The following is a 71,562-nucleotide window of genomic DNA, read 5'->3' on the forward strand; positions in this document are numbered from 1 at the left end:
CCCCGCGTGACGGCCGGCGCACGGCCAGACCGACCCGCGGCGGCGCTACCTCGACGGCGGCGGCCGGCCGGCGACGCGGCTGGGCCGAGCCGCAGCCAGGGCGTCCGGGGTGCAGGGCGGCCGACGGCTCGCGGGGAGACCCAGGGGGGAACCTCGCACGGCAGCTCGCGGCGGCGTAAGGCGAAGCCCGCGCGGCGGCGCAGCGTTCCGGCCGGCGCGGCGCTGGGCAGTGGAGGGGCGGGGTGCGCCCGCGACCAGGGCGGCCCCGCGGCATGCGCCGGCGGCGAGCAGGGCGCACACGGCGGCGCGGCGGCGCTGCGGCGGCGGTGGCACCGGAATCGGAAAGGGAAGGGTTCAAGAAGGACGAGGGGGTTACGGGGGAGTTCACCGAGGGGTCGATTCGGGTAGAGGAGGGTCGGGAGAGGGGGCTCGACGGAGAGGGGCGGAGCTCCGGTGGCGACAATGGCGGCTGTGGCGGCACAGGGGCCGATTCGGCCGGGGATTGGCTCGAACGGGCACGGGATGGGGCGGAGGAGGTGGAGAGCAAGGCAAGGGAGGTCGGGGCGCGATGGATTCGAGTGGGGCGGCGAGGAACGGCCGGAGGGCAAGCGACGGCGCGGCTCGGGCTACTCTGCTCGCTCGAGGAAGAAGAAAGGGACGAGCACGAGAAGCCTCCAGGGCATGCGAATGGATAAGCCATGCGCACGGAGGGCGAGGATCGCCGGCGCCCGCGACGCGTGGAGTCGCCGGCAATCGGTTGCGGCGAGCACAGTGGAGGTACAGGGAGGAACAGTGAGCTCGTTTGACTGAAATTGATTCGAGTTTGACCATCCAAAACTCAAATTTTCATATAAGAACTTGAAATTTGGCCAAAATAAAAGTTGTCGAGGAACAGAAGATCTACAATTTTTGTTTTGGATTAGGGAGAAAAACGAGATCGAACGTAGCTAAGTCGATGTTTACTATGCGAACTCGATTAACGCTTATGACATTGATTAGCCTTAGTTAGTGGTTAAGCACAATATTAGCATTAAAATTAACACCGGGGTGTTACAGAGGGTAGGTCATCGACGTGGAGGTGGAGCTTCGGAGGTGCTGACGTCCGACGGCCGGGGAATCTCCGATTCCCGGCGACATAGGGTTCGGGGCCGCGATTGGAGGGGTTGGGGAGGAAGCTAGGAAGGTGGATGAGCTGCAGGTGCGGTGGATTTGGGATCCATGGATGGAGCTCGCGGATTTGGCCGGAGGCGACAAACTGCTCGCGAAGCTCGTGCCTGAGAAGAGGAAGACGAAGGGATGGCCGAGCAAGCAGAGAGAGGAACCAGGGCTGGCTCAAGGATAGGGTCACGGTGTTGTAGCTCTCGAGGATGCTCGGCAAAGGGGAAATAACTGCCCTGGACGGCCGGTGCGTGGCGACGACCCGCCGAACTCGGTCTCGGTATGGGCAACGGTGCGATGGCGCTGTCCCATTGGCTGCGACGTCCCCTGGCTCGCACGGACACCGAGGATGGCCGATGCGTGGCCACGGCGCCGTCCTAGCCGGCGTCGACGCGCGGCACGCCGCGATGCGTGCGCAGGCGAGCTCAACGCGCTCAGGGCCACGGCGCCGTCCTCGCCGGCGTCGACGCGTGGCACGCCTCGATGCGTGCGCAGGCGAGCTCAACGCGCTCAGCGTTGGGGTCGTGACAATAATCGGTGACGACCTCTGAAGGGAAGCAGATGAAATCTTGGTGGAGCCTTCCCTAGAAATGACGCCAAGGAAATGATCTCCTTGAAGGAACTGAATATGAAACACAAATGGAGAGATGGGTCGGAAAAAACTGTGGGCCACTGGAAAACATAAAAAAATGGAATGGGCCGCGCATGAGAAAGGCTTCTGCAACAAAAAAGATCGCACACGTGCACGTTACCTATAACATTTGTGATGGTTCCCCCAAACATCCCATGATGAAGGGGTACCCATGATTAATCCGCCAACTCACTTGAAGGAACGGTGTTAATGGACCATCGGCCCACCAATGTATCACATGCATGTATATTGACAATAAAAGAGGAGAGAAATCTGCATGTATGTAGAAGAGGATAACGAACATGACATCGCCCACATGCATGCAGTTCGGAAATTAAAAAAACTATAACTATTAAGCTGAGCATCGAACACCATTATCTTTCTTATGATTAGATCTTCAAAATAACTTTTCTATATTTTCATGATATTTTTAAAAATATTTTCTTTAAACTAAATAATTATTTTTACAAAAAATAAAAATAATGAACACATAACAATGTACAATGAACAAAACATTAAACATCGCAAATATTTAATTATTCAGACTAAATAATGAAAACTGAATATTACGAATAAAAGAGTCGACACCGCCGAACAATTTAGTCTACAAAGCGAATATATAATTTGGTATTCCGAACAAATTAGTGATCCATAGATGAATAATTGTACGTGAAGAACAAATACATCTACATCAAAGATAATTATAAAAGAACTCTACACGACACGCCCACATTTTACATAAAAAACTGCTAAAATCTGGGGGGAAATAAAATGTTAGTTATGAAATGAAGATAAAATGAGAAATAAAGAAACATGAATATCATGCATCATAAGATTTGGACGTGTAATATCATGAACAGATAGTTCTAATGTTTTGGATCACAAAGAATATCTACAAATATCTTGTAAGTTGTACGAGTAAGAGAAACTAAAAAAAGGAAAATACATAAGTAATTGAAAATACAAATAAATGATAGAAATAACAAATAATAAGCAAACAAAAATATAATAGTAAAATAATTCAGGTGAGCGGTGCCTGTGCTATCCATAGTCGAGCAGCTGCAGCAGCAGCAAGAGACCGCGCACAGACGACACCATGTTAGTCTGGCTACTAGGTGCGGTGGCGGCAGCGATCACTCGCCTGCAAGGCCACTATGCCTGTGTCGGGAGGCGGCGGCTTTGCACGCGTGCCTATGCGCAGCGACGGCGACAGCTCTCCATGGTCGTCCCAGTAAAATCCGAGGCCCAGTTCCAAAATATAAAATGAGAAGCCTAGCAAAATAGACTAATAATAATAATATATAAGCTACATAAGCCTAGCAAAATAGAATAATAATAATAATAATATATAAGCTATAACTACCATGCAGTACTAAGATATCAACCATTTAGGAGCCAATTACATCTCAATAAATTGAATTGATATATCAAGCTAATTAAATTATCAAAATCCCCAGCTTTATTATTTTTCCATTAGTGATGTGGTGAACAATCCAGGATAACATCACCACCAATGTTGTCAGGGGCGAAGCCACGTTAAAAATGACCCTGGTGCACACTCTGATGTTTTAGAGAAAAATTAGTACACTTTAGCTAAGACCCTAGTGCACACTCTGATGTTTAGAGGAAAAACTAGTACACTTTAGCTGGTAAAATTGGATCAACTCCAAGTAAAATTTTGTTTTACTTTGATGCATGTACACCATGGTAAGTGAACGTAGCTTCGCCCCTAAATATGGTAACCACTCAAACACACAATTGCATTAAAAAGAGGGATAACATTTCACTGGAAAAAGAAATGAATGGTAGAAAAGCTACAAGTAGGGATAGGAGAGACGTGTCTATGGTTGAAGTCACTACCAAGTTTTTGCAGGAGCCTAATTTTTTTCTTTCAAATTCTAGTTAACTACGAACTAGTATTAACAAAGTATTATAGAGATTAAATTGTGGGCCCCCTTCCATTTGGAGGCCCCGAAGATGCACGAAGATGCACCGTTTGCACATGCCTAGGGACGGACCTACGGCTCACCTGTGCCATTTGTGCGACAACTGTTTGCCCATAAGAGAGATAGATCAGATAAATCCCAAATGAAGTTTAAGAATCGGAATGATACACTTGATTCGAGAATTGGGATGACACACCCGAACAAGGTCTTGTTTAGATACACCGTGTAAAGATTTTAAAATGATTTTTTCACATTTAAAGTATTAAACGTAGGAGTCATAGAACTAATTACAGAATTTGTCTGTAAACTACAAGATGAATTTATTAAGACTAATTAATACTACATTAGATCATGTTTACTATAGCAATTTAGTGTCTAATCATGGCTTAATTAGGCTCATTTTACCTCGTAATTTATAAGTAAACTATGCAATTAGTTTTTTATTTCATATAGATTTAATACTTCATGCATATGCCACGCATATTTGGTGTGATAGTTTTGTAATTTATCTTTTCAAAAAAAAGATAGTTTTGTAATTTTAAATTTTGCATCTAAATCACGGCTAAGTTTAAAAGCTGTACTAAAAATGAAAAACCCCTTCCCAATTCACACCGCCCAACCCCCTCCAAAACCCACCCGCCCCCCTTCTCGCGCTGTCGCCCACACCCTCTCCGTCCCCTCCGCCCCCTCCCCTTCCGCGCCCGCCGGATCTCCAACCGCCGGTGAGCCCCCATCCCTCCGTATGCCTCTCTCCCCTTCCTCCTCCTCAAGCTCTATTGGTTCTTGTGCGGGCTTTCCTCCGCTGCGGCGCGGCGGCCGGCGAGGAACCCTAGCTCGTGGGCCCGTTTGACCGCGGGTAGGGCCGGCGTGGGGGGTTCCGGGTGCAGGCGCGGCGAGGATGGGTCCGATTCGGTGGTTGGCCTTGTGTCTCCCGACATGCTCGTTGGACCAGGAGTCCGGTCCCACGGGTCGTATGTGCTCGTGTCCCCTGTTCATCAGTTGGTTGGGCACCCATTGTGCTTTGTAGTTCTGGATGTGCCAAAAAGTTTTTAATAGGGTATCCAGTTAGCGGGATTCATTTGGGCGCGGGTTTCTCGCACCCATGTGTTACTCCTTCTGGTGGTGGTAATTGGAGGTCGTTTTGAGCCATTCCTTGCCTCGCACTCAGGTTGTTCTTCATGCACAGTAGTAACAGTTCCTGCATTTTAGAGATTTTGAAGTTTTGACTGGTCACTGGTCAGTTCAAGCATTTTGTTCTTCCTGCATGTTAAGTAGTGACCCCAACTGCTGTAGTTGTTGCTATTATTAGTTCTCACCAGCCGATGTACTAGTTGCTGCTGCTATTGATGCTTCGCAGTTGGGTGCAGTGTCATGCATACTATATGGTGAAATGCAGTATACTATCATGGCCTTTTTAAAATTCCTGTTCCGTCCTAATTTACATTCAATCTATACTTGTGTACACTTGTTTGAACTGATTGTATCCTCTCTTTTTTCTTACAATACATATTTCCCTTCACTATGACAAGGCACAAAATTATGTATAAATACAGTAATAGTTGTTGGTCAAAGCCTTGCCCTACTGAAATGAAATAAGCCTTGTAATTTTAAATGGGGGATGTAGTAATAATAGTTTCAATATTTCCAGAACCACAGCTTTGCTTTCTCCTGTTTCTCTAATCAGTTCCCTTCTTTTTATGTTTTCATTTGCTGAAATAGTGCTATCAACCATGGTAATTTTTGTTATTTCTAGTTCAGGATCCAGATGTTAGTGGCAGAGGTGCTCAGGGCAGGACCATACATCTCTAGGTTTTCTCGACATGCATGGAAAGTATATACCACTAGCTAAACTTATTGTAGAGTAGTTTAATTGTAGTATGCTTTTGTGTTCTAGCAAAATACAGCTCTTACCTCAAGAGAGGTTGCAGACTGTAGTTCACTGAACAAATTTTAGGACAAAATTACTGCATAACTGTTTTCTGGATTTTCCCTGACTTGTGAATTGTGTGGTTCTTTCATTTTTAGTTGAGTTTTAGAAAACGTAGTATGCATGCAGTTCCTTGTATTAAACTCTGCGATATACTGAGCTTTTGTAGCTTAAATCCTTTTTATACGCATACAGTTGCTTGTATTAAATCCTGAAAATTTATGGGCCCTTTGTAGTTTCAATTATGTTACTATACAATTTATTTTGTGATGCTTGATGAAATTGCCAGCTTATAGCTTCCTCAAATTCAGGTTGCGAGATTTTCCAGCATTGGTTGTTCAGTTGTTTCACAATTTAAAAAACCTCAATTTCTGGACTTGCTCAGCAAAATAAGTTCGTTCCGCTGTAGTCAATCCCGACTGGTAGCAATGGCAACCGCTCCAGCCAATGGTAATTCGCAGAGTGGCCCTCAGCGGAACTATCAGGTTGTTGTTGCTGCCACTTGTGACTTGGGCATTGGGAAGGGTGGGATCTTGCCATGGAAGCTTCCTGGTGACCTTAAGTTCTTCAAGGAGCTTACGCTTTCAACATCTGACCCTGGCAAGAAGAATGCAGTTATAATGGGAAGGAAAACATGGGAGAGCATTCCTGTTAAGTTGAGGCCATTGCCTGGTCGTTTGAATGTCATACTTACTCGATCTGGTAGTTTTGATTTTGCAACAGTAGAAAATGTTGTTATCTGTGGAAGCATGAAGTCTGCCTTAGAATTGCTAGCATCAACTCCATATTGCTTATCAATTGAGAAAGTTTTTGTTATAGGGGGTGGGCAGGTACTGAGGTGAGTTATTAACCTTTTGGAAGAATATATTGTACATGTACTCTGTTGTTACATGCAACCCCGCTTTAATGCTTTTCACTCTTCTGCATATGTAGGGAGTATCTTAATGGACCTGCATGTGAGGCCATCCATCTAACTGACATTCAGTCGAGCATTGTGTGTGACACTTTCATCCCCCCAATTGACTTCTCAGTGTTCCAACCATGGTATTCATCTTTTCCGCTGGTAGAAAGCAACATTAGGCATTCTTTCGTGACCTTTGTTCGTGTTAGAAAATCACTGGCAGAAACTAATGATTCAAATGGAAAGGAATCAACTGAGGTTGATAGCAAGAACGACAAGTTTGAAATGGATAATTTTTCTTTTCTCCCGAAGATGATATTTGATCGCCATGAGGAGTATCATTATCTTAATCTTGTTGAAGATATTATAAGCTCTGGTGCTCAGAAAAATGACAGGACAGGAACTGGAACATTGTCAAAATTTGGGTGTCAGGTATTTCTCCTTAACTTTGAATATCTCATTTAATCAACTGGAAAATATAATGTCTTCCTTTTTCTTAATAGATGCGGTTCAACTTAAGGAAAAATTTTCCTCTGCTGACAACAAAGGTATGTGAATATATTTGTAGTTTTCAAATTTATCGCAGTCAGAACAATCAATAGAAGTGTGCACCAAATTGTTTTTTTGGTTTTATGATTTGCAAGGAATGAATCACGTGGAAAATGGCATTAAGAATATTCTATATGTTTAAGGCTTTAGGCTTTTTAATTTTTCAAATGCATGTTTATTATGTTTCTACTGTGCCTTTTTTCTTTTGTTTACAGTAATTGCATTAAAGTTGATGCTGATTTAATTTTATTCTTTTATGATCCCAAATCCCAATAAGCTCTGTTTCAATAATTTGACTGAGTTTCTGAATTTTTAATTTTGGTTGAATCATCTGCAATAGTCTAGTTGTTTTCACGAGATAGCTACAGCCCTTACAATGTTTTATTAAGATGGGCATATTGTGCGAGACTATGAGTTGCTACATTTGACCGTGCAGTGCGTTGTGTATTAGAGCTGTACTAGTATGCTTTATTTGTTGCTATTATACAAGTGACAGATGACAATGTGCAGATGCAGTGCAAGTGTCCAACATTCTGTTCGATCGTGCTACCTCTTTGTAATGCACTCTATTTCACACATATCTGTCAACTGTAGAACATTCCCCAAAACATATGAATAGAGAGCCTTAAGGCTTTTCCCTATCTGTTATTAAACATCATGAGTCCAAACAAAAGAATTTGAATAACTATGTTGCCATATTTATCTACTTCTGATCTATGCAATGACATGTGCTCTTTAACAGAGGGTATTTTGGCGTGGTGTTGTCGAAGAACTCCTGTGGTTCATCAGTGGTTCAACAAATGCAAAGGTGCAGTCTTAAAACATTTTATTGGATCTAGTGCTGTCTTAGCCAAACTTATTTAATCTTTTGGTTTAATGTAGCCATTTGTAACGTAGATTATATCCACAACGCACATGCCATGGTGTATGCACTTACTCAAATTTTACTAAATCTAGTAATCATTTTGCAGCCGAGGTCTAGGCACCAACAAATTCCATGCTGTTTTGATTAGGACTACCTGCAATTTTAGCAATTTTATAAAGTTTGTTTCATTAGTTACTATTGAAGGGCGGGCCTGGTGCAGCGGTAGAGCCTACCGTCTGTAACCGGAAGGTCCCGGGTTCAAGCCCCAGCCTCTGCACATTTGTGTGGGTAAGGCTTAGGGCTTAAAGACAACCCTTCCCCAGACCCCGCACAGTGCGGGAAGCCTACGGCACTGGGTACGCCCTTTTTTTTTTGTTTCATTAGTTACTATTACTGCTTTCAGTTGCATACATAAGTACTTTATAATAGAAACCTTTTCACTATACAATTTCTGGGTACTTCTCTTCTAACTTTTATGCTGTTGCCTGAATGCTAATTTTGTCAATAAATGGTTTATCATCCTCTATTTATCTTAGCAATATTCACAGAAACTAACTCATTAATAATGTGAGACTAAGCTGTTATTTTTTTGTACAATTGTACTGTTTGTCCTACTGTATTAATTAGAGATAGATAGGAGAGCCTGTTTATTGATCAAATTGTCATTTAAGCAATGTTACACTAGGAAGAAATTTTTGCCTTGAAACTGTAGGTCTTGTACATGCAATAAGGCTAACAGGAAAATTTGCAAAATGCAATTTGGAGAGCATTTTCCGCAGAAAATTGTAAAAAAAAAACATCGCCGTTTGACAAATCATAGTAATTCTGATAAACCAGGTGCAACTTGTTCTGTAGAGTTTATCCACTCAAAGCTCCTACAGTTGAAATACCTGCTACTAACCAGTGGCAGATCTAGGGGGTGGGGCTGGTGGGCCCAGGCGCCCAGCCCACCCTACGATTTAGCCCCAGCACTCTTATCTCCTGATTTTTTCATATCTGTCCTTATTTATTATTACTCAGAAAAATAGCTGCTAATTATTTTCTTATGTACAGCAATTGATAATTGAATTGAGAAGACAAAATGTGAGAAATTATATTTTTTGTAAGATTAATTTGATTTATTCACTAGTATATCTAAAAAGTCTTCTATTGGACCACCCTAACTAGAAATCCTAGATTTGCCACTGCTAGTGACTGCATCTGACCATTTTCGGCAGTAGTTGTGCCAGAAACCACTGTTGCTATGCACTTAGGGCCCCATTGAAATGTGAGAATTCTTCCCCAGATCCTAAGGGAATTAGGGAATTAAAATGTTTCTTGAAATTTCTTTTTTTCCCCATAACATGCCCATAGTTTTCTGCTTGGCTCACATTTCGTTCTGTGCCTATCAAGTAGAGATTTAGCATACTGATGTATTATATTCATTCGTAGGTTCTACAAGAGAAAGGTATTCATATCTGGGATGGCAATGCTTCAAGAGAATATCTTGACAGGTATATCTTGGATATAAGCTGCATAGAATTTGTACTCTGGTTCTTGATCTCTAATCTACCTGGCCATCTTTTCTAGTGTTGGCTTGGCACACAGGGAGGAAGGTGATCTAGGTCCAGTTTATGGATTTCAATGGCGACACTTTGGTGCTGAGTAAGCTTTCATTTCTCCTTCCATCCCTGCTCTCTTGGTCTCTTTCTCATTAAGTCTCTCTTGTCCATGTTGTCTAATAAAAATGACATTTGACAGATATACTGACATGCATGCTGACTACACTGGAAAAGGTTTTGATCAGCTAATGGATGTGATTGACAAGATCAAGAATAATCCTGATGATCGTCGAATAATTTTGTCGGCATGGAATCCTTCAGACTTGAAGAAGATGGCTCTTCCTCCTTGCCACATGTTTGCACAAGTACAATTTGGCTGCTTGTTTAAGTCTACATTTTAACTATTTTGTCATGCTATTGATATTTTTGAGAGTCTTGCTATTGACATATAATTTGTCTTGCTATTGATATTTTTAACTACTTCTTGTCTTGCTATTGATATTTTTAAGAGTCAAAGCACATAATTTGCGTATTGTGTAATAACTTTGCCAACTAGTACACTTGCATTCAATGTCTTACAACTTCTTCCTTCCAGTTTTACGTTGAGAGTGGGGAGCTATCTTGCCAGATGTATCAACGCTCTGCAGACATGGGACTTGGTGTTCCATTCAATATAGCATCATATTCTCTCCTCACTTACATGATTGCTCAAGTTTGTGGTATGTTCTTATATGCCTTGTTGTAAGGTTCTTGCTTACTGGGCATCATTATGCACACCTAATTGGTTGTACTGTATAACAGAGATAATTTTGATTAGTTTCATTAGGAATCATTAATTTCGTGAACTTTGTTTTTTTCCCCTCCCTTTTGACTGCTAGTCGCAACAAATTTTTAGAAGCCATACTGTTTGTCATTCCATACATAAGTGTTGGGTCCATGTTCTAGATGTTTTATGGAACAACTTCTGAATAATTTATCTGATGTAATGCAAGGATTTGCTTGTATGTTGTCCCCTTGTTTATCTTGTTGTTTATTGTATCTAACAGATAGAAGCTAGAGTAAGCTGTTTTGCAACTCTAACCCTTTGTGTCTTAATGTTGCAAGATCTTTCTCCTGGGGATTTTGTCCATGTTATAGGTGATGCACATGTCTACAGAACTCATGTCCGAGCTTTGGAGGAGCAAATTCAGAAGATGCCGAAGCCTTTTCCAGTGAGAAATTCTTGACAGAATTATTTTAAAAAAAAGAAAAAAAAATTGCAGACGAAATTGAGATGGTTTGGCCTGTATTTGTAAACATTCTGTACTTAAATTTATGCTGCTGTTTTATGCAGATTTTGAAGATAAATCCTTCAAAGAAGGACATAAATTCTTTTGTGGCATCAGACTTCAAGCTGGTTGGGTATGATCCTCACCAGAAGATAGAGATGAAAATGGCAATATAATGGTAGCATTCTATCATTTCTGCAGATAACCATTTTCTTGTCATTGCAAGTTTGCTTGGTACAATACAAAATTGAGGTTCTAGTATTGCATATAGCCGGGATTAACCTTATCTGCCAATTACCCACTACTAGGCCATCATGTTGTATTGCTCTTTCCATCCCTGTTATTTTAGAGTTCTCAGTAACTGTGCACTGTTCTGTTCATTCATTCATTCATCACTGCACATCTCTGATTATTGAGCTCGAACTAAAGGCAGTTATGCTGTATCAAAAAACTTGTTATATCTGCATTTGCTTCACCATGATCTATGTTTTTCTGCAGGTGTCTCAGCTGGAGCCCCAGCCTATGAGCTCGGCGAAATTATTTGGACTGCTACCATACTAAAAATTAACCGGACATCGCACTAGCTTGTTTTTGGTGATGATGCTGAATGTTCGTTCACTTGGAGACGTTCCCCACCTCACCAGCCTGTTTGCGATTGTACTCTGGTTGCCTTATCTGAACTCTGCAACACCCGCTCCCCTTTTATCCGGAGCTGGTGTTGATGACTCATTGCGAGTGAGTGCTGCTTCTGGGCAACGCCCTGTTGCAAGGGTCGACTGGCGTGTGCCCCGGCGACGATTTACTTCATCTACCTTCATCTACCTCGTAAGATACTCGGTGTACTTGTAAAACTCGGAATTGTTACATGCCTTTCGCTGTCAGAAAATGTCCATGCTGCATGCCTAGAGCATGTGCTCAGCCGTGCTTTTTCGCAAGCATGTGCTGGACATGCGAGTGGCGTGCTTAAGAAAGGTACTAGCTGATCGCAGAGTCACGTCTCGTGTGTTTACCTAATCCAGCGTGTGAAAAAAAATCTTGCCCACGTATGTGATGAAAAGCCAATCGCGATGCTACCTCATTTTTTTACACGTTCAACAAAATACTAGTAATAAACAAACAAAAGCTTGACTCTTCTTAAAAATATCAAATCTGCCTGTTTTTGGCACGGAGAGACTATACGAACCTTCTGTCCAGAGTTGTTGCGTTAGCTTTAGCTCTTCCACATGGGACAGCGACGGACGGTGGCGAATAGGGACTGCGTTGCCAAGTCAGTCACGGACTCACGGTCGATTGGACGGGGGGTTTGGAGTTGGGGCACGGCCGTCGCCAAGGGCCGCCGCTGGCCTTGTTGCAGCTGGCCCTTGGACGGAACGAGCGGCCAGCGGGCGACGCCGACGGGTGGAAATTTTGATAATAGAAACGTGGCTCAACATAGCGAAGGCATGAAAAGTATTTTTGTTCCCGTGTGCAACCCCGCCCCCTATCCCTTGGCCGCCTCGATGAGTCCGCCGGCTGCACAAGCAGGGCACGGGCGCGCAGCTCGCGAGAGGAGCCAGGCGGCGCGGGGATGGTGGCGGAGGAGTGTCTTGCAGCGAGCACCCTGGAGTTTTCCGGATTCTGCTCCTCTAAGTGCAAGATGTTCTAGTTCCAACCTGGACCGCGCAGGCCGTACCTGTCAATTGGAGAGGTTCCGCTGCGGAACACAAGGCAAGATCCAAAATTTGAAAATACAGGATATCCAAATTATGTTTCCACTTAATTATATATATTACCTGAAAACATATCAAATACTTAGCAACTTGCTTGTTGTATGAGCTTTTATAGACCTTTCTTTTCTTATACTTATGTACATAACTAGCTATTGGATTTTTAGGTCCCAAATAATAGTGCGCCCGTGTTGGTGACCACCATTGCCCCCGCTAATGCTCATGTACGATCCTGCCGTTGTGTTTTTCTTAGAGAGTTTTGCATGGTGGGTGGCTTTTGTAATTTCTTCATGATTCACATGCACACGATCGCCTTTTCACAATTTTTTTATAGCCATGTTATCGGGAAACCGTACGACAAATGGATGCGGCATGCATTGTGTGGGTCAAATTATAAAGACGAAAATGATATAGTGGTTCTTTTCATTCCAACAATATAATATATAAGTTTAGTCTATTTAAACCACGTCTAAGGATGAAAACGGACAGAAAAAATCCCGTCCCATCCCGCTCGTATTTCGAGAGTTATTCCGCCCGTTTCCGTATTTACAGAAAAATACGGAAATGGGACGGGAAGTGGGAAAGAGTGTATCCCGCCCGTATTTGCAGGATCCTGTTTTTAGCCGGGATAATCCCGTATTAGTCCCGTATTTATAAAATTTGGAAAAAAAATAATAGGCACACCATATATCCTCTCATGATCCTCAACATCAATACATGTATTTCACGTAGGAAACAAGAAATATTGATTATATTTTTGAAAAATAGCTTGTGTAAATGAGTGTCTAGTGTTATATTCATGCGAAGTGAATGGTGATTAAATAATAATATATTCCGGTAGATTTTCCGGTTCCCGCGCCGTTTCCGTAACTATTATGTCCCGTTTCCGCTCTAGTACCCGGCTATTCTGCTCCTGCTCCTGTTTTCCGTATTAAAAAACAGAAACGGAAATGGTTGAGGGGTTTTCCCACCCGTTCCCGTCCGTTTTCATCCCTAACCACGTCCCACCCGAGAAAGGTTGAATATGCACACTTGATCCATAATGTGTATAGTTTGGGTTGATCTCATTATTGTCAAGGTTCAGCAATGTTGCCTTAGTGCCTCACATCTTTCATTGATTGCAACATGAATTTACAAGGAAATTTTTCTTGGCAGTGCCAAATTTTTTTAAAAAATAATGACAAGCCAAAGGTTTTGAGCTAACCAAATATCTAATTAGTTTTGATAAAGTTGATACTCTACATTAATATGATTAATGTTGTGAACCATCAAACGTATAGTAATGACGTTGAGGTAGCAAATGGGCATCTAAATACACAACTCCATCTCAAGTAACATCCATATTCAACTAATTAGACAAATTGGAAATAGATCGGCAAGTCTTTGGAGGGCAACCCCATTTCTCCAATTACACAAAAGAGCAGGGATCTCATCCAAAACCCCAAGGCATATTTCTAATATTTCTATCCCCTTCGCCCCTTCCCCAATCTCTAGTCCACTCCGTCGCCCCGCCAACCTCGCCGCCGCCGCCGCCGCCGCTGCAGCCGCGCCCCCACCGAACCGCACCCCTTGACGGCATGGCCTCCCCGGCGCCGGCGACCCCCGCGGCCGCCGCGGCCCACTCCCCTCCCCCGCGCATCGGGCTCGCGGGCCTCGCCACCATGGGCCAGAACCTCGCGCTCAACATCGCCGAGAAGGGGTTCCCGATCTCCGTCTACAACCGCACCGCCGCCAAAGTGGACTCCACGCTCCTCCGCGCGCGCGACGAGGGCGCGCTCCCGGTGCTTGGACACCGCGACCCGCGCGGGTTCGTGCTCTCCCTCTCCCGCCCCCGCACCGTCGTGCTGCTCGTGCAGGCGGGCCCAGCTGTCGACGCCACCATCGACGCCCTCACCCCCTACCTCGAGCCCGGTGATGCCATCGTCGACGGCGGCAACGAGTGGTACCAGAACACGGAGCGCCGCATCGAGGAGGCTGCGGCGCGCGGGATCCTGTACCTCGGGATGGGCGTGTCCGGCGGGGAGGAGGGCGCGCGGAACGGGCCCTCGCTCATGCCCGGCGGCCACGTTGACGCCTACAACAACATCAGGGACATCCTCGAGAAAGCCGCAGCGCAGACGGAGGATGGGGCGTGCGTCACCTTCGTTGGGCCTGGTGGCGCCGGCAACTTCGTCAAGATGGTGCACAACGGGATCGAGTATGGCGATATGCAGCTCATCGCGGAGGCCTATGACGTGCTCCGCAGAGTTGGGGGCCTGTCGAATTCGGAGATTGCGGATGTGTTTGCTGAGTGGAAAAAGGGGGAGCTTGAGAGCTTCTTGGTTGAGATCACCGCAGACATCTTCACTGTGCCTGACCCCCTGGATGGGAGCGGTGGGGCGTTGGTTGACAAGATTCTCGACAAGACTGGGATGAAGGGGACTGGGAAATGGACGGTGCAGCAGGCGGCGGAGCTAGCGGTGGCTGCACCAACCATTGCTGCATCGTTGGACGGGAGGTACTTGTCCGGGTTGAAGGACGAGCGCGTCGCTGCTGCAGGGGTGTTGGAGGAGGAGGGGATGCCAGCCGGGTTGTTGGAGAAAATCAATGTTGATAAGAAGGTGCTGGTGGATAGGGTGAGGCAGGCGCTTTATGCATCGAAAATTTGCAGCTATGCACAGGGCATGAATTTGATACGGGCCAAGAGCGAGGAGAAAGGATGGAACCTTAACCTTGCTGAGCTTGCTCGGATTTGGAAGGGTGGGTGCATTATCCGTGCGAGGTTTCTTGATAGGATCAAGAGGGCCTATGACAGGAACCCTGAGCTGGCCAATTTGATCGTCGACCGAGAGTTTGCAAGGGAGATGGTGCAGCGACAGAATGCATGGAGATGGGTTGTGGCACGGGCAGTGGAGGCTGGCATCAGCACTCCAGGAATGACTGCTAGTCTTTCCTACTTTGATACTTACAGGTCCAGTCGATTGCCTGCAAATCTGATCCAAGCACAGAGGGACCTGTTTGGGGCGCACACCTATGAGCGAATTGACCGTCCGGGTTCATTCCACACTGAATGGACCAAGCTGGCAAGGAGGAGCAATGGTGCAGCCATTTGAAGACTTGGTTGGTATCAGCAGTGCTGTCAGTTACTCTGGGTGATATCTCTTTGTGGGTTCTCTTTCATTTCAATATTGTTGTCTTTATGGTCCTAGATCTGAGTTGTGTACTTCGAATAATGATGTATTGTGCTGTTTGCACGTGGAGAACATTGTGTAGCTTCAGTTTTACTTTGGTCTAGGTACACCCAGTTTGATACGCTTAATTTTGGTATGGAATAACTAATGTCTGGTATGGAATAACTAATGTCTCTCAAATCTCGATGCTGTCTTTGAAGAATGATCTGAAATGTGTTGAAATAGCTGCTAAGAGTAGCAAGTTTTGCATTTTAGCCTCTCAGACAATGTTATCTTTGAAGGATGGTCTGAAATGTGTCGAAGTAGATACTGAGAGTAGTGAGCTTTTCCTAATGCCTTAATATTGAAATACTGTCATGAGTCATATATGATCTTAAAAAGTATTTCATTGATAGACCTGGTCTCCTGGGGATCCCTACGTATAAACCAATGATGCTTGCGTGTTTGTTTGTTGTGGCTGGCGGTTATAAGCTATTCAATTTAATGCTGGCAGTTAACTTTCTGAAGTCTGCATAATGGTACCCCCAATCTTTGCTAGAAATTGTTTTTTATTGAAATTTGTTCATACAATGAAACTGGTAGTCAAAAGTGTTCCCGTAATTTCTAGGCCATCTAGTTTGTGGATTTATAATGTCAAAGTTTTGTGGGAAGTTACTTTTTCACGCAGAAACTTGATTTTATTCATTTTGGCTGGTTTCAATAGTTGACTTTGTTTTATTTTCTGTTCTGTAATTGGATGACATAACTATATAATTTGCATGATTATTTACTTGTTCATTTGTCGCGACTTGTGTCAAATACTCAACTTAGATTCATGTGCTGTCAGTGAGCTTGATTTGTTTGCTAAGACAGGTTCAGTGATAGGGATTGCACTTGCCTGTCTATGCTTATCTTGCGTGATCCAGGTCTAAATGTTCTCAATTGGGTTCATGTAATGTTGAGCTGTGAAACTACTTAACTCTGCACCTAAATGATCAACTCAAAATGTGTTAAGGAAACCATTTGCATCTCTTGCTGTAATTTGTTGTTGTTAATTGTGACTTTTCTATTTCTATGTTGACAATTATATGTTGTTTTTATTGGGTTATTAACTTTTTGTACAAACTGATGTTTACAATTGCGCAGAGCATATGCTGCAGTTAAGAATATTCATATGGAAATGCATTGCTAGCTCATTACACTTTCAGAAGCAAAAGACCTAAGGATGATAGGTGTGATTCTGCACTGACCATCTAGGGACAAAATTCCAGTATGCATATCACGTTCAATATTTGAATAACAAAGTGAATAAACTGCTCAAAGAAAGTGAATTGAAATAAATTGAAATCAAATTTGGTGGATATTGTCTGTAAGATTTGAAACATTTAAGTTACTTCTTCACATATAGCTGCAAAATTTTTTCAGACCAATTGAGATTCAGACTTTTGTTTAGCATCATTTCCTCATTGAAGGTTGTGGTTATTACTGGGTTTTGCCTTGCGTTTAAATTCTGAAAATGAACCCCACTACTGATGGCCTGACGCTATCATGTCAAACCTGCCGCACAGATTTATTGTGTAAATTGGTCACTCATGGTTTTCTCAGTTTTGTATTCCCTGTAGGGATTTTTCCGAGGTCCTGTCATTTGTTAACTTCATGGAGTAAAGTTGTTTGCCATATAATAAAGGAGAAGATGGTATTTTTCATTTGCCATTTCTTATCTTCATGTTCATCTCGATTTTCCATGAAGGGCTGATCTTGAATTGAATAAGAGCTGATTGTTACTTTTATTTCTTTAGTGAACTTGCACAGCTTGGTACAAGTTGGGTTCAAATTGTCCATTGTGTAAAGTAATGTCAACTACTCAAAGTGGCCTGTTCCAGATAAGGCCATGTTGGGATTGACACTGGTGTTAATAACAATACATAATATTAGGTTTATCCATCTCGTACCAGATTTAATACTCTATTGACGCCTAAGCTTCATTCAGAAGAAGTTTTGGATTTTTTATTAGCCAATGATTTATCCCTATGAAATAGAAAATATGCATGCTTCTTACTGGATGAGGGACATGCTCATAGGAGACTAATTAGGATGTGTGATTTTTGGACCAATGTAGCTGTAAATGTTTCCTTTTGTGCATACCAGTAAAGTTGAGGGCTCCAAGGAGATGGTAATTTATCCTCCTGGTTTGGAGTTCACTCTTCACCCACCTCTTGAACTCTTCTTGCTGTGATGGTATATGGGCACCAGGAATTTCACTTTGCTTGAAACATTCTGATGCAGTCTAAAATCTTTTAGAAGTTATAGTGGTCTTGTTATTTTTTCTTTTGCCAAAGGGATGTCATAAATTCATTTTATTTTTATCAATAAAAAACAAAAGATTATTTTACTGTAATAATTACCTATTGTATGGGACTTTGGGTCTTTAGGCTGTGTTGTTGGTGAAGCATTACTAATCATATTTGGTCCTGATTTCAGGACATTATTAAATTTTGAGTATAGTAAATTAATGGTTATTCAACATTTGTTTGTTGGATAGATCAGTCATCAGTAAAAAGTTCCTAAGCAACTACCTTCATATAGGTTACAGTGATCCATTGAAGTCTTTGGTGTCTGTCTGGAGGGCCAAAATGTTATGGCTTGTATCAGCTGTGGTACATCAGTGAAAGTTTATTGTCAACCACCTTTGTATAACCTACAGTGGATTGGCAGACTCTTATGGTACACTGTGCACAGGTAGGTGTGTTGGGAAATCTTTTGAGAATACCTACATTTTTATATAGGGATTTAGGATTTAACCAATGACATGTGAGGAATTTTTCCTTTTATTATAAAACTTTCTTTCTTTGTGGGGTCAAATATTCTTTTAGTGCCTTTTTGCAACTTAATTTTCTTTAGATCTTTTTTGTTCTCTGTTTTATCTTTCACTGATGGCAAATTGTTTGAGTGTATGTGTATGTGTATGCCTTTGTCTCCAAACATCCTAGTTAGCCTTGACAGCACACTAGCATTCATTTTGTATTTACAATTCATGTGCTTGTGATGAGCAATGCTTCAGTTACTTATTAGAGGAACTTGTCCTATAATTGTTGACTGCTTGCCAAGTTCCTAATGCAGCTTGAAACTTATCTGGTACTGCTTATAGGATGTGATTGACTGATTGCCATCGAGAAGAGAAACCTATTATCTCAGCCCTTGCTTGTATAGTGGATTAAGCATTTCAGGTTTTGTATATCTGTGGGTGAGTTTCAGTCAGGAGGTTATCACGAGGATCTTATATATTTTTTGGTCATTTTTTTATCAAAGCTGGTTGTTTACGGTTATTTGTTATAAGCTGAACTGATGATTTGTGGTTCTATCGAAATCATTTTTATCTTTTCGGAAGAAAAGAAGGATTATGACTGTTCATCTACACTGTCTTTCTTGAAACTTAATCTAGTTCTTTGCTGAATATTGTGCTGTTCATGCTTTTCACAGCAATGACTCAGCAGAACCGAACCAGTTACTAATGGGCATGGTCTGTGTGCTTGTGAATGACCATGTAAATGTCTTTTCTGCCATTCGTATAGTTTGATGAACTTTGAATCCTGATTTAGTTGTGGATCATGTGGTTGTTATTGCATCACTGTTTCACTGCATAATTTCATATTTTCCTTGTCTCTGAGTGGATGAGTCACCGCAAGATCGTACCTATCTGAGCAGTGATCACAGCATGATGACCCCACCACTTGCATATAATTTTTCTTCTCCCAATTGCTATCTTGCATGTTAAAATTCTTGCTATGCTTAGCTCAAACCACCACAGCTACAACCTACTGAGAAGATAGCAAGGCTAACCAGATCTGAAAGGAAAAGGATGCCCATTTACACCTAGCATCTGCTTTTGCTGGTGGTCGTGGTCCTGACCATGGTTGAGCTGCTTCTTTCCCTTTCAGGTTCACACGTGGGAGTGGGAGTGCAGCGAACCAGCGACCATGGCATCATGACTCACTTGTTAGTGAAGGCTCCTGAGGATTAATCTTCCAGTGCTGTAGATAAAGGTAAACACTGATCTTGACAGTGTCAGGTTATAATTTCCTCTTTACAGTGATTTTGATATTTTGTCGTGTAATTCACAGGTAGGTCATGGTAACATTGTATTCCATAGTAGATCATCTTTTTTATATTTCTACTTGTTCTTTCACTGGATTCTTCTGCTATTTATTCTTACAACGAGACATGGTGGAGGAAGAGGTTGAGCCATATCGACCATAGTTGCCCAGACCTTTCTATTAGTGGAAGTGAATCTCATCAAGGACCTTTAACATAAAGAGAACTGGAAACCATTAGTTGAGTAGGTTTGTGTGCATAAAGAGCTAGAGCAAATCATGACCCACTTCAAGTCTAAGGAGCTTTCCTTTTTAGGTCCATAGACCATAATTGTAATTATTTTACACTCGTGGAAAAGAGAAGCAACTTTCTCCCATCAGTGCATAGAGAAATGACAGAAGAGCCAATGAGGCTTCTACTAATTCACTGCAGTGTACGACAATGTTATCCTAAACGCTAAACGGTAAACAGTCGGTCACCCTTTGTTTAGCGTTTAGGCCGTTTAAACGGTGTTTAAACGGAGTTAAACGGCCTAAACGGTTTGGCATAGTAACACTAAAATATGCATATTTATGTACGTAAATGTCAAATATGCTAGAAGTTCTACATATTTGCACCTGTAATAAGTAAATATTCTACCAAATAATCTTCTTGGAAGAAATCTAAATCCCACAACACTTCATGTACTTACGATACTAATTGGTTTGATATTGACTGTGGTAGTTGTAATCCTCCGATTAACTAAATTATGAATTAAATGGCCATTCAGCCCATCTAATCACGTTTAACTCAACTCTAGTTAGACGGTTTTTAACGGTTTAAACAGGTTTAAACGGTCCAACTGTTTAATTTACCGTTTAGGGCCTAAACGACACAGGTGACCTCTGTTTACCGTTTAAACGCTGTTTAAACGGATTAAACGGCCGTTTAGGCGAACAGAGGTGTACGATGATTATTGACCAAAGTTCCTTTGTACCTCAAGATGATTTGTCAAGGGAGCGTGTGCACATACTTTATGATGTTCCCCATTATCTCTAATGATTTCTGGAGCTGCATGAGTGACCAACCTCGAGTCTTCAACATTACTGTATGGTGATATGAGCCACCAAAAAGAAGTCATAGGGACAACTAATCTATGCTTTGCCTACAGATCTTTTGATGTGAACTTCTATGATTATTTCTAAGGGTGGTTACAGTTGTTCTTAATATAAAGTTACTTAGGGCCTGCTTAATATTTTATCTACCTGTTGCAGTTTCCTACAGGAAATACTTGCATTGTAATCCCTGAGTTTTGAGGATATCATGATGGTTGGGTTGAAATGCATATTTGACATGATAGTCATGACTAAACACTATTATTGTCACACAGGAACTCACAGGTCAGGTCTACCACCAAGAAATGCCAAGATGTTCGTCAGAATCAGAACACAAACAACCAATCTATGATCAGACAAATTCTGGTTCTAGAAAAAAATGATTGCTACACACCCCCACAAGAAATTTGAACATATATTTAGGTGAGTTTGGGAGTTAAACAGAGCAGCTTGCATGTTGATATTTCTAGCACAACCGAACTACCAATCCTTTCCTTGTTTAACCAACTTCTTTTAGTGATCATACCACAGCTCATTTTATTGCTATCTTGAACAAAGATGATTTTTTTTCAGTAGAAAAAGAGAATTCCAAGAAAATAATTCACATTGGTGATGAAGTACCGAGAGACAATGGCTTCCTTTTACATTAAACTAAGCTCTTGCAAACAATACCCAGGAATTTGGCTGGTCACACTGCAGCTGGTAATGGACTAATGGTCCTGGCCAAGGACCGTGTGGTGCACAATGATGGTTCTAGCAGGTAGGCAACTCAGCTATGCTTTTCAAAGTAAAAACAATACATTGTGATTTTGACTCTGATTATTGTGCCTAATAACTAATAAAAAAGGGCTCATGCAATATTATTTTTCTTAGGTCAGTAGGTGTTGGCTGAAATCCATCAAACATTATTGCGATGCCATCACTAAACCATTCAAGATTTGTGCTTGTTCAGAGGATATGGGTTCTAGAATTCATCATTCCATGATGGGGATTTCATATCCAATTTTTAGGTTGAGCCCTAGTGTTGGTGATGATGCACCTTGGTATGGTGCATTTCAGTCTAGACAGTTTAATCAGAACAAGTGACAACTGCTTCAGGTGTTGCTACTCGTTTCTAGGACCTTACTTCTATCTTTGTTAATAGGCCATGTCTAGTATAATCCTATTAATGTCAGATTCCAATTAGTGGATATCAAATTTGGAAACCTTCATTGAACAGACAGGTGTATACTAGACAGTTGGATTAATGGCAGCTCTATTGAATTGTTGGCTTCTTAGTTATTTGTGAGTGTGAACAAGAGGATAGCCAAAAGCCGAACGGTTGAGGCTGCCCTCCTAAATAATGTTTGGATGCAAGACATCCAAGGGCACTTGACTGTAGGAGTACTCGCTGAGTTCTTTGTTATTTGGGACTTGGTTCAGGATATACCACTTCAACCGGAAGTGGAGGACACTCATAGTTGGCGGTTGGACTCATCAGGCCAGTTTACTTCCAAGTTGGCTTATGTTGCACTCTTCAATGGGTCAACTGAGTTTAGACCGAACATCCTGATTTGGAGATCATGGGCGCCAAGAAATTGCAAATTCATCCTCTGTCTAGTGGCACACAATTGTTGCTGGACTGCTGACCGGCTAGCCAGGCGAGGTCTTCATCACCTAGAGCATTGCCCCCTATGTGACCAGGAGGACGAAACGATCCAGCACCTCATGACACAATGCGTTTTCTCACGGCAATTTTGGCATTTGCTGCTAGGTCACTTGGGTCTCTCGGTTCTGGCCTCCACCACAGGCCGACACAGAATATTTTTGAATGGTGGCAGCGAATTTCTGACATGGTGGGCAAAGAGGCCAAGCGAGGGTTGAACTCGGTGATCATTTTAGGGGCCTGGACAATTTGGACGGTGAGGAACGGCGTTGTGTTCAATGGAGTGTTACCTAGAGTTTCTCAGGCTATCATTATCACCCTTGCATGGGATGAAGCCGAGCTCTGGCTGTTAGCAGGGGTAAAGGGAAGCTTGTTGGTTGCCATTAGTCTCGCTAGGCAGTAGGTCTAAGGTGTGGCCATTTTGGCTTTTTTCCTCCTTAATGCAATGATACGCATCTCTCATGCCAATATGCGTATATAAAAACTGATATGGGGGTAAGAGTAAGAATATTTCTACACTAGGTTAAGTACATGATATTCTAGGCCAAGAGGAGGACCAATTTTGCAGTATCTTGATTGCTTGTAAGGTAAATTAAGCTTCAATATAGTCAATCCATGTATCTGATTAAACTGGTTTGAAAAGTTTTTTCTAAATCATGTCCAGATTGAATTTTCTTTACTATTTGCTACCATTGCAAAAGTCAACCTCCTGTTTGCATTTGCCCACATTAGTTTCTCATATTGGCATTCTGTTAACGCTTCAGCTGAAATTACGTTAATTTGGATTTGTGCTTGTTCGGACAGCAGCTGAGCATTGCAAGGACTGCTGCATCGACCAACAGAAAGGGACTTGGCACACTGACACCTCACCTGAGAATTTCCACATTGCAGCGACCACTATGACGTGAGGTACAGCACCCGGGCCTTATTTTTCCAGACTTTGTCTAAAGCTGTAATAGTGCTGATATTGATGCAGTCACCTGGGTAGCTGCTGCTACACTCCTTTTCGGTTTCTGGCCTTTTCCGTAGTCCATGAGCGAGATCTCGTGAAGGATACATTGTCAAGAATGTTTTGAAATTTCATTTTAAAATAGGGATTGTGCATGCGAAGCACTCAAGCTGGCTGCTTTTGCTCCAAGTGGACTCTGGAAAATTCAGAAAAGTAGCCTGCACCTGTGTCCTGCAAAATACCATAATTCTAGCTCCAGCTGCTGAAATTGAAAATTGAGAAAATGAAAATAAATCTTATGCAAATTGTTAGTGGTATGGTTCTTGTTTTATTCTTTGACATATAAGTACCATTAGCATCAATCGTCATTTCTTCAAAATGACAGGTGCAAGATGCACTACAGAGGCATCCATGCTGAGGCTTGTGCTGTTCTCACCATTCAGTTTGAGGACTGAGCTGTAATCTGCTGGCCGGGTCTATGACAAAGCATTTGATGTTGACTGCGAGCTCGTGGTTGATTTGCCGTCAGGTGGGTGGATGCGTCTTAACAGTGACTGCAATGGCCGACCCGGCAAATCGAGACTGAGATTAGAGGTAATCTCATGGATGAATTCGGATGAGGAATAGTTGTCTGCTGCAGCCGCCCGTGGAACTCAAGGAAATGATGGTGCTAAATGCTGTGTCATTTTCCGTACTCTATTCAACCACTAGTGCTACCTTTTAGATCTGCCCTTTTGGGTGTTTGTGTGCGTGCAGAGCTGCGACTGTATTTTGTAGCATTTACGTATTATTTTGCAGTATTTTCTACCCTGAAATTATGGGTAGATATCTAAAGAACTATTGGGGCAAGAAGCTAACCAGGGCTAAAGTGGCTCAATTTCTCAAGTGGAGATGCAAGAGGTAGAAAAAAAAAGGAGAAAATGCTTGCAGGATTTCAGTCAATTTCTTCAAGTGAATTGCTGGTGTATGTGAGTATGTCTTAGTTTCCTGTAAAGGCCCTGGACCATGGCTTGTGATATCATTTGAACTGCATGTTCCCTCCACAATTCATGCAAACAAGTGTATTTCTACTACAATTGAAACATATATTTGCAAAAAAAAAATTGCAGATATTTGTCCTATGTTTTTTTTGACAGGATATCTGGAGTTTTTGTTTGCAGATTTATCCTATTTTAGATGGATATATAAACTGGAAATGTAATGCCTTTTCAATGTGCTATCCCTGACTCATGTCAAAACCGAACTAATACTGCTATTCGATTTGTAAAGATGGGTCTGAAACACTCAAACTTGCAGAGACGTCGAAAAGATGAAGTACCCTCTCTCAGCCGCCAGAGAGCATGGCGATTAGATGGCAGGAGTTGGACGGGCTTGAGTGCCACAAGTACCCGGATGCTTGAAGATGGGCACTGGAGCAAGGGGGGGCCGGGCCCTGGTTAGCCGACACGTGGCTCTGCCAGTGCCTCTCCAGTCACCATACTCGCACAGTATGATTTACAGCACTCACAAATTGCTTTGATACTTTGATGCAAGTAGAGTGACCATGCTAGTTCAGTATTCCTTTCTAGAGTTAGGAATTTGCATTGCATTCCGGACAAAATGGGTTCGTGACTTTGTAGAACGTTTTTTAGTTCACAGTTTGCTCTGTTAGCCTATATTAGGCAACTCCGGATATAATTAGTTTAGGATTGATTGTAATCCCGGGATAACCTTTCTTATCTCTAGGAGAGCCTACTTGCCCTCCAAGTCATGTACTCCTATATATACCGCCCAAGGGGCTTAAGCAATACATCGACCACATTATACGCATCCTACTTTCCTACATGGTATCATGAGTTAGGGTTTCGACCTAGGCTTCCGCTGCCGTCGTGCCGCCCCCAGGGAGATCGATCTCCGCCGGGGGCTGTGCCCTCGTAGGATCAGCGCGCGGATCCCTCTGACCCGCGCCGCCGTCGTCAACAAGCAGCAGGGGACCTACCTCTTCCCGTCGCCCATTGGATCCATGTCTGCGCCGCCGTCGTCCTCGTCGGGCACTACATCGCCATGGGCTCGCCGCCGAGCCTGCCCTGCCTCTGCGTTGTCGCTCCCTCGGCACCGCATCTGGATCTGCCCGCCCCTCCCGTGCATCAGGCCAGGCGCCGCCGCACCACTCCTCCAGAGCGCACGTGCCCTGTGCGGCTGCGGAGGACCACCGCGGGGACGCCAGGCCACTGCGCCATAGGGGCCAGCGGGCCGCCACACCGCCAATCGACGTCAACGCCGGGCCGCAGCGCTGCCGCCGCCCTCCATCACCGGCTCCATCCTCCGCACTGTCGGGCGCCGTCCCCTTCGCCCTCTGCGCCACTTCCGCCGCTGCCATACGCGCGAGGACGCGGCTGCGGGGGCGGCTCATGGGGTCGCTACCCGCCGCGCAGCTGGAGGAGGACGCCGCTCGGGCTGCACGCCGCCCGCTCGAGTTCGCTCACGGGCGGGTCTCACCACTCTGCTTTGCCTCTCCACCGTTTGACCGACGGGTGGATGAGGATAAGGTTGGGGGTAATGCTCCGTGCACCCGAGATTGTTCCCGCAGGTTCGTCTTGATGCTGCTGCTGTTTTTCTTTTCCGATCTAAGATCGGTTTGCGTCGCCCTTCCGTTCGTCGCCGCTTCATCGTCGACACCCCCGAAGGTCGAAGGTGTTGCTCCGCCTTTCCAGGCTGCAGCGACAACGTTCGTGACAAAGCCACCCTACCGGTGTCGTCGCCTTTTCAGGCAGTGGCGCCACTCGCCGCCGGTCTTCGTCAAGCAAGCGCTCGATCTGCCTCCGCGCCTCCAGCCGTTTTCGCGCGTACATCATCGCCGATGTTCCTGAATGAAGACGTCGGCGCCACCCCTGATCTGAGCGCGACACTTGCTGTAACCTGCGCCGTCTCCACCCCTGTCCTGAGCGTGACCTAAGTCGCAAACCACGTCGTCTACCATCGTCATCCGCTGCACCGTCCTCCTGCTGTCTTCGGCAAGAAGCTGCTGAGTTTGTGTACTCGAATATCTCGACGACGCTTCGACCCGCGTCCCCCTCCACGGCTTCGACCACGTCCACCTCGACTTCGGCTACTACGGCACTAAAGGGCTATCATCTGCATGAGTTTCCTGTCAAAACTTTTGCACCGGCGTTCCGACTGCAGGGGGGATACGTCTCCATATTTCTCCAGTCTGACTGTTCGTGTTGCTACCGCTACGACTGCGGGGGGATGTTAGAGTATATTAGGCAACTCCGGATATGGTTAGTTTAGGATTGATTGTAATCCCGGGATAACATTCCTTATCTCTAGGAGAGGCTACTTGCCCTCCAAGCCATGTACTCTTATATATACCGCCCAAGGGACTCAAGCAATACATCGACCACATTATACGCATCCTACTTTCCTACATACTCACCAAACCAACTACAACATAAAAGCTATCTACCATACTTTCAGGTATACCACAAACCAGTCTTCTACAACCAAGCTTTCACAACTCCAACAGCTTATAAGTTACAATTACTGAAGCTAGTCTGGGTAATTAATAAGTCATTGTTAACTGCGGATATGTACATCCAGGACTTTTTAGATGCATATGAGGGGGCAAGAATAACTTGGAGTTTATCCTCGATGCCAGTCAGCATCATCCTCGTTGAGGTCAATTATCTCCGAACAAGCTGCTATGTTCATCTTATTGGTACGTGCTGGCAACTTGCAACAGGATTGCGTGAAATTTTGTCCAACCCTTGTATGCCTTCACCTCAGCTTTAATTTTGGTATCACATCGAGTTCTTGGTAACTATCGTCGTGAATGATGATGATGAGTGGACGACTAAAAGAGGTTTTAATGTTGGAGGTGTTCCTGAAAATGGGCCCAAAGGTGCATCAAACTCCAAAACCAGTAAAATAATATAAGCTTGCTAAATCCATAGGAATTTGCATTGTAGCAACATTTTGGGGGTAAACAATAATGCCCTTCGGATGGATCAAATTCGTGGCAATTGAAACAAAACATACAACTTATAACCTAATTTACTTCCTTGTGCGTGGGAGCTGGGGGACCGCCATCGTTCGGTGATCTCACCAATCTTGGCGGATATAAGGCACTGGAGCTGGAGCTTTGTGGAGTTTGTCTTGCTGTTTGAAGGTAGATCATGTAATAGAGTAGCACATCAGTGTGCAAAACTTGTATCCAGTAGCTGCACAGTGGAGTGGCTCCGTGATCTTCTTGATACGGATTGTAATGGCTCTATGTTTACGTAATGAAAGCTCCAGTATTCTATTAAAAAAACTAATTTTCTTCCTTCAAGACTGGTGCGATGATAACCACCGGAACATCTGCTGTGGAAATTCCAAAATGTTTCTCAATCCTCTGTGATCATGTGTATTTCTTTTCTATCTTTTGTTTGTATATCTATTATTACTCTTTTTTGCTAATCAAGTGTGCCTCGAGACTAGCATTGAAAATTGCTTTTGTCTCTGCCTTCCATGCATGTTGGCACTATGTTACGAACTTTTTCAACTTCCATGGTCAAATTTAACTGTACTGTTCTGAACTTTTCAACTTCGTAGTTCAAAATTTACTATATACTCGGGAACTTTTTTCAACTTCAGTGTTCATATTCCTCTGCAGTCAATTCAATACCCATGAGATAGAAAGATTCCTGTGTTCCAAATGGACCTAAGTAGGAATAATCTAAATTTCCATATGGGGCCTTAAAATTCAATTAAAAATGCTGTAAAATCCAAACTTGACAGGTTTTGGGGCCTTAAAATTCAATTAAAAATGCTGTAAAATCCCTACTTGACTGGTCTCAAGAAATTTTAACCCATGCGTTAGCCGCACTCTTCTTTAAACCTGAAGAATATTTACAGCAGGAATGACCCTAGCTACTACCAAAAGAAAATACATGAATTTAAACACATATCACAGGTTGTCGAGGTGGTCTATCAACTTTGGAATGTGTCTAGACTTGTTGAAAAATATTAAGTCCTAGGATAAGTTACAAAATAACTCCTAGGGTAATTGCAACAAGTACCAAATTTTAAGGAAATATATTTCAAATTTATTTCTATTTTTCTAAAGAAAACTTACCTCAAATTTTACAAAAGAAGACCTCAACACACACCAAAGTGATATGTTCAGGTGCAATGGATATTTGCAAACTTGATTTCAAGATCAAACCTCTCTATTTTATAAACCTCTCTATTAAGACCAAACCTCTCTATATTATATTTCGTGGGGGTACCTCTGGGTACTAGTACTCTAAGGATTATGAATACGGCAATCTCTTCACACTAATTTGCATTTTAATACATAAGGAATATTAAGATCTTACATGTGCTTCAACACATGTCAATATGGTTGAATCCATTATTGAGAAACGGTAGTGTCGAATTGCAAATTTTGACTTTATCATTGCCCTTCAATAAGTTTAGAGTCAAGAGAAGAACCCTCTATTGTGTTCAATTTCAGCCACATCATTTACTATAAAAATTTAAAAGGTAACACCTACAAAACAGCCAATCTCTTTTATGCAAGCTCGTCCTTTCCCTTTTCTCCTTTCTCATTCTTCATTATGTACTTAGTCATGCCCAATCTTTCTAAATCTTGGAGCATGACAAGGACATCAATACCAACGATACATCCACACCAGTACCTACACCGGCACCATAGATATCACCACCACTTGGTCCTATTACTCACGCACATGCCTGCCAACTCAATCATTAGGTAAGTTCATTCTTAAGTTCTTGTCCATTATATTTAGACAATGGAAACGCGTGCACTCTTGTTTTGCTTAGGAATGATGGAGAGGATAAGAAGGAAAGTGGATTCACATGGACTGGATTCGGTCACGACTTCATTTGCGGACAGGAATGAAGCTATTCGCCCCATTTTTGGAGAAATGGAGGAGGAGCGGACGGAGCCATTCATCCGGTGTCGGACCTTCCGCGTAGTAGAAACTCCAATCGAGCATAACTCTTCATTCCGGAGGCGGTTTGAGGCCCAGACTTAGGAAGAGTCTTTTGTATGTACTCCAGCCCACTAGGGCTCATTTAAATTAGGGTTTGGACCTCATCACCTTCTTGGCTGCTGTCCCACCTATATAAAGTAGTAGCAACTACCGGGAGACACTTGGGTTTTGTTTAGATGTAAGTTTGCCTTCGTAACTTCCTGGAAGCGCGCGTGTTGTAGAAACCGTCCATCTTTTTGTATTCGAGACCCCAACTTCGTTTATTTTAGATCCAGCTCTTCATCTGCATCTCAAGATTCCAGATCCTGTTTATTACTTGTTCTTGCTAGTTCTCGATTGCTTGTCAGACATGTGCCCTCATGTCCGGGCGTCGCGCACCACAGGTTGTGGCGACTATTGGAGGAGGTGCATCGGTTGCTAAGGTGCAACTTTATGTGATTGTTGAAGTCGGGCTGTCAACATCTACTCCTTTTCCCCAAATCGAGTTACCCAGATTTCCCTCACCGAAAGACATTGTGCATGACAGTACATGGCCTAAGGTAAATGGAATATTAGTTGATTTGGTCTCGTGCATGCGTGTAATCTACTAGCTTCTCAAATTTAACTAACAGAACGCGACGTTATGCAAAAAAAGGGGGAAGAAATGCTTACCTTATTATATATCTTTATACTTAAAGTGAAATATTCTGAAGAACTGTCCAAACACTAAGTTGTCCTGCATCTCGTACTACTTGTGCCTGCCATGCGACACTAGAAATACTTGTATATGCACACAACACACTTCGCCGCAGCTTATTAGAGGCTAGCCTCTACATGCATGGCTATAGCTGGCCATTAGAGCAAATATTATGGTAGGCTATAACCAGGCTGAATGTTGTGGTGGAGGAGTGAGGAGAAGTGGGCTGTAAGCTTACAGCCATTTTCAACATAAAAACCAAAAAAATTGTGAGATAGATAAGTGGGCCATGTATTAATGGTGGAGAGCTAAACTACTGTACAAAGTGGGCTAAGAGATGAGCTACAAAGATTGTTATAGCCAGCAGCGGGCTAAATCATCAGCCTTGCTCTTAGAGAAATGAACCCTTATAACTAAAAGTAAAAGAGAGACCACTAGCAATATGCACACTTTCTTCCAACCAACCACAAGCCCCCTCCATCACTATAAATAGGCCCTTTTGTCACAAGCAATGCTCACCGTGCCCACTAGCTTCTTCCAACTTACACTCCAAGCAACCAGCTGAAAACATCTGTTGAGTTCCTCGAGCCAAGTAGTATATTATTTGTATTAGCAACCATAATTGCTCTTGTTGCACTAATCACTAGTTTAGCTAGGTTAACTACATACATAGTTCACAAACACACACACACACACAAAAGAGAGTAGTACTTTAGGTTATCTTTGGCCATGAAGACCGAACTAATGACCATCATGATGATCTCCTTGATCTTCCTCATGCACTTCACCACCACCACCATCAGCCCTAGGGCACAGCCCCCATGGCTCTTCTCCCTCTTGTCCATCTCCCTAGCCGTGGCGGCTGTCACCCTGCCGTTCGCCGTCGTCACCACCCGCCGTGCACGAGGTACGAACAATAATGGCACCGCTGCCGCCACCATACCGGGGCTGCGGGAGTGGCCGTTGGTCGGCTCCTTGCCCGCCGTGTCCGGCCCGCTCATGCACCGCCGCCTGGTAGCGCTGGCGGCCGCGCACGGCGCGCGCCGCCTGATGTCGCTCACCCTCGGCGCCACGCCCGTGGTGATCAACAGCCACCCGGAGACGGCGCGCGAGATCCTGTCCGGCGCCGCCTTCATCGACCGCCCGCCCAAGGCCGCGGCGCGGGAGCTCATGTTCTGCCGCGCCATCGGGTTCGCCCCCGCCGGCGAGTACTGGCGCCGCCTCCGCCACGCCGCGGGCGCCGGCATGCTCTCCCCGCGCCGCCTCGCCGCGCTCGAGGGCATCCGCCACCGCGTCGCCGACGGCATGGTCAGGCGCATCGCGGACCAGATGGAGAGGTCCGGGGAGGTGGCCATAACGACCCTGCTCCAGAGGGCCTCCCTTGAGAGCATGGCCGGCAGCGTGCTCGGCCTAGAGGGTGGTGCTGCGAGTGAGGAACTCGGTGAGATGGTGAGGGAAGGGTATGAGCTCGTGGGCACGTTCAACCTGGGAGACTACTACTACACGACACTGTGGGGCCCGCTGATGGACCTATGGGGAGTGGGGCCCGCGTGCAGGAGGCTGGCCACTAGGGTTAGAGGGTATTTTGGGAAGATCGTTGAGGAGAGGAGGGTGGCAGGGGACTACCAGGAGAGGGATGACCTGCTCAGCTACATGCTTACACTGCCAGAGGAGGAGAGGTTGGAGGACTCTGATGTGATTGCTGTGCTATGGGTGAGTGAACTACACATCGTTTTCATCTCATGCAAATGTGTTTGTGTGGCAAAAAGTGGTATGGTGGGGTACACTAATTTTGGTGGTATACTTTTGTGGATTGTACATGTTTAGGGACATGGTAAACGTATGCATCATAGGAAATATCATGGCTTCTTTTTATTTTCTCAGTAGGCCAATACTTATATTATTTTCTATCCATTTATATAATTTTTAGGTATGAATGTGCAACCCCAACCTCTAATTTTTCTATGCATCATTTATATAAGGGAATCAAAGTAAAAAAAAGAATTTCTAATATTTTTTCTTAAAATCAAATTGCTCTTTTATGATCATTTAGTTTGTATGGTGATCAGCGCATTATCTAATTATACTTTGATCTAGTCGTTAAACTATGCTTATACTTGTTCTGAGAGTGACTACAAAATTTGATAATCTCATCAGCACTGTCTGGCTCACATTTATCTCATATATTTACTATATTACCCAATGTAAAGATTGTAGAAAAGCTAGAGCTCACCCAATCACCCATGAGGAATCACTTTATCTTGAGTAGTTTATTTTTTCTAGATATTGTGGTAGGGTCAAATCCATTTCGATTATTAAGATTTTGTGGGCCTCCATGCAAATCTCAATCAAATTGGTTCATTTTCAATGGCAATTGATTGGTTACTGGAAAAATCTCATTATCATCGAGAGAGAGTATGCTCATATTCAACTTATGATTAAAAATGACCTGATGTATTCATGACAAAAGATATTCAACTTAAGATCGATTAAAACGTGACCTGATGGATTAATGGCAAAAGACTAGTTATCATAGCCAATTCTAACTATACATGTACACTGATGAGTAGTCTGGATAAATCCACGTGTCTATGGTACTATATTTATTTTATTTAATTATCTAAGTCTTTCCTCTTGTTGCATGCACAATTTTATTTACTAGTACAAAACCTTTGAAAATGTCCGTGATGCAGGAAATGGTCTTTCGTGGGGTGGACGTTGTAGCCATACTCGTGGAGTGGGCCATGGCCCGCGTCGCGCTCCACCAGGACATCCAATCCAAGGCCCACAAGGAGATCAACGCAGCGGTGGGCTCCCAGCCCATCACGGACTCGGACATCATCTCCAACCTCCGCTTCCTCCGCATGCACCCGCCGGGCCCACTCCTGTCATGGGCCCGGCTGGCCGTGCGGGCGTCGGCAAGCACGCCGTGCCCGCGGGGACCACCGCCCTGGTGTGGGCCATATCCCACGACGAGGCCATCTGGGGGGACCCACGGGCGTTTCGGCCGGATATGTCTTCCGCAAGATGGATAAGTAACTTATCTATAAAGCCCATTTTGGTCCAGCTGAAGTCACATTTAAAATTTTACTGAAAAAATGTTGAACTAACATCTCAAAAATATTAAACCAATGTTGAACTAGCATCTCAAAAATGTTGAACCAACATTTCAAAAATGTTGAACTAGCATCTCAAAAAAATGTTGAATCAATTTTTAAAATGTTGAACAAATTTTTTTTCTTCCATCTTCTTCTCCGGTGCCGGCGGCTGCACGGCGGCGTTGGGTGCGGGGGGCGGGGCCCGCGGCGGCGCGTGACCGGCGGGGGCGCGCGGCCCGCGGCTGGGCGAGCGGCGCGCGGGGCAGCGGGCCGCGTGGCGCGCGGGGCCGAGCGGTGGCAGGGCGCGGGTGCCGGCAGCGTGCGGGAGGATCTGGGGGAAGAGAGAGAGGAAGGAGGAGTGAGGAAGAGAGAGGAAGCTAGGGTTTGGTTGGATGTAAAGGCTATAATTATTTGCACGAATTTTAAATATTAGAAGGTAAGTTGGAAAAAAATTTGTGGAAGATGGATAGGTTTTCTGGTTTCGGCCCGAGAGGTTCTGGGAGCAGGAGGAGGACGTGAGCGTGCTGGGCTCCGACCTGAGGCTGGCGCCTTTCGGGTCGGGCCGGAGAGTGTGTCCGGGCCGGATGATGGGCCTCTCCACGGTGCAGCTTTGGCTGGGACGCCTCCTGCAGGAGTACGAGTGGTCGCCGGCGAGGCCCATCAGGCTTGGGGAGTGTCTCCGCCTGTCCATGAAGATGAAGAAGCCGCTGGTCTGCCGTGCAGTTCGCCGCGGTGAAAGACTGAAGAAGCTGCTTGATTAAGATTAAGGCGATTAAGATTAAGGCCCCGTTTGGGAGGGCTTCTGTAGCGGCTTCACGAGCGGCTTTAGGTGAAGTCCTCCCAAACATTTGTTTTATAACCGGCTTCACGTGTGAAGCCGGTCCTGAAGCCATCGGCGGCTTATACAGGCAAGGTGAAGCTATGAAATCGTGGCTTCACGCGGCTTACACATCAATCTAACAAGTGAAGCTGTTTTGCCAAACATTTTCTAAAACGGCTCCAACTCCACCAGAGAAGCCGCTCCATCTGAGGAGCCGGAGCCGGATCTGTTTTTGGAAGAGCCGGAGCCCTGCCAAACAAGCCCTAATTGAACATCTTCAGTGGTGTAGCCAGCTAGTAGGTTTAGCTGTGTGGAAACTAAAGGAGAAGAGACGTGCCGATGTACATCAATCCATGCTGGGTTGTGATTGAGTAATTTGTGTTAGTACTTGTATAGGTGGCTGCACGAGTACATAGTATATAGGTTCGTTAAGATTTTATGTATGTATATAACGTGCCATAAATGCACACTATATATAGGTGGCTGCACGAGTATATAGTTTGTACCATTATATGAACACCCACTGCCTTGTCCTATATATAGGTAGCTGCACGAGTATATAGTCACGCCCTGTTTAATTCCTAAAAAAATTTGTACAGTACTCGTCACATCGAATTTTCGGATATATGCATGGAGCATTAAATGCAGTTGAAAAATATAACTAATTATACAGTCTAATTGATTAGCACGAGCTGAATCTTTTAAATCTAATTAGTTTATAATTGGACATTATTGTCAAGTAATAATGAAATGTACTACGGTACAAAAATCCAAACTTTTTCACCAACTAAACACACCCTAAGTGTTCACTGCCTTCGTATAGCTTATATTTACAGCCTCTTTTATGATGTTGCGCACTTAGGGCTTCTCCAGTGGTGATTCGATTCCTGCCAAAAAAAAGAACACGTGTAGTCGGACTCTAGATGATTCTTTGATCTCCAGTGATACATAACAATGCAGTGGGGTCACCTTGAATAAAAAATTCACCCCCATCCTCCCCACCTCATCGCTCGCGCGAGGAGCCATTCTTCCTCAACTCGATTCCCTTCTTCCTCAACCTATGTCGGCCCAAAAACCAGGAGAGTCGGCCCAACCGGGCACACACCCGGGGGAAATCCTGCTACACCCCAAAAGCTAGCCCAGGAGGTGAGAGACTCCCCCCCACTTTTAAGTTGGTTTAACTCTCCCCCCACAACTAATGTGGGACTAATCCCAACAATCTCCCCCGTTACACATTGGTGCCCCTTAGCACTGACCAGGGCCACACCACAGTCCACCAGTGACCGGCTCCACACACGAGCACATATGGGCCTCACACCCGCGGTCCACCACTAACCGGCTCGACACACAAGCACACACGGGGCCTCACACCCACAGGTCACTGGGCTTCGGGCCTACAACCACCCAAGTGTGCACGGGCACAGGAGATTGCGGACCCAGCTCTGATAACAATTGTCGGCCCAAAAACCAGGAGAGTCGGCCCAACCGGGCACACACCCGGGGGAAATCCTGCTACACCCCAAAAGCTAGCCCAAGAGGTGAGAGACTCCCCCCACTTTTAAGTTGGTTTAACTCTCCCCCCACAACCAACGTGGGACTAATCCCAACAACCTAATCCCGTATACTTCCCTAAAAATTTGATTTACAAGTCTGCAGATCGATGATGCTACAAGCGATTTGGCGACGCTCGAAGGTCTTCGACAACGGATCCGTTGCAAAAGGAAGAGATAGTCTAGCGGCGGCCGCCGCGCAGTGGGAGGCGGCGGAGTGGAAGGTGCTGCTGGCGCGGAAGCCCTGCTTCGGGCTCCGCCCGCCTGCCCAATAGCGTGCCCGTGCTCCTCTACCTTCGCTTGGCGCAGGTCCGTGTCCTTTTCGGCGCTAGCTAGTGCTGCTTCACTTGCCGGCGCAAAACGGCAGAATCTTTGGCCGTCAGCGCGCACCAAGAGAACGGGTGCCATGGTTGGCTGGAGCGGGAGACAGGTGCAACTCTTTTTTTTACTTGGATTTATTCTGGTACAATTGATTTACGCATTTAGCTAGGTCTTGCCTTCTGTGCTGTCATGTATTCACCGTTTCTTCCAAAACAGTATCAACAATGCTGAATACGGCAACAGAAAGTAGAGAATGGAAATTAAATGAGACAATACACTTTATTTTTCATCTTGGAAACATGCGTACACAATATGATGGAGAAAAATAATTTTTGTTTTACATAATACATAAAAGAAACAAGTGTTACAAGAACTAAACTTATTTGGTGACAGACTAATCAGTATCCTGATCTTGATTGCTTCCGAATCGTTGCCATATATGCTCTGTCAAGTCAGCCTTCAGGCTGCGGTGCTTGGACCGATCATGAATTGCAGTGTTTATCTCGAGCATCCTAGCAAACTCATTAATTGGACCATGATAATAATTGACCAAGGCTGCAGAGTTTGTCTGATCATAGTCATAATCATTTCTTTTCCCATAAGAATCCCGCTCATCCTCTACTATCATATTATGCAAGATAATACAAGTATACATAATTTGAGAAAGTGCTTCCCTTTCCCACATACGTGTTGGGTTTCGTATTATAGCAAAACGAGCTTGTAGGACACCAAATGCACATTCCACATCTTTTCTTACCCCAGCCTATTTATCTGCAAATAATTTATCCTTCGCACTTAATGGCCTAGGCACTGATTTCACAAATGTCGCCCACTCTGGATAAATTCCATCTGTTAGGTAGTAGCCCATGTTGTACTGATTGCCATTAACCATGAACTGAACTTTAGGAGCTCTTCCTTGCAGAACTTCTGTGAACAATGTTGATTGGTTCAACACATTGATATCATTATTTGATCCAGCAGCACCAAAAAAGCATGCCATATCCAAAGGTCATGCGATGCAACAGCTTCTAGGATTACAGTAGCCTTTTTATAATCACCACGAGTAAATTGCCCTTTCTATGCCACTGGACAATTTTTCCATTGCCAATGCATACAGTCAAGGCTTCCCAACATCCCTGGAAATCCTCGGGCTTCTCCCACTTGAAGCAATCGATGAATGTCATCATTATTAGGCCTCCTAAGATATTTCTTGGCAAAGATTGCTATTACTCCTTCACAGAATTTATTCAAGCATTCAATAATTGTAGTTTCAGCAATTCTAAGATTTTCGTCCCACATGTCTGCACAAGTTCCATATGCCAACATGCACATAGCAACTGTGCATTTATGCAAGGGCGAGAAGCCTAGCTTACCAACAGCATCACTTCTTTGACGGAAGTAAGGAGACCAATCACTTAGTGCTTGCACAATTTGAAGGAATAAATGACGCCTCATCCGATACCTCCGCCGAAACTGGACATCGTTATACACTGGATCATTGCAGAAGTAGTCTCCAATCAACCGTTGGCGACTAGCTTCACGATCTCTTACAATGTACCTTCGAGAAAAACATTGATGCTGAGTTGATGTACCTTCTTGTTGCCTTTCTATTTGAGCTGCAATCTGTGCTATGATCTGATCTTCTATTGGATCTTTGATGCAGTCCCAAATGGCCTCAATAGGGGGAATAGCGGGCATAGGATGAGTAGGGGAAATAGAGGACTCTTTAGGATAGTCGGATTGGGAGTCTGAATCTGAATCCATTTGTGGGCAGAAGGCTATTTTGCTACTATTGCTCAATGTTTGGGAGACTTGTGGTTGATAGAGTGAGCATTCAGCTTTTATAGCTGTTGGCCCAACAGCTATTTCTAAACGGCTAGTTCCCAACAGTTAGTTTTCAACTGCTACTGTCCAATAGCCAGAAGATGTGTAAGCTCCTTCTGCATTTATCTTTGTCCTCTTATTCTCTACCCCATTTAATGGATATACTCTACCCCATTTAGGCTGGTCCTTCACTATTCTCCACCAATACTCAAATAGGAATGGTTTCTCTGAATTTTCACTTCTAAATACTGCATGAGCTCTCTCCATTATCTGATCATCTGATTCACCACTACCATGTGCATTTTTCATTCGATTCCAGCATTGATTGAACTTCATAACTACTGGTGCATACCTATTCCAATGGTTTTTCAGTTGAATCACTGACCTACGCCGGTCTTTGGGAGTATGATTGTTGTATTCTTTGGCAACTTCCTTCCAGTAGTGGTCATACTTCTTATCAACATCTTCTATTGGATCATTAGAGTTGTTCAACCATGCACTTACTAGTCGTAAATTCTCTGCTTCACTCCAATATCTACGTCCAGATTTATTATTTTCTTCCTCAGGACTGCTATCACTTTCTTCAATAATGACAGGGACTCCATGTATGGGCTGAGGCATAGAGATTGGAGAAGCTGATTCATCACCACGAGAACCACTAGTGCCCATACCTCCATAGCAGGCAGCAGATCCAACCGGAGATGATGGATCACCACCCATACCAACTCCGAAAGCTCTTTGCTGGTATTGCCCCACGCCATCATGGTAAGGGAAGCCATGATAGCTTGATGGTGGGGCACGCAATTGTTGATAACCTTGATAGCCTGGTTGAACTCCAAATGGATTGAAATGTTGTGGAAAATGAGGCTGCTGACTAGGTCCATATGGTGGTGATCTGAAATTTGTAGGAAAATGAGGTGGAGGGAAACTCTGGTATTGCTGGAAGTCTGGACTTGCTGTTGATGCGGAGTTCACTAAGCTTGTGAAGCTGGCGGATGAAGATGACTCCATGCTTCTATTTTTTTTTGTCAAATGGAGATGAGAGCCGAGCAGTTTTGCTCTTTGTTTATTGATGTGTAGACTGTAGGCTTGTAAATTTTGAAGTGTGAATGGATTGTTAAATAGAGTTGGAGAGCAACGGATATATGGGCAACGGTCGGCAGTTGAGACGTTGGAAGTACTGTGCATCTAGTTTTTAATTGCTCTTGCATCGACTCTTCTTTGGAGTTCGAATAGTGGCACTGTACAAAGATTCTGAGTACTGCAGCGGTGATGGTTCGAATCTTGGGATGCCAGCACAGCGCCGAGTTCGCTTTTCAAAGGCCACTGGAGAAGCCCTTAGAAGCAAGATTTTGGCCACGTTTGGCACTACACAGCTCCTGCCGGCTTCAGCTCCTCGCTAGAGTGAATCTGGAACGCAATCCGATATCTAAAGTGATCTGGGAAAGATGTGAAGCGGTGAAGGCAGTGTTTTTCAAAGTGTGTGATAGTGTGGGACAGAGAGGAAACTGAAATGAGCGACCCACCCTCCTCCCCTCCGCCGCCCCCAACCCCGACGGTGGACACCCCGACGCCAGCGGCCACCCTCGCTCCCCCTCGTAGCCCTCCAGCTCTAGATCCCTGAACCCCAACGCCTCTCCATTCGCCCCATCGCCCGGATCTGGTCCCTCCCGCCCCCATGGCAGCTCCCCCGAAGGTCTTTGTTTCAGTGCCCCATCCGACTCCGAGGAAGAAGAAGAGCAGTTGCTCTGGTCCACTCCGCGCCCCTCTGTGAAGGGCAAGGAGGTGGCCGTTGAAGCTCGCCGCCCTCCACCTCCACGCCCCTCTGGCTGCGATGCCAGCGGATTCATGGCCGACGCTCATCGCTCCCATCCACAGGGGGTGCTAGGGGCAATCGCGCCCCTCCCTCCTCGGTCGCTATTCCTCGTCGGTCAACGCAGGTCACTTAACCCGGGGTCGTCCCGCTCGTCGACGCTGAGGGCTTCACACTGGTGCTGAGCAGGCGCCGCCTCATGTTTGAGCGGCGTCAACGTCGCCCCGCCCCCTCTCGCCGCCCTGTCCCAGCAGATCTGGTCGGTAGATGCTTCAACTGCCTGTCTTTCAACCATGTGGCGGCCCGGTGCACCTTCCCCACGCGCTGCTTCCGCTGCGATGGTGTTGGCCACTCGTCGAAGAACTGCAAGCGCCGACGGCCGGCCGCGCTGCCCCCTAGGGGCTAGGGGAGGCCGGTGCGGCGCGTCGGAGCTAGCCGCGACGCGGCTGCGGCGCGGTCCTCAGGCTCGCGCTCCCGGCCTTGGCCTCGGCGGACGGTTTTCCGCAGCCTGGCCGGCTCCAGTAGCGCTGATGCGGGACCCTCTGGTGGACACTCTGCCTCGGGTGCGGGAACAAGTCGTGCCCCTAGGCCGCGGTCGCCACTACCGGAGCTTCGCCCGGAACCTGCATCGAGGCTTGGCTGGTCGTTGCCTGCTCCTCTGCATTTTGGTCGCTGCGCCCCCACCCCGGCACATCTCCCCGACTACTGCAGGCATGGCCTCACATACGGCGCTGCCCCATGTTTGCCCTGAACCTGAGGCGTCGCAATTTGCTGGGAGGTCTTTGTGCTCTGTACCACGCTCTTTTGATCCCATGGTCGCTGAAGCCAATTCTGTTTGTTCTGGTCGTGGGCTTGCATGCCGCCTGCCAGATGATTGCTGCACCCTACTGACTGTTGAGCGCCTCTCTTTGGGCCCTCCTTCCATCACTGCCGACCCAATGCTCATGGAACCTGAGGCATTGGGAACCAGCTACCACACCCATGCTCGTGTTTCGTCTTCGACTGCTGGGAGCACAGATATTAGGCTGGATGCTGCTCCAATCCAGGAAACCATGCTGCACAATCAGGTCGCACTGGAATCGGTACGTTTTGAAATCGATTCTATCGATCAGGTAGCTCGCTCACCTGATTCAAGGAGAAATGTCACTGTCTCGAGAGGATCTCAGGAGGCCCCACCCTTACTGCTCTCCCCTGATGTCAGCTCGCCGATTAAAAAGGTCATTTCTGATTTCGCTGCAGATGTCTGTAGGGCGGCCTCCCCGACCGTGCTCGCCTCCACTCCGCCGCGACGCCGAGCTCGGACACCGCAGCTCCCCCCCACCATCAGGCGCAGCGAGAGGCTGGCCAAGAAGTCGCGTCACCGTGCAACGAAGCCTGTACTCCAAGCGCAAAATGTCATGATGAGGCGCTTGGGGCTCACTTCGGCATGCCACCCGCCATACACATCATCTTTCTAGCAATTTACGGATACTTTCTACTCCACCCTCAGCTCCTCCCAATGTGAGGCTTTGGACGCGCTACTGCCGTCTGGGTTGTCTTCCTTCGGTAACTCCGAGGGAGATGATCTGCTGTAAATTCGGGTTCCCACCCAGGTCGCAAGTCCTGTTGCCCAAATGATCTGTGAAAACTTTCTACTTTGGAATGTTTGCGGGTTGAACTCGCGATCGCGTCGCAACGTTGTACATGAATTTGTCGGCCAGGAGGGAGCTTCCTTGATTTCCTTGCAGGAAACAAAACTAGATGACTGTGATGACACCATGATCAGAGAACTGTTTGGCCTTGGTTTTGAGTTTGCTTCTCTCCCTGCGTGTCATACCTGTGGAGGAATTTTATTGGCCTGGAAGGGTGACGTGTGGTCTGTTTCAAATATTTCGAGGGGGGAATTCTCACTGACCGCAAAGGTTACTCTTAAATCCAGCGATGTGTCATGGTGGTTGACCAGTGTCTATGGTCCCCAGTCTGACCTTGATAAGGTTCGTTTTCTTGATGAGCTGCGCATGATTAGGTCCTCTTGCTCGGACTCATGGGTGGTTTGCGGTGATTTCAACTTAATTTACAAGGCTGAAGACAAAAACAATTCCAATTTAAATAGAAGAATGATGGGTCACTTCCGCCGCTTCATAGATGATATGGAGCTGCAGGAACTATCCCTCAGGGGTCGTCTTTACACCTGGTCGAGTGAACGTGACACCCCCACCCTTGAGCGCATTGATCGCTTCTTCACCTCTGAGGAGTGGTTGCTGGATTCCCCTGATCATGACCTCTCTGCGCTCTCTACTGACTGCTCGGATCATGCGCCGCTTCTGTTGAAGACGGATTGCGCCTTACCTCACCTCAAACATTTTCGTTTTGCGAATATTTGGCCAAAGTTCGAGGGATTTTTACAAGTGGTTGAAGAGGCATGGAACTCCCCCTTGCCGCACCAAGACCTGGATGCTTTTAGGTCGCTTGACATCAAGCTGAGAGCTACGGCCAAGGCTCTTAAGAGTTGGAGTGCAAAGCATGTCGGTTCAGTAAGATTACAGCTTGCCATTGCTAGAGAGATTGTCTTCCGCTTTGACTGTGCTCAGGAGAGACGAGCGCTTGCACCTCATGAACTCGCTCTGAGGAGAAAGGCCAAGCACCTCATGAACTCGCTCTGAGGAGAAAGGCCAAGCTCTGCACGCTGGGACTTGCATCCTTGCAAAGGTCCATATCTAGACAAAGGTCCCGCATCACTTTTCTTGCTGAAGGTGATGCAAACACGAAGTTTTTACACCTACAGGACTGTCACCGCAGCAGGAAAAATTATATAAACTCCCTGCGGTTACATGATATACAACTCAAGAATGAGGATGAAAAGGCAGATGCTTTCTTTCAACATTTTGACAACATTCTGGGAGCTCCGGGAGATATCTTTTCTAGAATCAATTTTGACACTCTTGGTTTGCCCTCAGTTGATTCGTCCACGCTAGATCAGTGCTTCAGCGAGGAAGAAGTTTGGAAGGCCATCTTGGAAATTCCGATTGATAAAGCTCCCGGTCCAGACGGCTTCACAGGTCTTTTCTATAGAAAAGCTTGGTCGATCATAAAGCCGGATATCATGAGAGCTTTTCATGCACTCTGGTCGCTGGATGGTAGAAGTTTGTATCTAGTCAACCAAGCTTTTATGGTGCTCTTGAAGAAAAGGAAAGATGCTAATACGGTCAGCAATTTTAGGCCCATAAGTCTCATCCACAGCTTTGCCAAGCTTTTTACGAAAGTTTTGGCATGTAGATTGGTACCACACATGGATCGGTTGGTAAAACCAAACCAAAGCGCTTTCATCCGTGGCCGAATGATACATGAGAACTTTAAAGCCGTCCAACTCACAGCAAAGCTCTGCATCAGAAAAAGAAACCGACAGCTCTCCTAAAGATCGACATATCAAAGGCTTTTGATATAGTAAACTGGAGATTCCTCATTGATTTGCTTAAACAAATGGGTTTCTCTAGGAGATGGCAAAACTGGATCTCGATGATCCTCTCCTCGGCAAGCACAAAGATAATTGTCAATGGGTCCCTTGGTCGTCACATTTGTCACGCAAGAGGCCTCAGGCAGGGCGACCCATTCTCACCGTTGCTTTTTGTCCTCACAATGGAAGTGCTAAACGCTTTGCTTAAGAAAGCTGATGCATTGGGCCTGCTACTCCCTCTCGATGATCGTGTTAAAGAGAGAGTCTTCCGATACGCCGATGATGTGGTTTTGTTTCTTCGGCCGCAGCAGCAAGACCTGGAACTAACAAAAGGGATCCTAGAAATTTTTGCCCGCGTATCTGGCCTCAGAACAAACATGGACAAGTGTCATATCTCGCCCATTCAATGCAACTTGGAGGATACCGTGTCGTTGTTGCAACACTTCCCAGGCAAGCTTGATCCGTTCCCAACAAAGTACCTGGGTATACCTCTGTCCCTCAAAAAATTGAGAAAGACTGATTTACAGCCATTGATCGACAAAGTAAATGACCGCCTCCCCTCTTGGAAATCCAAGCTTTTAAATAAAGCTGGTCGTGCTATGCTGATCAAATCTGTTTTGTCAGCCATACCAACACACTTTGCAATGGTAGTTGACATCTCCCCTTGGGCGATCAAATGGATTGACAAGAAGAGGAGAGCTTTCTTGTGGAAGGGCGCTGAAGACATCAAGGGGGGGCACTGCATGCTTGCTTGGCCCAAGGTCTGCAGGCCACCTGAGCTGGGCGGCCTTGGTTTTCTTGATCTCCAACTGTTTGGATACGCGCTGCGTATGCGTTGGCTTTGGCTGAGCAGGACAGATGATAATAGGCCCTGGTCGCAGCTGCCGGATACACATGAAAATATCGTTCAGGCCATGTTTCAGTCTTCAATCTCCATCGAATTAGGTGATGGCACTCGCTCTTTTTTCCTGGACAGATCGATGGCTTCAGGGTAAATCCATTAAGGACCTGGCGCCATGACTTTGCAATGCTGTTGGCCCGCGCATTCAGAGAAAAAGGACAGTTGCAGAAGGTCTGCAGGAGGACTTGTGGATTCGTGATATAACCGGTGCACTCACAGTTTAGGTGCTCCTTGATTATCTCTTGATTTGGGACCTCACGAGAAACATCATCCTCCATCCCGAGATCCCTGACCGCCTAATCTGGAAATGGACGGGTGATCACACTTTCTCCACAGCCTCAGCTTATAGGGCATTTTTCATTGGCCAATTCTCCATACCAGGAGCTACAATCCTGAAAAAGACTCAGGCCCCAGGTAAATGCAAATTCTTTGGTTGGCTTGTGCTCCATGATCGTTGCTGGACGGCTGCTAGAAGAAAGAGACACAATTTGCAGGATGATGATAGCTGTGCCCTTTTCTGTCAAGCTTCTGAAACAACTACTCACCTGCTGGTCAGCTGCCCTTTCTCCAAAGAATGTTGGTATGCTATTCTTCAATCTTTGCATTGGCAAGCTTTGTTCCCCGATCGGGACCCCTTTTCTTTAGCAGAGTGGTGGTCAGGAGCCAGGAAAAGGTTACCCAAGACTGACCGCAGGTGTTTCGACTCCACAGTCATTCTCATCTCGTGGATACTTTGGATGGAACGTAACAAAAGGATTTTCGACCACAGTTCCAAATCAGTACAGCAGCTCCTCTGCTCCATTGCTGATGAAGCTGTTCTTTGGACACTAGCAGGTTACAAACAAGTTGAGCGTCTAGCTGTAGCTCTAGGTCGTCTTCCTGGTCGCGAATCTTTGGCTGAATTGTAATTTTTTCTTTCTTTGAGCGGGGTGGCCTATGGGTGCTCCGCAGTGTAACTTAAACTATTGTGTGTTTTTTCTTCTCCTCCTCTTAATGAAACACGTGCTCAGACACTTCTAAAAAAAAGGCAGTTTTTCAAACTGCACCAGCTTCATGCTCCAGTGATCTACAGTGAAAAGTGACGAAGCCGGAGCTAGCAGAAGCCGTGCCAAGCGGGACCTTCATCTCTTGTAGATTAAAAAACTGATTTGAACTTTGAAGAGTGCTTAAATGTCAAGTGCTCTTCCTACTATACATTGACAACAGGACTCGAACCATTTTGTAGTGATTGGTAAGTGTACTGAAATCTAATTAAGGAACTAAGTGCTAATGGTTATTGATAAGTTTAACGAGACATCATGCGGATGTGGTCCTTGAAAACCATTGTTTTCAAGGCAGTAGGGCCTAGAGCTAGCCTTAATTAGGGGCTAGATTAATCATGAAGTTTTTTTTAAAAGGTAATTACCAAGGGTCTGAGACCAAATAAATTACAAATGAACTTTCTGCCCAGTATTTTTAGATTAACGGTCATGGGGCGACCTAGCATCCTAGCTACAAGTCCATACTATTTCATCGAAACATATACTGACATCTTAACAATTTTGTCGGTAAAACCCAACCCAGGGATAAACAAATTTGCATGTTTAATTAGCTATTTTTTTTTGAAAAAGGGAAGCTTTATTAATCTTGGATAATTACATCAAAATGATACAATTTTACTAAGATCCAACCCGGCATCAGCATTACTAGGATGCACAAAGCCTTTGAAAAAAAACAAAGAAAAGAATGCCATGACAAATAAATCATGACGCAGCAAACTACAACATGCGACTTCATTTGCAGTCCCTTTACAACCATAGCAACATCTAGACTGCGAATAAGGCTCCCAAAGACAACGCCTCCAACGAAGATACGGCACGCGCACATGCACTGTCATTGCAGTGACTCAACCAAGACCAAATTTTTCTAATCAGCATAAACTACTTATAAACATGTGACAGCTGAAAAACACACAGTTCCCAAAGAGCCTAGCTAGCAGAACAACAAATACCAATCCCACGTACGCAAGACAACCATTGCTATTGTGCTGCATTTTCAGCCCACAAACCGTTAATGGGTTGAGCCCACATACTGAAGAGAACTAAACATAAAACAACATTATAATAGAAAAAAATAAAAGCAAACGAAGGAAAGCGTTTGGATCACCTTTTTTTTTTGTTATCTGGCAGTTAATTCTTTTTATCTGGCTGTTATTTAGAAATGAGTAAATTATACTATGGCACAAAACTTGATAGATGGGTGCAGATTAGCCCCGCAACCTGTGAACTACTCAATTTGATGCAACATCTTGGCAAATTGGTACGTATAAATAGCCGGTATGTTCTATGGTTAATGGTTAATTCTGTCTGGTTTGTTAAAAAGAATAGTGGAAGGCTTGTTGCTCTGAAATAAAGTTTGCATATAACGCAGTCTTTCTTCTCATGAGCACGATGAGGATGACATGGCTGACGGCTTTGGCAACTACAACTCTACAAGGCGGAACTCACGGGGAGGCTTCTCCATCCAAGGCCGCCACTAGTGCTGGAACCTCATCATCGAGATCCTGACGCTGCTTCTCTATTCTATTTGTGACCGTTAGATACACCTCCAACTACTTTTAGTTCAAAATTTATACTAATTCCTCGAAATTAGATCTTGTTTTGAAAAAATAGTACACAACCTTAAAGTAAAAAGGGTTGAAAGTGCACCTAAGGGTCACCAATTAACACCTCTACTGTATTAATTTGATCGTTGGTTTACAACCGAATCCAATCTAGTCCACTAGTAATAGTTATGTAAAATTGAGACAATGGCCGCATTTCTTTGATTTTTCCGTACCTTTTTAGCCTCAAGTTCAAACCATGGAGCGAAATATAATGGCCGTATAATAACTTAATTTTTATTTTGAGTTTATTTGTCATTTGGACATGGTAATATTATCCTTGGATTTTAAATTGTGTAAAAAAATTATTTTTTGTCGTCATATAAATATAATTTTCAATCCCAAATCAAACTAAAAGGCAGAGATCGAGCAAAGGTCACGAGCAATACAGAGAAGTAGAGAATCTCATCCCATGAAACAACCCAATTTGGGTTAAGAACCCCCTAACCTGTTAGGTAAACCAGTCCTATACCTCCCATTGACCGCTCACCTTATCGCTAATGTATTTTGCCATGCTGGCTACATTTGAACCGTAGAGGTACTAGTTTGTCAAGATGACACCAAACTGAGCAACTTATAAATTGCTGCTGAACCAATGTGCACCCACTTGCCAAGTTGTTATATCCTGAGTGTAATTTATTTTTTTAGAAATTTCAAAATATATCTTGCTGTTATTTTGAAATTTCAAAAGATGAAACAGAGACATTCATTAATGGGAAATATAAAAAAGAATTAACCAAAGCCAACCAAAATTTTTATGCAGACTATGTGAAAGGAAGTATTTTTGGTTGCATATTAACATTGATTGAGTGTTGAGCTTTAACATTTGAAAATGGCGTGAGTTGATTTGTAGTTTACGAACTTTTCGGCAGCGTTAAGAAAATACTATTGCACTCATCAACAATGTTAGCCTAAACATTAAACGGTGAACGGTCGGCCACCCACCGTTTAACAAATAGTCGGAATATACGGCCGTTTAAACGGCCTTTTAAACAGTCGAAACGGTTTTACATGGCTAATCGGCCTACACGGCTACTCATCGAGTAGCGTTTACAAGCTGTATAAACGGTGTAAACGACCATGTAGTCGAATAATGCTCATCATATAAAGTACATGAGTGTTAATTACCCTCCCATGAGCAGATTGGATAATTGGATTTGAGACATTGAAAACTTTGTTTGGTTGCAAATTTTACATTGTTTTCTCGCCACAAAATAGTACTGCAAGTTTGCTCAAGAAAATGTATTTACAGCGTTGCACCACTGCTACAGTTTATTAGGCACGTCGTGACTGATCCCACAACGACTTAATTTGTAGAAACTTTTAGATGACTATTACTGTACTTTGGTGTGCCATAGAACGTAAGAAACTCCAGCAGCCTAGGTAAAAATTCTAGCTAAATGAAGAGGTAAAAGACTAGGTTGAAAAAACATAAAAGGTTTCTCAAATGGTGGGGGAACCAACAGTCTCTCCAAATTTTGATTCTCCATACTCGAATCACATCAAAGTCAGATCCAACCCTACACATCAGTTACCCTCTTCCATCCCCTACCTTGTCCACGAGTCACCTATGGCTCGCCTATATCCACGATCTACGCCGGGGAAGCCTTGTCGGGCGTCGGCGATGAAGAGGCCACGTTTGACTTCATGCTCGGCTTCAGCGTCCAGCTGCAGGAGACCACGCCGACGTAGATGAGCTCTTCGAGAGTGGCAGGATCCGGCTACTGAAGCCGCTGAACTCCTCCATGGGCTCTCAGTCCCTAAGGAGAGCTGGGGCGCACGACGAGGATCAATCAGAGGAGTTGGAGAGGGGCAGGTCGGGAAGGGCTGCCGCGCCTGCCTCCGCCATGGCGGCCCTCGTCGGAGGAGGAGGGGCAGCAGCAGCACTTGACGGCAGGGGAGCAGGCCGTAGGACCTGCATTGGAGGTTGCCTACGACAGCGGGGTTAGGACTGGCGCGGGAGGTGGCCTGGGACAGCGTAGGGGCCGGAGGGAGTGGGCTGCGAGGCGACCCAGGGGGAGCGGGAAGAGGAGATGGTGAGCGGGAAGGAAATATCTAGCATGATAGTTAGGCAAGCAAAATACAGAGCGCCGGTTGGATCTAGATTTTGGTGAATTTTTTTTTCTAGCTAACTCATTAGGGATATAGAATCTGTTGGAGTGGCTATAAGACTAGTACATGCTATGCATAGTAGTGTCAAGAGTTTGTAAAAGTTTAAGCTATATGCAACACATGACTAATAATTGTTTATCTATGTTTAGGGATGATAACGGATCATAGCCCTATTGATCTTTTTTGAGATCATTTACCATCCCTGGCTATGATATTATCCGACTAAACTTCTTGACAAAACCTTGTAGCTTCAAGATGAACTTGGACCACCTCGCACAACTCGAGGAGGCTGCACCGTACCGCTTGTGTCATGCCATGTGCAGATGAACAGGGAACCAGCATGACCAAGTTGACTCCCATCGACCCTCCTTTACCTCTCACACACTGCTAAGTTAGCTAAATCGATTATACGAATCAAAGTATTATAGTGATTTGTTCAACTCAGCGCATTAAGTGATGATGAAAGTCACACTTTTGTAACTCTTAAAGTATAAAATGCAATTTATAAAATTATAAATACGAAACTTCCAATTAGAGGATTGGCCCTACCATGATGCTCTTCCCACATGTTCTTTCCACCTGGCTCTTTCATGTCCATTTGTTTTGCCTCCCTTACACAAGTTTTGCGGAATGAATGGCAGCACCATTGATAAAAAAAAATGTCTCCTCATTAGATGATTTAAATATTGCATTCCCATAAATCACTTGTAACACTAAACACGAAAACAAAACAAAACAAAACAAAAAATAAAAAACAAAAAACAAAACAAAAACAAAACAAGACACACGGATCCATCCGGAACAGGATCCAACAGTCCACGTTGGTAACTTACGCAAATATAACATCTAAATCACCTTAGAAGAAGTAAATCTCAAAAAAGGAGTAAATCTAAAAAAAAAGAAGAATGACAGCGCCATGAACAACTTGGCTTGCTTTTCTATCTTTTTCACGAGAAAAGAAAACCCTAACACGCCGATGGCATGCTGTGCCTAACCTACACAAACATCCCTGGTACCATCGCCATCATCCTTATTAACTACTCATGGATATAAATCAACGCAAATATGTAGATAATTAACAATGTCTAGATTGGTGGTTTGTGAAGATTTCTACTTCATTTAACTTAATCACTACTCGGAACTCACGTCGACAGAAAAGAACACCTAACTTGCTACGACTACCCTACCTAGCTAGTATGCACAAGAGATATGTACATGTGCGCCGCACGTGTCGTCGTCGAGCGGCCAGCGTGCGTTCAGTACGCGTTCCCGGCGGCGAGGCAGCGTGCGGCGGCGGCCGCCGCGCCGCACTGGCCGCGGTGCACGCGCTTCCAGTCCAGCGCCTGGCACGCGCGCGAGCAGTAGTTGGCGGACACGCACACGGAGCACCGCCGGAACTCATGCCGCCGCGTCTCCCGCCGCCCGCACCGCGCGTGCGAGCACAGGCGCAGCTCCTCCGCGTCGTCGCCGGCGCCGCAGCCGCCTCCTCCTCCCGCAGCTGCCGCGGGCTTCTCGGCGCTCATCAGCGCCCACCACTCCACCATGAACCGGCTGGCCGCCGCGGCCGCGCCCCCGTCGTCCTCCGCGGCGCGGCCGCGACGGCGCGCCGACGAGACGGCGGCGAGCTCGCGCGCCGCGGCGTGGAGCAGGAGGTGGCGGCCGGCCGCGGCGTCGCGGCGCGCGCCGTAGCCGTCCTGGAGGCAGTGGCCGAGCTCGCGGAGCGCCGGGACGTGGCCCAGCCACGCGGCGCGCGCGCACAGCGCCACGCCCGTGCGCGGGTCCTTGTCCGCCTTGCCGCCGCCGCTGCCGTTGAACCGCACCACGGAGAGTGCGTACAGCGCGGCCGCGTGCCCGCCCGCCGCCGCGCGCGCCAGCAGCGCCGCCCCCGCCGCCCTGCTCCCGAGGCAGTAGAACCTGACCTGAGGATGCATGGTATCAACTGGCAGCGTCAAGAAACAGAGGACGGGCGGCGGCCTGAGATTGAGAAGCAGAGGCCGTCGGCGTGCGCGGCGCTTACCATGCCGAGGAAGTAGCTGGCGTGCAGGTTGCCGGCGGCCGCGCACCGCCGCAGGAACCTGTGCGCCGCCTCCGACCAACCCCCCGCGCGGACGGCGACGGCCGCCGTCGCCGCCCGCGACAGCACCGCGGGGTGCGCCGCGAGGTCCCGGAACCTCCTGCACCTGCGCATGACATGACACGAGAAAGTTCAGCACGAACAGGGCAAGACGACGGGGGATCGGAACAGAATACCGGACGCGTGAAACGCGGGCAGCGACATGGTGCTCACGTCATCGCCGCCGCGGCGAGGTCGGCGGGGCTCCCTGCGCGCGCCGCGAGCCCGGCGAGCACGGCGAGGACGAGGTCGTCGGGGAGGCGGTCGAACGCGTCGACGCCGCCGTGACCGAACGCGACCCTCCGCTTCGCCGCTAACGTGGCCGCCTCGGCGCCACCACCCCTGATCAACCTCGAGCGCCGCTTCGTCGGCTTCCTCATGGCCGGGCCGTCGGCGTGGTGCGGTTGGGTCGGTGGGGGTGCATAGTGCGGCGCGGAGGGTTCATTTATATACACGCGACGCGCGGAGGCACCGGACCGCGTACCCGTGGCAGTACGGAGGCGAGGACCGCGCTGCGCGGTGGTTAGTTGGACGGATTTGCCCCGCACGGCGGCGGCGGCGTTTGACCGGCTGCCCCGCCGCAGCCGGCCGTTCGGCAACGAGCGGCGGGGCGCTGCTCGTGGATCGCGGCGCTGTTATGCATGGTTCCGATCGTACCGTGCGTCTGTTCGTTTAGCGTCTCGAACGCCTTGCTCCATTATTGACGCGCAGCGGGGGAAGCAGATAAGGTCGAGGATCGCCGGCTGGGCTGTGCTCAGCCTTTGAAATTAAAAAAAAACTCACTATGTTATGCGGATATGAACAGAAAAAGTTCACCTTAGCTAATTAACCACCTTAGCATGTTGTATAGTTTTTGCTATGCATCTATATATATTATGTCTAGATACATAACAAAATTTATAAATCTAGAAAATCCAAAACTACTAATAATTTGACACATTACTCAATACTACATCCATCTCAAAATAGTTGATTTCATTTTAAATCAATTATTATTTTTATATTATCAATCTTTATGGTTATTGTACTATCTATAGTTTAAAAGTTTGACTTGAAAAAAGTCTAAATAGGATAGGGACTAATAAATATGAAAAATCTCTCGTACTTGCTATTAATATCCTTAGGCGAAATAGTCTTACGACTAACATGGTGCCCCTAGATCAATCACCAAGATTACAATTATGTAATTAAAACCTACCTTATCAGTTAACTGATGCTATAAGTGAACGATACTGATTAAGATTTTAAACCAGATATAATGGCAGGTGGTAACTAATTAAGGATGGATTACAATAGCCATGCTTATGTTTGTGGATAAATTTTGAGTGTTGGTGTAACATCATGGATTTTGTTGGAATATTAATAAATAAATAAAAATGAATTTCAAAAAGATTTATGAGAATGCTGTAGTTAAATTCATTTAAGTGTGAATTCTACACTTCTAAATTCTTAGTAGTTAAAAAAATTATAATTGAATTAAGAAAATACTACTAGTGTAAATATATTGGAGTTGTTTGGATTTATTTGATTCTATCTTGTTTATTTGAATTCGATTTACTTTTGTTCGTGTGAAATTATGTGGAATTTAAATTGAAGTGTGGCCTTCAATTTAAATTCAAATGCTAACCATCCACTTGGGCCTCCTCCTAAACCCTAATCCTACCCGACTCTAACCCTAACCCTAACTCGAGACCCGCTACCCTAAACACAAAACCAAACCTCAGCCTCAAACCAGCCCTTAAGGCCATTTTGGCCTGCCTCTCCGCGCAACCCAATAAACCGCTTTCGGCCTGTAATCCTGCGCGCGCCAGCCCAGCTTGCTGCCCCCGCCAGCCCAGCTTCGCCCCTGTCCGATCCACTCCGCGGGCCCAACACTAGCCCACGTCGCCTCCACCCGCGTCCGCCCACAGCCCTTCACCCTTTCATGCTAGGGGTCATTGATATGCGGGACCCGCAAGTCAGCTTTCCTCTTCCTCCCATTTCCCTCAAACCGTTGACTCCTCTGCTTTGCCTGCTCCATCCTGCTCACGTCACCCTTCCTCACGCCTCTCCACTGCCATCTGTGCCGCGCCTCCCCCGCTTCGCGACAAGGCGAGGAGACCATTTGCCCCACGCTCACCTATGGCCCTCGTCAAGCCCCTGGATCACGCCATGTGCCCCCACACCGCGACCTCGATCCCCACTCATCGTCCCTCGATGTTAGGGCCGGTGAAACCCTAGCCATGCCCCTATAAAGCCCCACTCAACCGTCGCACGCAAACCCTAGAGCCCTCACCATAGACACACCGCCACAGTTGGGAGAAAAGGGCCAGGGAGAAGGAGGAGGGAGCACCAATAGGGGAAGGAAGAAGAGGAAGAGGAGGAGGATCGCTCGTTGACGCTCGACACCACTACCGTGCTGCAAGAGGAGTAATCAATGTCAATCCTCTCAAGGGGAAGTGGGACCTCGCCTCCAAGGAGGTCTGCACGCCTGCACCTCAACTGACGACATTGACGATCCTGCCCGACTTGCACTGCTCCGCACCGTCATGCCCACGCCTCATCCCTGCTTTGCCACATCTCCGCCGACCTCACCGATAAGTCACCATCGCCGCCCTATCCCGCCTCCCTATGTGACCGACGAGCGCGGACACCGTCGATGAGCCATCCCTAGAGGACCCATAGGACCCCGTTCCCATGTTTGCTGCAGTAGACAAGCCACCGCCGTTATCCCGCAACCTCGCCGTCACCTTGCCACTCCATGCCGCCGGGCCAAAGGCTTTGCCTTGGCTAAGGCCCTGCCAAGCCACTCCGTCCCGCCTTGCTCTATCACGCCACCGCGAGACTGGAACACCAGGACCCCGCGTGCGAGAGCTCAACCAAGCGGCCAAATTCTCCCCCTTGCTGCCCGCGCTGACCCTGTCTATTCCTTGCACCCTTGTTTCGCTGCCCTTGCCTCGTTCCGAAGTCCTTTGGCCTTGCCTCATCGTGGCCTACCTCAGCATTACCCCACCTTTGCTCCATGTCGCCGCCGTTAACCCTCGAGCTGTGGCCGTCTTCACTGCCGGGATCCTCAGCGCCGAGCAACACAAGCGGGAGATCAACGCCACTCATGAGGGGAAGCTGCCATCCACACCATCAATGCCGATCTAGACGACCAGAGGTGCATCACGACAAAAAGCCAAGCTGATGCCTTTCCTCGCCCACAAAGTGTTTGACAAAATGCTCCAACCACATCACCACCACCGAGCAGAGTGCTGCTGAACCGTGAGCCTTCGTCATGTCGGCCACGTTCTACCCCGTCGCCCCTAGGTGAGGTTGTGTTACCTTATCCAACCCAACCACTTTGCTGTCCGCTGCCGCTGCGCGCACCCAACCTGCTAGCCAAAGGCGAAGCCTTTGCCCTGGTTAAACCAAACCACCATGCCGCAATCATGGGCATGCCGAGCGCTCGCGCACGCGTGCTGTCGTGACCCCGCTCACATCGATGGCCGGCCTTGCAGAGCGCCAGTCTGAGTCGCCTTTCTTTGTTCCGCCCTCTCACGAAGCCTTGTCACTGCCCCACGCCCTTGCCTCGCCCTCTCCATGGACCAACCACTACTTAGCCAAGCTTCACCGTCTAGCCTCAGCGCCAATGCCAACCCCGGCTAGTCCTACCGATGCCACAACATTGCAGCCAGCCCTATCAGGCAATTAACCAAACACATATGGGGCACCTCCACAGCCGCCGGCCCGTGCACACACACGCATGGCCACACACCCACATGCCACACCGGATCGGGGCTACCACAGCCGATCCGAGCCAGCGGCTGACATCTGGGCCCCACTCTTCAGTGGACGGTCGGATGCCAATGCCCTGGACCCACTGTTCAATGAGAGAGAGCGGGGGTGGACCGTGTGTTTTGGCCGATCCGACATGCCGAACTGGCCTAGTAACTGCCCACCAGTTGAGCCGGCCTTCCGAGCTGCAAATCCGAGCCAAGCCAACCTATTGGGCCGGACCGAACCGACAACTCCCTTTCAGCCCAATAATCAATCATCCCTTTTCATGTTCCTTTGTTTTGTTGTTTGACCTGACCTGTGGGCCCCATGTGTCAGCCTCTACCTGCGGTTGACATGTGGGTCCGCTGACCACGAGACCCACTCTAAACGTTGACCGGTCAATGACTAACGAAGCAGGACCCACTGCTAATGTCAGCATACCTGATCCTTTGCTGACATCATGATGATGTCATCATGACATGTGGCATGCCCAAAGGCTGCCAAGTGTGAATGGTTGAGCATTTTTTTCGAAAACCATTTATCAACTTCAAAAAATAATTTAACCCTAGAAAATTCATAATAAATAACTGGACCTCCGAAAATTATGAAACCACTTTCATAATTCTTCTACAATCATGATCTACCCGTTAGAGTAGGTTTTGCTATGAGTTGGATCTTTTTTGATATGTTTTGTGCATTTTGCACTTTGATCCCTGTATTTATGTGTAATTACAAATAGGTTCTGTGAGGAATAGCTGATCGCCGTCCCGGATGACTAGAAGATCCCGGAGGACATCCTAGACGCCCAGAAGACCTAGGAGGACATTCCAGACGATCAGAACACCCTAGAGACCTAAGAAGACCACGAGGAGCCACCAGGTTCACGACCATCTATATGTTTTGAATAATTAATAGGCATTGCTTGCTAGCACATGGTATTGTTGTACTTTCTGATATAATGAGATGAACCTGCATAGCCTACATGTTTATCTGAATTCCTTGTACTCCATATTACCTTGATTATATTAGATGCCTTGGCTACTACTTTGCATGTGTATGTGTGGGATATGGTGATGATAGTCTTGGTGTAAGTGGAGATCCACATATGAGGAGCTGATGATTAGGACTTTTAGCGGGGGTGAGAGAATTAACCTGATCTTCGGATCAGGGGCTTGGGGTGTGTATTGGGCACACCCTATGGAGGACCTATTGTGGGTGCATGTTTCCTTCGGGAAACTTTTGGTACTTCAGGAGTTTGGAGGGCGATACTTGTAATGGTGCCTACCATGAACCATTGCAACGCATATGCACTATGATGAGGAGGCTCACCTCAGCAACATATATCAAGATAAGTGGACATGGAGAATGAACTATGTAAACGTGCACACCACTTACCCCTAAATGGGTAGGAGTTCCAGCCATTCCTAGCTGTGCCGTACCAGGACTGTAGGAGCAGAGTAGTGTGTTAGAAGAGGGTATGCCATGCATGACCATGGGGCATTCGGGGTGTGTCAGACCTGAGCATGGGTCTTCGACCCTAGTCTTCAAGACTTTTGAAACCAGTATGGCTAGGTTAGAGATTTACAGTGTTGGGTCATTCGTTGCGCCGAATGTCCCTAACCCCAGGAAAGTACGATGGTACTATATTGGCTAGAGAGTCTTGATTGTGGATTGTCTCAGTCGGGCTTGCAGCCCAAGTGAGTACAGGTGTACAAGCTCTATAGAGTTAAACTTTACGTATAGCCATGTCCTCAGTCATGGACATCTCATGATCTAGCTTCACTATCATAGAATAGTGTTACGTGACTTCTGCCTCCCTCTAGTGATGTTTTCCTACCGGAGTGCAGCTGAGGTGCGAGGATTGGGAGTTCTCAAACTGACTTGGTGGTTATGGAATGTGTGTGTTACTTCGGGGATCTAAGATACCAGAATGCCCCGTGACGAGGAGTTGGATGATGATGCAACTTGCTGCTTGCATAGGAAAACCCCAGCATTATCCTTTGACTACTATTTATACATTTGCATCTACTTAAAGCTTGCATACGGATGGTGACATGAACCTATTCCATCCACTTCTACAAAAATCTTAACCAAGGCGGGCAAGAAACGATTAACCGAGGCATTTTCCGCAACTACTCGGATGAAAGGTCACGGTAAATGACCTATTTTCCGAGGCGGTTTTGTTGCCTGCCTCGGTTAATCGAATAAAATAATGAAAATGAAAAAAATAAAAAGCCCGCTCAGCCCATCACGGTTCACGGGCCCATCGACTCCATCACGAGCCAGCTTCTCTGCCGGCGCTAGTGCCCGCTGCCGTCCATTGGCTGCCGCTGCCGTGCCCCCCGCTGTGTCTGCCGCTCCGCCGCCGATGGCGAGGTCCATGAGGGTGAGCGTGGCACTGATGTCGGCGGTGAAGTCGGGGGACACCGAGCGGATCCCGGTGGCCGGTTCCTCGGTGCGGAGATCAACTAGCCCGGCCTTGGACAAGTAAATCAACGTCCGAATGCCACCCTGGGAGAGAGAGAGGGAGAGGGAGATCGAGATGGCATTCGTTGTGGAGAGAGGATGAGGGTGGGGAGAGGATAGAGCTAGGGTTTCTGGGAAAGGAGTATTTATATATATGTGTGCTCACAATTGGGCTTTGTGAGCTCGCGGGCTGGGCCTGATTTACCGAGGCGGTTGAGTTACAATGACCTCTTTGGTTAAATATTTTGCGGGATGGTTGTCATAACCATCTTGGTTAGTAATAAATGACCGCTTCGATTAATGCCTGGCATGAAGGATGCCTAGGAGATTAGCCTCCGAGGATCTTTTTAAATGTCAAGGTTAATACTTTTTTGTAGTAGTGATCCTTTGAGATAATTGGTAGATGCAGTATCCTACTCGAAGATCAAGCCCAACGAAGATGAATGAAGCTAAGGATGGTTGTGCTACGCTCAAGGTTGCTTGTGGAGGAGAGACACCAAGATGAAGGATGTGTGACATCCCGACCCAAGGCTTAATAGGATTTATAGAATACTCATACCATACTCATACCAACAAGTTGCAACTTCTTTTTTCGTAACATCCCGCCTCCCTGAAGCCGGGCCCGCTTACATGTCACAGCTTAACTAGGACATAGCCTAGCCTCACAGACCAACACAAGTCTTTTCTGCACACTTCGTCCTCACTCGTGCGCTCCCGTGAAGAACTTTCCAGTCGGTCACCCATCTCCAAATTTCTAGGCCAAGCACGTTTAACATTGGAGTTCTTTGGAGATTGGCTTTCGGAAAAGATGTTGCAACTTGTTGGTATGAGTATCCTATTAATCCTATTAAGCCCTAGGCCGGGATGTCACATACTCACCCAATTAAGAGACTGACGTCCTCGTCGCTCAATCCCAAGGCAGGAACGTCCTCGCTTGGCCACGTCCCGTACGCCCAGTGCCGATGGCCCATGTGCGACGTCCATGCGTCCAGTGCCAACGGTCCCTGTGTGACATCCGTGCGTCCAGTGCCAACGGCGCATCCCAGATGTCTGCACACTAACCCGCCACGCTCATCCACATGCCAGTGGCATCTGCGCCCCCACACGCCCGTCCACATGCCCATGCACTTACGCCCGTATGTGCCCGTGAAACCGCGAGAGTTGGCTCTGATACCATTTGTAACGTCTCGCCTCCACGAAGCCGAGCCCGCTTACATCTGGCAGCTTAACTAGGACAGAGACTAGCCTCACGACCAACGCAAATCTTTTCTGCACACTTTGTCCTCACTCATACGCAACCGGGAGGAACTTTCTGATTGGTCACCCATCCCCAAATTTCTTCAGGCCAAGCACGCTTAACCTTGGAGTTCTTTGGAGATCGGCTTCCGAAAAAAAGTTATAACTTATTGGTATGAGTATCCTATTAAGCCTAGGTCGGGATGTCACAGGATGCCTAGGAGATTATTACCCCTTCCATTTTCTGTTTGTTCCCCTTTTAGGTCAAGAGGGCTTGTATTGAAATTCATATTGCAAATCCTCTGGATTAATTTATGTAATAATTAAACTCATGGTTGTATATAATATGCTGTATGACTGTGTTATGTAACTAAAATGTGTTCTGTATGTGATAGATACTAATCCAGAGACTATCACGATGAAACAGTGAGTCAGGTTCTCCTTCCGGAAACCGAGTTCGTTTTAGTTAGAACTAAAAATCTGTGTGAGAATATGATAAGAAATCATGTACATAATCTCTATCTCTAGTCTTTCTAAAGCAAGCAATGATTACTTAGTCCAATAATCAGAATCCTAATAGTAACCCAGGTAAATCAATCGGAATTCTAATTGAAATCCAGATAAATCAATCGGAATCTTAATCGGAACTCAGACAAATCAATTGGAATCCCGACGGAACCCTAACAATCAATGCCTCGCACAATCACAACACCGCTAGCCTGTACACGGAGTGAACGAGCACAAAATTGTGGTGGTATTATGTACGTCTATTATATTACCCGTAGCAAGTCACGGGCACCATGCTAGCAATCCTAAAAGCCGCTTATATTACACTCCAATTTGCCATACTCGTTGGAACCATCCAATCGTTTGTATAGGATGCTTCCATATCAAAAATCGCGACAAACACTCCAATTTGTGACATAAAGGTTTTCAAAGATTCGCCTCTTGCGTCCCTTGAGTTATTAACCGGGATACAAACTTTATTAACTTTCATGGTCTAATAAACAATGTCAGAAAAGTTATCTGATATGGAGCATTTTATTGTAGTGTATCCTCACTCTGTTTGAAATTATAAGGCCTACTTTTTTATTTAGAAAAGGGTTTTGACAAAGAGCTACTCTATAAATCTCTCATGTACATCATGATATAAAACTATACTTTTTTTCTTCGGGTAGATATAAAATTATACTTATATATGAAAGTGCTTTTGAATACAAGTATACAACCTGATCTAATGACATCAACTTTATCTCACAAAAACTATGGCTTTGTCATAATTAAGAAAACGAAATAAGCCTTATAATTTCAAATATATACTCCTATGTTTTCTCTTAATTGCAAATGAAGGGATAATGCATATGTGAATCTTTGAGTACCACGCATGCTCTGCTCTCTATATATCCATGGAGGCGGGATGCTTGTGTGAAACCACAAGATGATGACACCTATTTTTTCTTCCTAAAGTTTCAAACGACGACATGCGCGCGTGCGTTGACGGACGATTAGGGGAAAACAAAGTGAGCTGGCTGAAAAAGACATGCTGTGTATGCAACCGGCCGGACGCCGCAAAACATGGCTTGTGCTGCTTTGCTTGCTTGCGTAGCTGGATGACTTGCAGCAGCTATGCTCCACATCCTATAGCTACCTATTGCTCAATAATTAGTTGGTAATTAATATTTAAATCGACAGGTGATAAGATTACGTATGATGATGGAGATGTGCATGCTGTGCTGTATGGCGCCCAGGATATACGCACGCACTGTGCAGTGACTGATCATGTATGACACCAGCAGAGTTATTACTGGTCGATTGCTTGGGTTCATCAAGTATCCTACGTGTCATGAAAAAGGGGACGGTAGTATTCAGGGGCGGAGCTGCAGGCACCGGGGTCGTCAGACCCCAACGGATTTCGTCAAAATCAAGGGGAAATCACTATTTAGTACTGTTCATATGTGTGGTGGACCCCGGCATCAAATGCATCCAACCCCGACGCCAAAAATTTCTGGCTTCGCCCCTGGTAGTATTGAATATCCAACCCCGACGCCAAAAATTTCTGGCTTCGCCCCTGGTAGTATTGAATAGAGGTTAGCTGCTTGTCACGCATACGGTTCGGATCATGCATGAAAAGAGTTATTAAGAAGAATGTCATCAGTCTATATTGCAGCTTGGGAAGACGACCCTAATGTCCAAAATTGTTGTCACCGACTAGTTCAGACCAAAACTAATCTGTTAGGAAAATATGGACAATTTGCTTATACTAAATATCGGTTAACTAGCCGGAGAACGTATATCCAATGGGCTTACCTAATGCATTTTTATCAAAATCAATCGTACAACATCCATATCTTCAAGAATTAAACCCAGTTTGATTCCTGCTTCTGCCTTTGACGTTCTTGCACAAGAATGGCCTAGCTAGTTTCACTACTACAAAAAATAATTTACCGCGACCTTTTCTGAATACCTTCGAGGTGGGCGGGAATTCCAACCGCCTTAGTTAATGGCAGGCATTAACTGAGGTGGTTACAACAACCGCCTCGCAAAATAAATTAACCGAGGCAGGCACTCTTAAAATGCCCGCCATTGTTAATATATAGTAACCGAGGCAGTCATCCTAACATAATCACCTCGGTTAATATTTAACCGAGATGGGCTTTATAACTCAACCGCCTCTGTAAATCCGGCCCAGCCTGGTAGCCCAAGAGGTCCGGTTGGGAGCACACGTACATATACAAGACATCTCATTCGATCCTCTCCTCTTTTCATCCCCATCTCCTCTCCCCCGACATCCCCTCCCCAATCTTCTTCCCCTCTCATCCCTCCCATCCCCATATCCGGCCTCCCTCCCCTCATACTCCTTGGCGTTGCACGCAACGGCACCCCGCCGACACGGGTACGATGTCGCATGGCCACATGGCAGCGGGGGCTTGGGATGCGGCGGAGCGCAGCGTGTGGATGCTGCGGCATGCGGCGATGGCGGTGCTCCTCCCCTCCCCGTGCCGCCCCTCCACATCCGCGTCCACGGCCCAAGGCTCCACCGCCGGCTGCCGGATCCGGATCCGGGGTCCGCTTGATCGGATCTAACTGGAGCGGTAGCGGGATGTAGCAACGGGGCGCTGCAGGCGGCCGCAGGCGGCAAGAGGCGGCGGCGGGTGGCTGGCGCAACAGATCCACCGGTCGATGGGCTTGGCGGGCCCATGGATGGGCTCAGCGGGCTCGTCGATGAGCTTTTTCTTTTTTTTCTTGTTATTTTTTTATATAATTAACTGAGGCGGGCAGCAAACTGCCTCGGTAGATAGATCATTAACTATGACCTTCCATCCGAGGCGGTTGCGAAATACATCTCGATTAATCATTTTTGCCCACGTCGATTAATTGTTTTTGTATAGTAGTATATACTAACGTAAACAAGCATGTATCTCTTCATCCCAATGATATTTCAACACAAACCAATCAATGATTGCATAGAGGAACGAACCTTTTAGATGTAACACAGCTTGTTGCTTGACCAGCAGAGCCGAGTAGTCATCATCTGCACTGGCTTTGCAGTTAACCTCGTCATGGCCAGGATTGATTCTTTTGTTGAGCATGTATATTATGTTCTCGATCTGTAGTTTGTCTCTTCCAACAGACATGCCCGTTTTTCATATTAACATGAATACAATCCAAAATAATCACGTCGATGCCTCAGTAATATAATATGCGATTATTGCTTTAATTTCTTTGCTAGACTTCACGCAAGCATGCATGCGCATGGAAAAATTGACTCGATGATGATATAACTAAAGTGGACAAAGAAAATTGCCTAGATAGTCATTTTCACAAGAAACTATCCAAACAGATGATGAGCAAATCAACATCGTATACAAATTAACTCACATTGCCTAGCTAGTCATTTTCACAAGAATAATTAATTAGACCAATTAAAATATCATATGTTGTGTACTTGTATGTTGATTTGATCGAAAAGGAATGCGTGGACGTAATTGACTCTTGACATAACACATTATCACATGGCAGAAACAAGGTGTGGTGAGAAAAGAGTCAATAGTGCATTCTAACTCATTCACTAGCAGATTTATGTGGTATACTGTTTGCTTTTGTGTACGCTCTGCACAAATTACATGATTTGAAGTTTTCAAATGGTTATAGCAGATATATGTAATTAATATACTGACGTACACATATGTTTGATGCAGAGCACCAGACATATTATATGTCTATTCAGATATATTTTTATTCTGCATTAGTGTAACGAAATTCATCTAATTAACGCTGCTTTGTCTGTATCAACATGATACAGACATGCCACACAAGAACGATGTTTCCTGTCATCATCTACGTAGTGTGGCTGCAAAATTGAGTACTTCAGAGTGCTATATGCATGTCGATGGCACGTCCCTTTCACAAATAAACATGATGACATGTCCCACCACTACTGGAAACAGGCTATGGGAACCGGTTGGAAAAGGCCTTAGGCACCGGTTTTCCAACCGGTTCCCGCAAACCGAGACCAATGACCTCGCCTTAAGACACCGGGTTTTTCAACCGGTGCCTTAGGCTTCCATTGGTACCGGTTGGAAAGACCAACCGGTACCAATGACCTTTTCCTTTTTTTTCTCAAATTCAGTTTTGTTTATTATATTTATTACTGTTTATTCTTTTATAATTGCTAAACACACTCGAGCTCTACAGTACTATATGTTTATTGGTCGTTCGTGTTCGTTTTCAGAGAATATTTGAAACTAACTAAAAGTGAAATGCGAGCATTAATTAAGCTAATTAGATGAACTAATATATTTACAAATATACAAACATCAAGGCATCACGTTTAGAAATATTTACAAATGTACAAGTCATGTTTGTAGTCCAACTACTGGTCCCCTCAGGAGCTCGATGGAAGTCCTCTATAGATGTGACCGTCGTGGTAGAACTCGCCTCTAGGATCCAAGATCTCGTTCAAAATGAATTCGGCGAGCTGCTCGCACACGGCGATGATCCGATCAGTAGAGTAACATTCATCCCCCATTTGAGACATCTACAATTTAGGAAAAAAGGATTAACATCATGTGCGTTAGTATAATTATAAAAATGTACTAGTGAACATTTGGACGTACTCTCATGTCCTCATCAGTAGTCTTCCCGCATGGAGTCATGATGTGCAAGTAGTCGCATACGTAGTACCCGCACCAATCAATTCCTTGTTGTTGTCTCGCTCACTTAAGGAGAAACAAATAAATTACTTAATTTAGAACAATTTGGGATTATATACTTAACTAGACAAATCTTTATGAATCAACATACCGGATAATCCATGTTAACGTTCAGTTCGGGCCTCCAATGACCACGTCCTTTGTTATTTTTCGCAAATTTTTTCCAAACCCTACGCTCAAAGTTAAGTTTGATATTCAGGAATTGTTATTAACAGAAAAAAGATTTGATTGTGCAAACTGAACTTACCTGTTCAAGGGGTCTATGATATGTTGGATTGCGGACTTTGGATTTCTCATTGAGTCAAAGACTATAAGATTGCCGGTCTCTACGGAAAGTATGAGTAAAATCCAATGATAACAGTAGATATAGATAGAATATATACATACATGCATTAGACGACTTAGTATTTTTTTAATAATATAATAGAGGATTGAGTCTAACAAGGCTTACCCAAAGTTGTATGGTATGAATATATAGGATTTGTAATTTTGCCTAGTCAACGAATCGTACATCTTTTGGCACGTTTCCTTGTAATTTTTGTTGAGCACTTTCTGGTTGACTTGCAAAGGAGACATGAAGCCGATCTGATTGTGCCATCCATGTTTTCGGCTTCTTTGGATCTCCTGTCTAAACGATACAATAGAAATTTTATAATGCACACATATAATTATGTTCTTGTTAACAAAAAGTATTAATATAGAGGTAAGTGATACTTACAAAACCTAGATGGTGATGATAGAGACGTCGAGGGCTTGTCGATGGTAAATGTGATATAAAGTTTCGAAGTACACCCAGAAGTCGTCCTCTCCGCGGAAGAAATCATGGTCATGATACTTGACTCCAAACATTTTCCCTTCGTCATTCGACATTCGCAGGTCCCATCTATGCAAATTGAACATCTGCGTGCCTAGACTTTTCTCCTCTTCCTCAGTGGCAAAAGGTTTTTTTATGCTGGAATGGAGTAAGAGCGCGAGTGACAGGGATTTTTGCCTCCAGTTGCCCCGTTGCCTCCTCTAGAGTTAATCCAGTTTCAGAAAGAAATATCGAAGTCACCATGCATATAGTTTTAAGATTCGTACTGGAACATGCTGCTGTTGAGTGTGTGTGTGAGTCAGTGTGTGTGGGTGTGTGTGTGTCTGTGTGTTTGTGTGTTAGTGGAACAGAGAAAGAGAGAGAGAGTTAGTGTGTGTGAGTCAGTGTGTGTGTGTGTGTGTTAGTGTGAGTGTGTGTGTCTGTGTCTATGTGTGTGTGTTAGTGTGAGTGTGTGTGTCGAGGGTCGATACTTTATACAATTGTGTTAGAGTGATTTAGAGAGAGTGTGTGTGTGTGTTAGAGTGTATTAGACAGTGCGTGTGTGTGTGTCGTGGGACGGGGTCGAGGAACGGGGTTGAGGGTTGAGGGTCGAGGTCTAGGGTTGAGGGTCGAGGTCGAGAGTCGAGGGACGGGGTTGAGAGTCGGGGTCGAGGGTCGAGGTCGAGAGTCGAGGGACGGCGAATGCGTGAGTGAGTTAGAGAGCGAATACGAACGGGTTCGAGCTCGAGAATTAATTTAAATCAATCTAAATTACAAATGCAATACATGTAATCAAGAATTGTACATAAAATTATTACTCGTCGTCGTTACTCGTCATTACTCGTCGTCGTCATTACTCATTGTCATCGTCATTACTCGTCGTCATCATTACATTATACAGTGAAATACATGTCGTCGTCGTCTAACCATTAAATACATGATTAAATAAAATCTTTGAATGACACAATTATACACTACATAAGACATAATAATAGAAATAACTAAATTCTCTCTAAATTCTCTTCATTTCCTTCTATATATATGAAATAACTAAATTGTAGATAATATCAAATAATGGCAAAAAAAAACAATGACTACATTCTCTCTAACTAAATTCTCTCCATTTCCTTCTCTAACTAATATATATAAATAAATTAACATGCGATACAAGTATATCTAAATTACACATGTAAAGAAAAATTAATAAATTACACATCTAAATATAATATACATATATACATATATAATACAAACTAATTATACAGAAATTATTTAAATTCTATCTAATTATGCATTATATAGTATAAACATATACATAACAAATTAATTATACTAATTATACATGAAACTAATATAGATAAATTATATACTATCTAGTTATCACTAAACAATTAAATTTTAAACTAAATAAAACTATACTATCTAGTTATAACTAAAACAATTAAATTTTAAACTAAATAAAACTAAACTATCTAGTAATCACTAAAACAAATAAATTTTAAACTAAATAAAAATAAACTATCTACTTAATAATAAAACTAATTGTTTTACATAAATTATACTCAATTCTATACATTCTTTTTTATTATACTAAATTATTCACTACATAATTAAATAGTAGAAATAGAAATAAAAAATAGGAAAACTACACATTACATATAATAATTAATAAAAAAATGAAAATGCAAGAGGCGGCGGCGGCGCCATTGTTGCTTATGTCGATGGGGAGGTCGACGGCGCCACTGGTGGAGGGGAAGCAGCTCGGCGCGGCGCGATGGAGGAGGCGAGTTGGCGCGCGGCGCGTAGGAGGGCGCCGGCGTCGCAGTGGGGTGGCCGGCGTGCTGTAGGGTGAAGGGGCGGCGCGGTGGAGGAGGCGAGTCGGCGCGCGGCGTCGAGGAGGGCCGGCAACGGCGATCGAGGACGGCTCGACCACCGGAGAGGTCGAGGAGGTCGACGACGACGACGAGGTTGGCGCGTGGAGGTCGCCGGAGTCGACGTCCACGACGACTAGGTTGGCGCGGGCTAGTGTGCGCGGAGGAGGGCCACCGGTGCGGGCGAACGCTGTAAGGATCACCGGGTGAAAGTTATCGGGTGCTCTAGCCTAAGAGGGGGAGGGGGTGAATTAGGCACTCTAAAAACTTAGACCTATGGCTCCAACTAGTTTGCACAAAACTTAAACTAAAACATGCTATCTAGATGTGCAACTAGGTTGTTCTAGTGTGAAACCCCTATCCCAAAAGAGTTTAGCAACATATAGCCTTTAATATCAAGAAATTATTCTATGAAAGTAAAGGCACACAAATTGCTAGTATGAAATGCGGAAGCTTAAAGAGCGGGATAGGAGATAGCAAACTCTTGACGCGGGTGTTTATCCCGTGGTTCGGTTAGCCACAAAGGCACACCTACATCCACGTTGTTGTAGCACTCACTAAGAGTATTGCTACTCGGCCACCAAGTCTCTTCCGTGAACACAATCACGATCACCTTGGCCCCGGGTTCCACTAAGGAGCTTCTCCACAAAGGATGGGGGTCTCCACGTCCCCCGCACAAAGATGTCGTCGCCACTCCACACCAAGTCGGAGGGTCGATGACGTTGCCAGCGAGCTCCACACTCCAAGGTGCCGGCGCACCAAGCTCTTGTTTTGGTTCGCTAATGAACCATAGCACAAAGGCTCGAAGCCTTGCAATCTCAATCACTAAGAGCTAATCCTTTACACAACACTTTCAAAGTGTGCTAAGGGCTAAGGATATGATCTTGATTCTTTTGTATGGCTTGGAGATGTTCTTGGGTGTGTGTGGGATGTCCAGCAACTCCAGCAAGCTTCAAATGGCTGGGGTGAGGCATATATATAGGCCACCAGGTCTTGTAGCCGTTGCTCCAACGGTCAGCAGAAAAACTGCGTATCATCGGATGAACCGATGCCTCTGGCAGGGGTAGCGTCGGTTCATCCGGTCACTCTAATACCCGAAGTAGCCGTTGAAATCCTGACAACTGACACATTGACCACCGGTTGAACCGATGCTTTCCCGTCGGTTAAACCAGTCACTCACAGCATTCTCCTCTTCTGCTGACGTCATTACACCGATGGTATGCACCGATGCTTCATCGGTTCAACCGGTGCTGAAGACTTGGCTCTTGCGCGACTTGCATCATCTCTGGAACACAGTACTACCAATGCACCGATGCCCCTTTTTGACCCGTCGGTTCATCCGGTGCCTATAAGCTGACTTGGCTTCGATTTCCTTCTAAACCAAAATACCATGGCGTCGGTTCTTCCGACAACCATCAGATGCACCGAGGCTCATGCGTCGGTTCTACGGAACCCCCGTAGGGGCGGCCCTTCAGGCCTTGCTATGCCTATTTACTTCATCCCTGGGATCTAAAAGCCTGAGAATGGTCATCTTAACAATCATATTAGTCCCATCGATTGCGTTGTCATTCGATCACCAAAATCACTCGAAATGGCATAAATGGTGCCATGTTCGTTTCACCGGGGTGTCCGACCCTAGAGGGGGAGGGGGTGAATAGGGTCGCTAATCGCTTTCTATCCTAGGGCTCAATCTATTTGCATAAGATAAACCTAATACGTCCTACACATGCTAGTTATGACTATGGTTTATCTATGCTACTCTCTACTTACCCCTAAAAGACTTGCAACCTATAGCCAATCCTAATCAAACTAACTAGGAAAGTAAAGGCACGCAAGATAGAGTAAATGCGGAAACGTAATATGGTAAGTAAAGAGGTAAAGGAGAGAATATGCAAACTCCCGTGAAGACACCAAGACACACGATTTAACATGGTTCGGTTAGGACACCAAGTCCCTCCCTACGTCCACGGCCACTTGTCCAACAAGACAAGTGTTATGCCGAGTCACTTCGCTTGATCACCGTCTTGCGTTCGCCACCAAGGCTCCCGGCAAGCAAAGGCTAAGTGACCCCAAGTCACCAAGACAAGGCCACCGTCACCGTCTCTCTCGAAGCGTCACCACGGGCACCGTCTTCACTATCGGAGCTTCTCACCAAGAGGGGTCTCCTTCCCCGCACAAAGTGTCGTTGCCGCTCCACACCAAGTCGGAGGGTCACACGACGAGTACACAAGTTGCTTGCCATAGAAAGACTTTCTCTTAAGCTAGTTCTCTCAAGAACTAAGCCTAATCAAGCACTAAGCACTCTCACAAGTGTGCTTAAGCCTATATGATGTACAATGAAGCTCTATGGTGGTTGGAGATGTTCTTCAAGTGTAGTATTGCTTCAGTAACTCTAGCAACCTCAAATGACCCGGCCTTTGAGGTATATATAGGCAGCCCAAGCAAATATAGCCGTTGGAGAAAAGCTGCCAGAAAAACACTTAACGCCGGTTAATCCGACGCACCTCCAAAAGCCATCGTCGGTTCAACCGGTGATACTAAACTGCCTGCCTCAGAAACTAGCCGTTACATGTACAGGCAATCAACCAATGCTGCGTCGGTTTAACCGGTGAGTGTAGTTGTCCTGTGAACTCTGAAAAACAAACTCTCTGGATAACTGCACCGACGTTCACCAAGACCCAATCGTCGGTTCATCCGGTGTATAGACTTTGCCTCAGCTTCTGAGTCCATTGCACCGACGTATTCAACTTCCCTAATGTCGGTTCATCCGGTGATACTAAAACATCCTGGTTTGGTCCAAGTCAATGCACCAATGTATATGATTTTCTCAGCGTCAGTTTAACCGGTGATACTAAAGTATCTCTGTCTTGATTTCTTTGACTTGGTTTTCTTCACGATCTCTTCAATTCTTTGTCCTTTGGACTGAAGAGGTTTCGGTTTAACCACCGTAGGGGCGGCCCTTCGGGCCTAGCTACGCCTATCTTCTCTTTGTCATCACTTGAACCTAAAAGCCTAAGAATGGTCATCTTAATAATCGTATTAGTCCAAGTGTTGTGTGTGTCATCAATCGCCAAAACATTATATTGAAATATGGCATGAGGGGCCATTTTCTCTACAGACGCCGCCGGTGGAACGCAGAGAAGAAGCGGTGGCGGCGGCGCACGACGAGGCGGCGGTGGCGGCACGACGATGCAGCGGTAGCAGCACGACGATGCGAGGGCGCGCGGCGGCGGTCGACTGGAGGAGGCGATGAGCAGTGGAGAATTGGGAGGAAGAAGCAGAGAAGACGGATTTATACCTCAGGCCAAAGGTACCGGGTAAAAAACACAACCGGTACCTATGTAATCTTTAGGTACCGGTTGTTGACCCACCTGGTACCCTTGGCAAGCCTAAGGTACCGGTTCTTGGCACACCCGGTGCCTTAGGCCCCAACGGGCGGGAAATGAAAATCACCTATGGTACCGGGTGGACTTCTGGAACCGGTACCTTAGGCCTTTTGAAGTTAACTTTTCTGTCTACTTTGACAGGATTTGAATCGAATTCTTCAGTATCTCAATGGTAACGCGATGTAATTTAGGCTGCGCGACCACAGTTCGACTCCCGCGCGATGCCCCACTTTTTTTTTACCCAAATAGGCCGCTAAAGTACCGGTTGGATTTTCCAACCGGTACCAATGGTTCTCTTTTCTATTCGCCTTTCTTTTTCTCTTATAATTGCCTAACAAATCATTTAGGTGCATAACTAATTATTTTAATTGCATAATAAATCAAATAATTGCATAATAAATCATTTAAATGCACAACAATTTTAATTACTACATAATAAATCATTTAGGTGCATAACTAATTATTTTAATTGCATAACAAATCAAATAATTGCATAATAAATCATTTAAATGCACAATAATTCTAATTACTACATGATAAATCATTTAGGTGCATAACTATTAATTGCATAATAAATCATAATAAATCAAATAATTGCATAATAAATCATTTAATTGCCCAATAAATCAATTCATTGCATAAAAAATCTGATAATGTTCACAGAAAATATTACAAGACATAATCATTAAACTAAGAGAATATTAACAATGGTTCGCTTTATAATCGTCCCTTCATTATGATCATGACGTGCGTACGGAGCCTCCTCTTCGGCTAAAAGAATACTTGTGTCAACCTCCACTGCGAACGGAGTCATATCTTCAACCTTATTGTATTCTTCTTCATCTGTGACATCATCGACTCCTACAATTTTCTTTTTTTCTGCCATAACAATATGGCGCTTTGGCTCATTTCCGGCACCTACAAAACTTGATTTATTCCTGGACTTGTCCTTTCTCGGTTTGCTAGACATGTCCTGCACATAGAAAACTTGAGTGACATCTTTAGCTAGGACGAATGGTTCGTCTCGATAGCCAAGCTCTTTGAGGTCTACCGTTGTCATTCTGTACTCGTCGATATCGACACCTTTTCCTGTGAGTTTAATCCATTGACAACGAAATAGAGGTATCTTCAACGGCCCATAGTCGAGTTCCCAGATCTCTTCAATGTAACCAAAATATGAGTTCGTTTGGCCATTAGAGTCGGTGGCATCTATACGGACACCACTATTTTGATTGGTGCTCTGGTTATCTTGGGCTCTTATATAAAATGTGTAACCATTAATTTCATATCCTTGGTACATCAAGATTGAATTTGCCGGACCCCTGGCCAGCCAAGCTAGCTGCTCATGAATTTGATTGTTGGCCATGACTTCCTTCTGCAACCAGGTGGCGAATGTATTGTTATGATGTTTTGTAATCTATGTCTGAGACTTCAAAGGGTATATGCTTCTCACAATTTGCATGTGCTCCTCCATGTATGGAGCCACCTAGGTTGATTGTTGCAGAACTGTGACATGTGCTTTGCTCAATGTGGCATGATCTGTGGCATTTACTGATTTTCTTCCAAGTGTGCCCTTTCCAATCAGCCGCCCCTCATGACGTGATACTGGAATCCCAATTGGGCAGAGTTCTTCCACATAGTCAACACAAAACTCAATGACCTCCTCTGTGACGTAGCCCTTCACAATGCTTCCTTCTGGACGAGCCCGATTACGAACATATTTCTTTAGGATTGCAAAGTATCGTTCAAAAGGGAACATACTATGAAGGAAAATAGGACCGAGAATACCAATCTCTTTGACCAGGTGAACAAGAAGATGCATCATAATATTGAAGAATGATGGAGGAAATATCATTTCAAAAATGACTAAACTTTGGACAACATCCTCTTGTAGCCTGCTTAAACTCGATGGATCGATTGCCTTCTGAGAAATTGTGTTGAGAAAGGCGCATAGCTTTATTTGTTGCTCGAACATTAGCTAGTAGAATACCTCTAAGTGCAACTGGAATCAATTATGCATCAACACGTGACAGTCATGGGACTTTACGTGTGCGAATTTCTTCTCTTTCAAGTTCAGTAGCCTCTTTATATTCGAAGAGTGGCCTGATGGGACCTTGATACTGTTCAAACAGTCGAATATACTTTGCTTCTCTTC

General features: G+C 45.4%; 4 protein-coding genes, 1 long non-coding RNA gene and 1 pseudogene across 8 annotated transcripts; 3 read left to right on the forward strand and 3 right to left on the reverse strand.

The window, feature by feature from the left end:
* The first annotated feature begins 4,354 nt into the window (after window positions 1-4,354).
* LOC120685347 (bifunctional dihydrofolate reductase-thymidylate synthase-like) lies at window positions 4,355-11,780 on the forward strand. 4 transcript variants are annotated; one of them, XM_039967203.1, is made up of 13 exons: window positions 4,355-4,457; window positions 5,489-5,566; window positions 5,974-6,500; window positions 6,596-6,995; window positions 7,067-7,111; window positions 7,855-7,920; window positions 9,409-9,470; window positions 9,547-9,621; window positions 9,718-9,883; window positions 10,114-10,237; window positions 10,623-10,729; window positions 10,852-10,964; window positions 11,285-11,780. In XM_039967203.1, exons 2-12 carry the CDS (start codon window positions 5,501-5,503, stop codon window positions 10,960-10,962), a joined length of 1,749 nt encoding a protein of 582 aa, XP_039823137.1. In that variant the 5' UTR covers window positions 4,355-4,457; window positions 5,489-5,500; the 3' UTR covers window positions 10,963-10,964; window positions 11,285-11,780. The 4 variants fall into 4 exon arrangements, with proteins under 4 accessions (XP_039823137.1, XP_039823139.1, XP_039823136.1 ...); XM_039967202.1 differs by having other exon boundaries at window positions 4,376-4,457; window positions 5,494-5,566; XM_039967204.1 differs by having other exon boundaries at window positions 4,405-4,457; window positions 5,494-5,562; window positions 11,285-11,652.
* A 2,193-nt stretch (window positions 11,781-13,973) lies between these two features.
* LOC120684602 (6-phosphogluconate dehydrogenase, decarboxylating 2, chloroplastic-like) lies at window positions 13,974-15,845 on the forward strand. The gene has a single exon (XM_039966464.1). The coding sequence runs from the start codon at window positions 14,070-14,072 to the stop codon at window positions 15,582-15,584; it is 1,515 nt and encodes a 504-aa protein (XP_039822398.1). The 5' UTR covers window positions 13,974-14,069; the 3' UTR covers window positions 15,585-15,845.
* A 14,762-nt stretch (window positions 15,846-30,607) lies between these two features.
* LOC120684945 lies at window positions 30,608-33,934 on the forward strand (annotated as a pseudogene).
* Window positions 33,935-36,120: 2,186 nt separating this feature from the next.
* Window positions 36,121-37,664, reverse strand: LOC120686900. The gene is made up of 2 exons (XR_005680437.1): window positions 37,457-37,664; window positions 36,121-37,354 (listed from the first exon to the last, which is right to left on the reverse strand). It is a non-coding gene; the product is annotated as an uncharacterized LOC120686900 (long non-coding RNA).
* A 90-nt stretch (window positions 37,665-37,754) lies between these two features.
* On the reverse strand, window positions 37,755-38,699 carry LOC120684946 (glutathione S-transferase T3-like). Its single transcript, XM_039966801.1, has one exon. It carries the CDS (start codon window positions 38,697-38,699, stop codon window positions 37,755-37,757), a length of 945 nt encoding a protein of 314 aa, XP_039822735.1.
* Window positions 38,700-49,387: 10,688 nt separating this feature from the next.
* Window positions 49,388-51,327, reverse strand: LOC120686882 (F-box protein At1g67340-like). Its single transcript, XM_039969079.1, has 3 exons — window positions 50,876-51,327; window positions 50,606-50,768; window positions 49,388-50,507 (listed from the first exon to the last, which is right to left on the reverse strand). The coding sequence occupies exons 1-3, from the start codon at window positions 51,079-51,081 to the stop codon at window positions 49,845-49,847; spliced, it is 1,032 nt and encodes a 343-aa protein (XP_039825013.1). The 5' UTR covers window positions 51,082-51,327; the 3' UTR covers window positions 49,388-49,844.
* Between the last annotated feature and the right edge of the window lie 20,235 nt (window positions 51,328-71,562).

This window comes from Panicum virgatum, chromosome 8N (assembly GCF_016808335.1).
Source record: "Panicum virgatum strain AP13 chromosome 8N, P.virgatum_v5, whole genome shotgun sequence".
Classification (NCBI taxonomy): domain Eukaryota; kingdom Viridiplantae; phylum Streptophyta; class Magnoliopsida; order Poales; family Poaceae; genus Panicum; species Panicum virgatum.

Coding starts and splice junctions, on each gene's coding strand:
- LOC120685347 (XM_039967203.1), top strand. CDS start 5,501: ATGTTAGTGGCAGAGGTGCTCAGGGCAGGACCATACATCTCTAGGTTT. Junction 6,501..6,595: donor GGGGGTGGGCAGGTACTGAG/GTGAGTTATTAA, acceptor CTGCATATGTAG/GGAGTATCTTAATGGACCTG. Junction 6,996..7,066: donor TGTCAAAATTTGGGTGTCAG/GTATTTCTCCTT, acceptor TTTTCTTAATAG/ATGCGGTTCAACTTAAGGAA.
- LOC120684602 (XM_039966464.1), top strand. CDS start 14,070: ATGGCCTCCCCGGCGCCGGCGACCCCCGCGGCCGCCGCGGCCCACTCC.
- LOC120684946 (XM_039966801.1), bottom strand. CDS start 38,699: ATGGAGTCATCTTCATCCGCCAGCTTCACAAGCTTAGTGAACTCCGCA.
- LOC120686882 (XM_039969079.1), bottom strand. CDS start 51,081: ATGAGGAAGCCGACGAAGCGGCGCTCGAGGTTGATCAGGGGTGGTGGC. Junction 50,769..50,875: donor CTCGCCGCGGCGGCGATGAC/GTGAGCACCATG, acceptor TGTCATGCGCAG/GTGCAGGAGGTTCCGGGACC. Junction 50,508..50,605: donor CCAGCTACTTCCTCGGCATG/GTAAGCGCCGCG, acceptor ATGCATCCTCAG/GTCAGGTTCTACTGCCTCGG.